Source organism: Meriones unguiculatus, chromosome X (assembly GCF_030254825.1).
Source record: "Meriones unguiculatus strain TT.TT164.6M chromosome X, Bangor_MerUng_6.1, whole genome shotgun sequence".
Lineage (NCBI taxonomy): Eukaryota > Metazoa > Chordata > Mammalia > Rodentia > Muridae > Meriones > Meriones unguiculatus.
Window position 1 is genome coordinate 87,712,693 of NC_083369.1, and position 72,089 is coordinate 87,784,781.

A 72,089-nucleotide genomic window follows, 5' to 3' on the forward strand; every position below is an offset into this window, starting at 1 on the left:
ATGAGACCAAGATATGGTTCTTTGAGAAAATCAACAAGATAGACAGACCTTTATCCAAAATAACTAAAAGGCAGAGAGAAACTATACAAATCAGCAAAATCAAAAATGAAAAGGGGGACATAATGACAGACACTGAAGAAATCCAAACAATCATTTGGTCTTATTACAAAACCTATATACCACAATACTGGAATATCTAAATGAAATGGACAATTTTCTTGATAGATTCCATTTATGAAAATTAAATCAAGATTAGAAAGATTGAATATTCCTATAACCCCTAATGAAATAGAAGCAGTCATCAAAATACTCCCTACCAAAAAAAATCAGAGGGCCAGGTGGTTTCAGTTGAGAATTCTACCAGAACTTCACAGAAGAACTAACTCCAATTCTCTTCAAACTATTCTATAAAAGAGAAACAGAAGGAACATTAACAAACTCGATCTATGAAGGTACCTTGATACCTAAACCACATGAAGACCCAACAAAAAAAAGAGAACTTCAGAACTATCTCTATTGTGAACACTATTGAAAAAATATTTTTATTGAAAAATACTGAAAACTGAACCCAAGAACACGTAAAATATATCATCCACCGTGACTAAGTAGCCTTCATCCAAGCATGCAACAGTGCTTCAATATATGCAACTCCATCAATGTAATCCAACATATAAACAAACTGAAAGAAAAAAAAAACAAAACACATGATCATCTCCTTAGAAGCCAAAAAAGCAACTGACAAAATTGAACACCCAGTCATGTTTAAAGTCTTGGAGAGATCAGGGATACAAAGCACATAAATAGACACATTAAAGACAATATACAGAAAGCCTATAGTGAACATCAAACTAAATTGAGAGAAATTTAAATCAATCCCACTGAAATCAGAGAGAAGGCAAAGCTGCCCACTCTCTTAGTATCCTTCAGCATAACATTTGAAGTCAAGGCTAGAGCAATAAGAAAACTAAAAGATATCAAGGGGATACAAATCAGAAAAGATGAAGTCAAAATGTCACTACATGTAGATTATGTTAGTATACATGAGTGACTCAAAATATTCAAGAAGAGAACTCGTACAGTTGATTAACAACTTCAGCAGAGTGGCTCAATAAAAAACTAACTCAATCTTAGGAAAGACCCCTATGATCAGATTTTTTGGTTCTGTTGCTCTCCTTGTGGAGTCCCTGTCCTCTCAAGATCTTACTGTTTCCCACTTCTTTCCTAAGATTCCCTGCTCTCTGCCCCTTTAAAGGTTGCCCATAAGTCTCAGCATCTGCATTGATAGTCTGTAGTGCAGAGCCTTTCAGAGGTCCTCTGTGTCAAGCTTCTGACTTGTTCCCTCTTTTCTCCTCCTTCTGATGTCCATCCTCTTTGCCTTTCTGGGTAGGAATTGAGAGTTTTAGCAAGAGTCCTCCCTCTTCGTTAGTTTCTTTAGGTGTAAAAATTTTAATAAGTTTGTCCTATATTATATGTCTATACAAGTGAGTATATACCGTGTGCATCTTTCTGCTTCTGGGATAGCTCATGCAGGATGATCTTTTCCAGATCCCACCATTTACCTTCAAATTTCATGATTTCCTTGTTTTTTTATTGCTGAGTAATATTCCATTGTGCAGATATACCGCAATTTCTGCACTCATTCCTTCACTGAGGGGCATCTGGGCTGCTTCCAGCTTCTGGCTATTACAAATAAGGCTGCTACAAACATGGTTCAGCAAATGTCCTTATTGTGTAATTGAGAGTCTTTTTGGTTTATGCTTAGGAGTGCCTGGAGATAACCTAAGACCCCTGCACAGATGTAGCCCATGGCAGTTCAATATGCAAGTGGGTTCCATTGTAATAGGAACAGGGACTGTCTCTGACATGAACTGATTGGCCTGCTCTTTAATTACCTCCCCTTGAGGAGGAAGCAACTTTACCATGGCATAGAAGAAGACAACGCAGCCACTCCTAAAGAGATCTGATAGACTAGGATCAGAAGGAATGAAAAGAAGACCTCCCCTATCAGTGGACTTGGGGAGGGGCATGCAAGCAGAGGGTGGAGGAAGGGAGGGATTGGGACTGGAGGAGGGAGGGAACCACAGGGGGGATACAAAGTGAATAAAGTGTAATTAATAAAAAATTTTAAAAAATGTACTCAAAAAAAATCTGTAGCCCTCCTATATACAAAAGACAAAAAGGCTGAGAAAGAAATTAGGGAAACTACACCCTTCAAAATAGCCACAAATACCATAAAACAACTTGGAATGACTCTAACCAAGGAAGTGAAAGACCTGTTTGAAAAAAAGAAAAAAAAACAACTTCAAGTCTCTGAAGAAAGAAATTAAAGAAGCTATCAGAAGATGCAAAGATAGGATTAACGTAGTGAAAATGGTCATCTGGCCAAAAACGATCTACATATTCAATTCAATCCCCATCAAAATAGCAACACAATTCTTTACAGAACTTGAAATAACAATACTCAACTTCATATGGAAAAATTTGAGACCCAAAATTGCTAAAAAATCCAGTGCAACAATAGATCATCTTGAGGTATCTCAATCCCTGATCTCAAGCTGTACTACAGAGTAATAGTAATAAAAACTGCATGGAAGTGGCATAGAAACAGATTGATAGATCAATGGAATTGTATAGAAATCCCAGAAATAAACCTACACACCTAAGGATAATTGATTTTTTGGCAAAGGAACAAAACCCATACAATGGGGAAAAGACAGCATATTCAACAAATGGTATTGGTCTAACTGTGTGTGTAAATGTAGAAAATTTTAGGTAGATCCATATTTATCACCCAGCATCGAACTAAAGTCAAAGTGAATCAAACACCTCAACATAAAACCAGACACACTGAATCATTTGCAGAAAAACTGGGGTAGCGCTTGAACTCCTTCACACATAAGAAAACTTCCTGAACAGAACACCAATAGCACAGGCTCAAAGATCAACAAAGAATAAATGGGACCTCATGAACCGAAAGCTTCTGTAAAGGAAAGGAAACTGTCACCAAAACACCAAAACAATACGACAGCCTACACATTGGGAAAGGATCTTCACCAACCCTATATCTGACAGAGGGTTAAAATCCAGAATATAAAAAATGAAGTTAAAAAACAACCAACCAAGTAATCAAATTTTAAAAAATGGGGTACAGAGCTAAACAGAGAATTATCTATACAGGAATATCCAGTAGCAGAGAAAATCTTAACGAAATGCTTAATGTCCTTAGTCATCAGAGAAATGCAAATACAAACAACCCTGAGATTTCACCTTATGCCACTGAGAATGGCTAAGATAAAAACCTCAATGGAAAATACATGCTGAACAGGATGTTCACAAACGGTAACCTGCCTCCATTGCTCGTGGGAATGTAAACTTGAACAGTCACTTTGGAAATCTATTTGGTGCTTTTTCAGACAATTAGGAGTAATACTTCCTCAAGATCCAGCTATACCACTCTTAGGCATATAGCCAAAAAAGCTCAATTACATAATATGGACATTTTTCTCAGCCATGTTCTTAGCAGCTTTATTTGTAATAACTAGTACCTGGAAACAACCCAGATGCTCCTCAACTGTGGAATGAATACAGAAATTATGGTACGTTTACACTATGGAATACCACTCAGCAAACAAAAACAAGGAAATCATGAAACAAGTGGTGGGAACTGGAAAAGATCGTCCCCAGTGAGGTATTCCAGAAGCAGAAAGACATACATGCCATATACTCACTTGTAAGTGGATATTTGATATATAATATAGGATAAACATACTAAAATCTGTACACTTAAAGAAGCTAAGCAAAAAGGAGGACCCTAAGATGATCAGTCCTCATGCAGAAAAGCAGATGGGACAGACACTGGGAGAGGGAAAAAATGGAACCGAGCACGAGCCTACCACAGAGGGACTCTGAAAGACTCTACTCAGCAGGTTATCAAAGCAGATAATGAAGCTCATAGCCAAATTTCGGCAGAGTGCAGGGAATATTATGAAAGAATGGGAATATAGAAAGACCTGGAGGAAACAGGCACTCTACAAGGAGAGCAACTGAACCAAAAAATCTGGACAAAGAGGTTTTATTCTGAGACTGATACTCCAACATGGACCATTAATGGAGATAACCTAGAACTGCTGCTCACATGTAGCCCATAGCAGCTCAGTCTCCAATGTGTTCTCTGTTAAGGGGAACAATAGCTGTCTTTGATATCAACTCAGTGGCTGGGTCTTTGATCACCTCTCCCTGAGGGAGAAACAGCCTTTCCAGGCTACAGAGGAAGACAATGCAGACAATCCTGATGAGACCTGATATGCTAGGATGAAATGGAAGAAGAGGAGGACCTCCTCTTTTAGTGGACATTGAGCTGGAAATGGAAAGAGATGAGGGAGGGGAAGAGGGATGGGATGCAGCTGGGATACAAAGTGAATATACTGTAATTAATATAAAAATAAAAAAGAAACAAGGAGAATAATTCAAAGAATCAAGGAAACCAAGAGCTTCTTCTTGGAGAAAATTCACAAGATAGACAAAACCTTAGCCAAACTATCTAAAAAGCAGAGGGATCTTGTCCAACAAAATCAGAAATGAATAGGTGGACATAACCATAGACACTGAGGAAATAAAAAGAATCATTAGGTCCTACTTGAAAAGTTTATATGCAACAAAAATTGAAAATATAAATTAAATGTAAAATTTTCTTGATTGATTCCACTTACCAAAACTGAATCAAGACCATGTACATAAGTTAAATCATCCTATATTCCCTAAGGAAATAAAAGCTGTCATCAAAAGTCTCCCAGCTCAGAATTCCACCAGACCTTCAAAGAAGAGATAATACCAATACTCTTCAAACTATTCCACAACAGAGAAACAGAAGGAACATTACTAAACTCATTCTCTGAGACCATAGTCACATTCATACCTAAACTGCATAAAGATGCTACAAAGAAATAAAACTTCAAACAAATCTGGCTTATAAATATTGATGTAAAAATACTCAACAAAATACTTCCAAACCAAATCGAAGAAAAATAAAGATATCCACCACGACCAAGTATGGTTCATCCTTGGCATGTAGGGGTAGTTCAAAATATGAAAATATGTTAATATAATCCACCATATAAACGAACTGAAAGAAAAAAAATACAAGAACATCTCCTTAGCTGCTGAAAAAGCATTTGACTAAATTCAATGCCAGTTCATGTTTAAAGTTTTGGAAAGCTCAGGGATACTAGGCACATACCTAAACATAGTAAAAGTAATATACACAAGACTCTATCTAACATCAAAATAAATAGAGAGAAACTTAAATCCATCTTAATGAAATCAGGGACAAGTAAAGGCTACCCATTCCCTTCTTATCTCTTCAACATAGTTCTTGAAGACCTCTCTTGAGCAATAAACACCTAAAGAAGATCAAAGGGATACAAATCACAAAGGAAGAAGTCAAAGTATCACTATTCACAGATGATATGATTGTTTATGTAAGTAACCCTAGAAATTCTACCAGTCTACTCCTTCAGCTGATGACCACCTTAAGCAAAATGGCTGGATACAAAATTAACACAAAAAAATCTGAAGCTATCCTAAAATCAAAAACTCAAATGACAACACATGCTGGAGAGGATGAGGAGAAAGGGGAGCCTTCCTCCACTGCTGGTGGGAATGTAAATTTGTACAACCACTTTGGAAATCAATCTGGCGCTTTCTCGGACAATTAAGAATAGTGCTTCCTCAAGATCCAGCTATCCAATTCTTAGGCATATATCCAAAAGACGCTCAAGTATACAACAAGGACATTTGCTCAATCATGTCTGTAGCAGCTCTATTCCTACTAGCCTCAATCTGGAAACAATTTAGATGTCTCTCAGTGGGGGAATGGATACATAAAGTGTGGTGCATTTACACAATGAAATAATTCTAAGCAATTAAAAACAAGGAAATCATGACATTTGCAGCTAAATGGATTAAACTAGGAAAACCATCCTAAGTGAGGTAACCCAGAAGCAGAAAGACACATATGATATATACTACGTTATAAGTGGATGTTACCCATATAATATAGGATAACCATACTAAAATCTATAGCACTAAAGAAGCTAAACAACAAGGAGGACCCTACAGAAGATGCTTAATCCTCAGTCAGAGCGCAAACCAGATAAGCATTGTAAGTATGAGAAGACAAGGAACAGGAGAGTAACCTTTCATAGAGGATCTCTAAAAGACACTACCCACCTGGGTATTGAAGGAGATGCTGAGACTTGTAACCAAACTTTGGGCAGAGACCCAGAATCCTTATGGAAGAAGAGGGAGTTAGAAAGACCTGGAGGTTACAAGATCTTCACAAGCAGAAAAACAGAACCAAAATACCCGGGCCCAAGGACCATGCATGGAGAGGACCTAGAACTCCTGTTCAAAGGAAGCTCCATTGTTTGCTCATTTTCCACGTTTGCTCCCTTGTAATGGGTACAGGGACTATCTCTGACATGAACTCAGTGGCCAGCTCTTTGATCATCTCCTCCATTGGCTTGCAGCCTTGCCAGGTTACAGAGGAAGATGTTGTATCCAACCTCTATGAGACATGATAAGCTAGGGTCAGATAGAAGGTGAGCAGGTCCTCCACTATCAGGGGACTATGGAAAAGGAACAGGGGAAAAAGGAGTGTGGGTGGGACTGGGAGGGGATGTGGGAGGGAGCTGCAGTGGGGATAGAAAATGAATAAATTGTAATAAATATATAAATTAAATTAAATTAAAAATCATGTGTTACTATGTACAGTTCAAATGATACTTATGGTAATCTATTTAAAACTCTTTCTTAAACCACTCATGAGAAATAAATGTTAATCCAGTGGTGTTTGAGTCCCTCTTACCTATAAACATGTCCATAATTATTTGCAAATAAAGCCTTAGTTTGTGATTAACATTCAGCAGCACAGGCCTGGTTTTCAGAGATGGACAGTTTTGACTCTTTTTGCATGAAAATTGTGTCGACGTGAACAAAACCACAGAGTGGTTTTGCATTCAACTTTTGGATGTCAACTTTGGAGTGTGTCATGCGCTGGTCTTATTATGTCTCTGTTCTCACCACCTCAAAATTTAACACTCTGAGGAAGTTTACTTTACCACAACCACATTGCATTTTCCTCTTTCAGGATATTTACCCTTAACAGAATCTTTAGGATTGATTTATGTATTAACAGTATCTTTTGTTTGTGTTTAACCTATTAGAAGACATACTACCACAATCAATACACTTATAAAAGAAAGGATTACATGATGTTTAATCTAGAACCCTAGTAAAGTAAAATAACCATTGAAAAATAGTAAATGCTCAAATAAAGTTTGGGAAATAAAAAACACTGCAAATGAGAATAAAAATTTCTTAAATTTTATTACTCTTGGCATGTATAAAGAAACTACACATATATCAAGTAATTTCCCTGAGATATGGAAAGGTACATAAAGAATTAGAACAAATCTTTTTAAAAGGTGGAAGCTTAGCAAACATGTTGTAGTACTCCAGGTAATTACATTGTACAGATAGATGAAATTATTCTACAATTAATTTTATGTCAGGACAAAGATCTTATTATTAAATTTTTGAATTGCATTCAGTGGAGTTATTAGAAGCTAAACAGCAATGCTATTATATGCAACAATATTCAAATATTAGGGGCAAACAGTGAAAGAAAAAAACATGGCATGGTACTTATACATATTAGAACTATGCAGATAAGATTATGGCTTCTCTATCAACCTAGGTCCATTATCACCTTCAATTCTAAAATTTCTCCGAAATTATTAAGGAGTAATTGTTAGGACTAAATAAAACAATGATCATGATGCGCAAAGCAGATTTTATATTAAAGAGGTTTATTAGATGGAGATGGAGAAAGAGAGAAGGAGGGAGCAAGACATGATAGTGGAAAGAGGGTGAGGCACCCTGACAGAGAAAGGGGAGTAGACAAGAGAGGTGGGGGCAAGAGCCAGGAAAGATCAGAGTGGAGGGTTGATCCTTTTAAGGAGCAATGTAACCACTCCTGCCAGGTGTGGCTACCTGGGGGGAGACAAATGATGACATCATAGGTTGCTAGGCAACCCAAAAGCAGGCTGCCTAAATACTAACAGTAATTTATCTTTGATTTTACTATAAATGAGGAAAGCTGTTGCCCATGGCACTAGAACTAGCACCAGAGCCAGAACTTAGACCAGCATGGTCTAAAATCATGGCAAGGTTTTCTCTTCTATCAGATCCTCTTCATACTGAGAAGGGAACCAGTAGGGTCTGTCCCATGAGCCTTGGCCATAAAATCTAACACTTTCATCTTACTCAATCCTGGTTACCCCACATATATTCATAGTGCACAGGATCACTATTGGCTACTGCCTGTTACATCAGGTATGGCTCCTTCATAAACTTATCAGTTATAAGCTGTCGTGGTTAGCCAAAGAAGAAGTGATTCATCCTAGCATAGATTCCCATTGGATTCAACATTTCCCAAACCTCATCTTCAGTGGCACAGTTACCTTTCATGAAGACTACCCTCAGGTTGATTATCCTGAGATCTGTCTTAGGAAAGCAATATTCATCACTGTGCATCCAATCATAGGTGAGACCTAGTTTGACAAAGAGGGTATAGTAGTGGTTGACAGGATCTACCTCCTTACATCCAGGCCAAAGACCATTTCCATATGCGCAGAAGCTTTCATGAGGATTTTGTAAAAATGATATTCTTCTTTGAAAATTTCAGCCATTCTCATTATCTCTTTCATCTGATACTTGTTTAGCATGTAATTTACCAAAAAAATAACTTTCCCATCTGCATTAATCATAGGTAAATTCATGGGGGTTGGATGACCTGATGGATTCACTAGGTTACCCTGCTCTTCTTGGTTGCTACGACCCTCAGCAGATTCTCTTGAAGAGGCACAGGGATTCTGAAGAACTCCAGTAGTACTGGGTGTCCCATCTTTAGGATCTTCCCAGTTGCTATCCATAAAAGGATGAGAGGAGGAACATTGGTCCTCCACATCTCTGGAGACCTGTTTAATCTCTAGGCCCTCGTTCTCCTCACAGGTCTAATTCTTCAGATAACTATCCCTAAGAACATGAGAGGAGGAACATGGCTCTTCCACATCCTTGGGGACTGCTGCATCCTCTAAGTCTCCTCACTGCATATTTGTAATCTTCAGAAGTTAGACCTGGTGATTCTAGTAGACTAGAAGTAGATAAGTGTTTAGGCAGCAAGGCATCAATGATGAGTTACTGAAAGAGAAAGGGAGGATGTGAGGGTAATCAGCTAGTAAAAGCCACTTCCAACAGACTTCTGAAAAACATGTTATAAAAGTTCACAGGCAAAATCTTGTAGGGGAAAATAAAGGACCTGCTGAGTACTAGCCAACACAATATGAAAGTTATCAGAATTCATAGTAGACACAGATTTGGCTCTGTAATAGCCATTCCTTTTCTAAATGAAAAAAGAAAAAGTTCTATAATCTCCACAAGTTTAATCAACACTGAATCTGATGGACTTAAGCCAAGTTCTGTTCCATAAAAGAAAATAACCCCCTAAAGGTAGACATGAAGATCTATTTGTAGCCAAGGAACTATAAGCAACTGACATCTACTGATAAGTTTTCTTTAAAGTATGTTGATCATGCTCTGATAGGTGGTCACATGCACTTAAAACTACATGGATTGTACAAATAGTGCTTAATGGGTTAAAACAAAGCAAGAACACAATGTTGTGTGGGGAAGGAAGGAGAGTGCATCTAGGAGGTATAGGGAAAAGGGGGTGAACATTATAAAATTCTATGAAATTTTCTTTTTAAAAATTTATTTATTTATTCTCTTGTATATTACATTCTGACTGCAGTTTTCTTTTCTTCTTCTCCTGGCAGCCCTTTCCTCCTCCCCACATTTTCCCTTTCTTCCTCCAATCCACTCCACCTCCATTTACCTTCAGAAAAGGGCAAGCCACACAGGGATATCAACCAAACATGACATATCACGTTGCAGTAACACTAGGCACCTCTCCTCATAGCAAGCCTGGAAGAGGAAAACTGGTAGGAGGAAAAGGATTCCAAAATCTTGCATTGTTAGAAGTCTTACAAGAAAGAAAAAAAATAAAACCATGCCCCATAGGACTAAAATTGTATCTTCTTAGAAATTTAGGAGTAAGTGGTCAGGTCCTCCTTATTTGAAAATTCTCTGGGTCAAATGCAGAAACTAAACTCCACAGAATGTTTATGTGTTGTGGTGATCTACTTAACGCTCAGGAACCTTGCTTAGAACCAAACAACAAGTTTGTCTTCTTCATTGGAAATATACCTATATCAGAAGATGACTACTGCCTCTCTCAGATCCTAGTACATGAAGTGAACTGTTCAGACTTTTGTTATCTTTATTTTAATTATCTAAAGAAATGAATACAGTATCAGGGTAGCAAATCTTCTATCACTCCTGCATTTAACTATATATCACTCACTGTTCATTCAATCTATACAGCACTACATGTAATTCACCAAAATATTGAAAATATTTGAGACCCATTCCTTTTGTTGAGCTAATGTTCTATCATACTACTTGTGTCCTGGTGAGCCCTAAGTAGGAACTATAGCATTAAATTCATCAATCTCCCCCCCAAAAAATCTCTAAATAACCGAAACAGTTCTGTTGAGATCACTCTGTTCTTGAGTATATGTTCCTATATGTCTCACTAGATGTCCTTTCTTTATCCTATGGAAGTATCTAGAATATGATATAATTTGTTTGGAACAAAATATTTAAAACCATGTCTTCAATTGGCAGGAGAAGGAAATCACTTTACATAATAGTCTGGCAGTCTTGCCCAGGGGCTCCTCAGGCACATTGTGATATGTTAATCCAGATATTCTGAGATACATGATTCCTTGGGGCCCTTAGTCAAAGGTTTTATTTTGCTATAAAATTCAGCTATACTTCCTTAATTTTGATAGCTACCAGTTTAGTTCCCTGTCAGAATCAGTTCTCATCTCTTCAGACAACTGTGGGGAAGGGTTTGGGAAATCTGTTTGCCAAAACCCAGTTTATCACTATGACAGAGGATATCAGCCCCTGGAGACCTATACACTTGGAAGGGTAATCTCTCAGACTTCTTCCACGGTCTTGCCTTTGATTTTGGCAGAGTTTGGGGCATTTTATACTACTTGATATATGGGTCCACAACAACAAAACTTTCCCTTATAAAACCTCCATTTAGGAAGATGAGGAATCCTCATAGGTACCCAATCCTAAGGTACCCTGGACTAACAACAGTATTAGAGTTTTATTTGGCCTCTTATGACCTACTTTGAATAGTAGTCCTAATCTTATCTCTGTTTCCATCTAGATTCCTAGTAGTGTTGTGTATAAATCTCTCTTAATCTGAGACTGCTATTCCAACAACTATAGTAACTTTTTTGAGGAAGGAAAAAGTAATGAAATTCTAAGTACCACTTAAAACTTTGAAAATTTGAAAAACAGAATGAAACATATGAAGATACCAACTATAAAAAAACAAATGATTCTTCAATCTTTATTCAATGTCTAGATATCAGTTACTAACACTTCATAAGACTCTTTGCTCTTGCTAGTCTGTTATTTTTATTTTGTAATTTTTTAGTGTTAAACCTCCAGAAGTATTAAGGAACCAAAGAAAGATAAAAAGGCATCCTTCATATGTACATCCGTATCCACATTCTAACATTATAGGTGGACATTGCCGGGCCATATCTACTCTAAAGTGGATGGGTTCCCTACATGCTAATTCAGAATAGTTACCTTAGATGCTGAAAGCACCTTTAAATCCTCCCTCAAATTGTCTGGTTTCAGTGCTTCAGATCAAAGGCCATAGCTTACTGCAAAAAAAGAAAAACAATGACATAAAGGATGTTCCTTGTGGATGCCCCTTCCACAAGTTCTTCCTAAGCAGAGAGCCAGAGAAGAGCACCCAGATAATCCATTCTTTTAGAGAATGTAGTCCATGTGGCTTTCTATCATTCAAGGAAACGTTCCTTGAACCTTTGGGCTGTGGTTATTAGTCTAAAGTTTATACTCTCACTGTAAAGTATCCTTTCAAATAAATGCCATGAAATAGTTGTCCCAGTTTGATTTTTGGGTGTTGTCATAAAGTACCGACCAAAATCAACTTAGGAGGAAAGGTTTTATTTCACCTTAAAAGTTATAATCCATCTCTTAGGGAAGTCAAAGAAAACTCAAGGATTGAATTTAAAGGCAGGACCTGAAGCAAAAACCATGGAGGAATGCTGCTTACTGGCTTGTTTCATCTGCTCTTTTTATGGTCTTAATAAGACTGCCCCATCCCCACTCCCATAGCCTCACATATTTCAATGTTCAGTCATCAAGGAGTAGCGCTATTTGAAAGAAGTAGAAAGATTAGGAGGTGTGGCCTTATTGGAGCAAATGTACTATTGGCAATGAGCTTCAAGTTTTCAAAAGCCCATGCCACTGAATCCATAATCTCTCTCTCTCTGTCTCATTCTGTCTCTCTCCCTCTCCTTCTTGTTTTTCCCCTTGTCCTCCCTTCTTCCCTCCCTCTCTCTCTTGCTCTCCCTCTATCCCTCCATTTCTCTCCTTCCCTCTCTCATTCTCTCTCTACCTCTCCTCTCCTCTCCTCTTCTCTCTCTCTCTCTCTCTGCCTATGGATCAGGATGTAGCTGTCAACTACTGCTCCAGTGTCTGTGTGCATGCTGCCATGATTCCAACCACAATGATACTAAAATAAATCTCTAAAACTCTTACCCATTGTAATAATTTTCTCTTATAAGACTGTCTTGGTCATGGTGTTTCTTCACAGCAATAGAACAGTGACTAAGACAGAAAGTGGTACCAGGGAATAGAGTATTGTGATGATAGGCCTAACTACTCTGCTTGTTGGCAGAGTGTGGACATTGGGACTTTGGATTAGGAAAGCAGTTGGATATTCTAAAGAGGGCTTAATGGACCATACTAGTAGGAGCAATGGAGACAGAGGTGTGTAGAGCAACATAGATTAATATGGCCTTGCTCAAAATGTTTCAAAGTGTAAGAATATTATAAAGTGCTTTAATATCATTCTTGTGAAATTTTGGCAAAGAATACGGCTTTATTCTGTCCTTGTACAAAAATTCTGCCTGGGGATAAACTTAAGGATTTTGGATTAATGGCTGAGGTGATTTTAAGACACCTTACTATTGACTCTTTCATGATGATATCATTAATAATCCTTATGGTACGCTCAGGATGCGAGGCTAAGCACTGCACTCAGGGTCAGCCGCTTTGGACCCAGAGAAGAGCATGTCTGATTGTATGCGGGTTGATGCCCCAGGTCCCGCCTCTGAGAAAAAGGTATTGGACGGGTCTGATGCTCTTTGGGTGGATGACACCTAAATGAACATCTGTACAAAGTCCCAATGTATTTCTAATATCAGAGATCAGACCTCTACTCTTGCCTGATGCATCTAAAACAAAAAGGGGGAACTGTAGAGAGCTGCGGAATGCTATGCCTTAAAGATGGAGCTGGTTTCCGCCTTCCACCTTCCCGATGGTGAGTGCTCTTTGTCACGAACAACTCCACATTTGGCTAAGGCCGAGGATCTGGCTTGCTTCCATGTATGTGGACCTATCTGCATTGCCCCCGTGGCACGCCTGGGTTGGCTACCCAGAGGCTATTTAAGCTGTGGGCTGGCTTTCCCCGGGGTCCGAGGATTGTTCAATGTTCCTGAATAAACTGCATTGAAAAAAAAAATCCTTATGGAGATATATAATGAAAAGAAGCAAGCTGGACAAAGAGAAATATAAAATGTACAGTAAATGTAAAATGTAAGAAAAGGAATTAAGTCCAGTTTTCAAGTTTTTAAAAGTCTTATATTAAATGTGAAAAAAAGGAATGGTGGCTTCAGGGCAAGACCTCACTCAGCTCAGCTTCTTACTTATGAAAATGAAGAAAAGCAAGGAAACCATCCTCACCAGAAAACTGATGCAAATGTAATTGAAAGAGGGAGCCAAGTTCCATTCCTAGCAAGCAGCAGGACTTGGCAGCTTCAGCCATGTGATTTTGCCTTTAGAGTTAAAGACAGAAGAAAGGGCTTGTAGATTCTGTCTCCTTAGTTCAGTAAAGCCACTGAAGGAAGCCATGTGTCAGAGGTGTCCCTGAATCGAGGTACTGAGAAGACACTGTGTAAGGCTGTAAAGATAAAAGCTGTACTGTGTTGGAGACTCCAAGATATTGGAAATGCCTGAGTCATGGGATACCTGCCAAAGAAAGTTGCTAACAGAGTGTGGAATCATCCCAAGAAAGAGAAGTGTACTGCAGTCAACACATCTAAATGGAGTTGACAATCTGAAGAGTGCTTTGACATCAGACATGGAGATTCAGAGTTTGGAATTTACTCAGCTGGTTTTCGTTCTTGCTTTGGGCCAGCATTTCTACACTGTGCTCCCTTTCCTCTCTTTTACAAAGTTAATATATGTTATGAGTCATTGTAAGTTGAAGTTTGTGATCAGGTTTTTCTATTTTTATGTTGTAGGGGAATACAGTTAAGAGATTACCATGAGTCTCAGAAGGGACTTTGAACTTCTTAATTTTAAACAGTACTGAGACTGTTAAAAACTACATTCACTTGTAAAATTGGACCAAATGCATTTTGCCTCATGATATGGCAAAGACTGTGGAGCCAGGGATTGGAATGTGGAGGTTTAAATAAAAATGGCTCTCAAAGGCGTATCTATTTGAAAGCATAGTCACCAGAAAGTGACAGTACTTGAAAGATTAGAAAGATTTCTTATTGGTGGAGGTATGTCTCTGGTGGTGGCCTGTGAGCTTTCAAAAGCCCATGCCAAGCTCAGAGTCTCTTTTTTCTCTCGATGGATCAGGATATTGCTCTCAGCTACTACTCCAGTGATTGCCTTATACTACCATGCTTACGGCCATTATGATAATGGACTAACTCTCTGAAACTGTGAGCAGGCCCAAATTAAATGCTTTCTCTTATAAAAGTTGTTTGGCCTCCCCACCCCTCAAGGGAGGAGCAGTCCTGTTAGGCCACAGAGGAGGGCTTTGCAGCCAGTCCTGAAGATACCTGATAAAATAGGATCAGATGAATGGGGAGGAGGTCCCCCCCATCAGTGGACTTGGAAAGGGGCACGGTGGAGATGAGGGAGGGAGGGAGGGACTGGGAGGGAATGAGGGATCGGGACATGGCTGGGATACAGAGTTAATAAAATGTAACTGATAAGAAAAAAATAAAATTAAAAAAAATAAAAAAAAGAGTTGCCCTGGTAATTATCAGTCTCTTCACAGTTATAGAATAGTGACTGAGACAGGCCTGTTCAATTACTTTTCTTATCTAAGCCCAAGTTTAGTTACCTAGGAATGACACAACTTACACTGTGGGATGGGGCAACCTATATCAATTAGCAATTAAGTAAATGCCCCATGGAGGTGTTACAAATGGGTAATGGGAAAATAGGAAAGCAATTTTATATGCTAAGGGGAAAAAGAAGGCAGAATAGAGGGAGAGGGAAAGAAAAACTCAGGAGAGAGAGAGAGAAAAAAAGAAAAACCATAGGGAACCATTAAAAGGGATTTCACTATGATTGATTTAAGTTTCTCTCCCTTTAGTTTGTTGTTGCTTATAGACTCACTGTATATAGCCTTTACTATGTTTACTTAAGTGACTTGTATCTCTGATCTCTTCGGGATTTTAAACATAAATAAATGTTGAATTTTATCAAATGCTTTTTCAGCATCTAAGGAGATTATCTAGTGTTTTTATTTTCTTTCAGTTTGTTTATATGGTGGATTACATTGATGGATTTTCATATATTGAACCACTCCTGCATACCTTGGGTGAAGCCTACTTGGTCATAGTGGATGATATCTTTGATGTGTTCATGGATTCCATTTGCCAGTATTTTGTTGAGTATTTTTGCATCAATGTTCATAAGTGAGATTGGCCTGAAATTCATTCTTTGTTGGGTCTTTGTGAGGCATACCTATCAAGGTGACTGTGGCTTCATAGAGTGAGTTTCATAATGTTCCTTCTGTTACTATTTTGTGGAATAGTTCGAAGAGTATTGGTGCTAATTCTTCTTTGAAGGTCTGGTATAATTCTGAGATAAAACGATCTGTGGCTCTTGGCTTTTTTTGTATGGGAGACCTTTGATGACAGCTTCTATTTCCTTAGGGATATAGGACTATTTAATTTATTTACCTGGTCTTTATTCAGCTCTTGTAAGTGGAATCGATCAAGATAATTGTCCATTTTATTTAGATTTTCAAATTTTGTGACATATAGGCTTTTGAAGTAAGACCTAATGATTGTTTGGATTTCCTCAATGTCTGTTGTTAAGTCCTCCATTTCATTTCTGATTTCAATAATGTCTCTCTACCTTTTAGTCAGTTTGGCTAATGGTTTTTCTATCTTGTTGATTTTCTCAATGAAGCAGCTCTTGGTTTCATTGATTCTTTGAATTGTTTTATTTTTTCTAATTTATTGATTTCAGACCTGAGTTTGATTATTTGCAGCCATCTGCTCCTCTTGGGTATGTCATATTTATAACTAATAGCTAACCAATTCCTTTTTGTAAAGTCTAGTTACCATCCAGATGTGTGAAAGAACCTAGAAATTGAGTATCAGACTTTATATAACAAAGGACTGATTAGAATAAAGATGAAGAACAAATTTGAAGACATGAACTGATTTTTTTAAATTCTTTATTAATTACACTTTATTCACTTTGTTTCCCCACCTGTGGTTCCCTCCCTCCTCCTGTCCCAATCCCTTCCTTCCTCCACACTCTACATGCATGCACCTCCCCAAATCCACTAATAGGGGAGGTCTTCTTTTCCTTCCTTCTGATCCCAGTCAATTAGGTCTCATCAGAAGTGGCTGCATTGTCTTCTTCTGTGGCCTGGTAATGCTGCTTCCCCCTCAGGGGGAGGTAATTAAAGAGCAGGCCAATCAGTTCATGTCAGAGACATTCCCTGTTCCTATTATAATGGAACCCACTTGGATACTGAACATCTGTGCAGGGGTCTTAGGTTATCTCCATTCATAGTCCTTGGTTGGAGTATCAGTCTCAGGAAAGACCCCTGTGCTCAGAATTTTTGGTTATGTTGTTCTCCTTGTGCAGTTCCTGTCCTCTCCAGATCTTACTGTTTCCCACTTCTTTCCTAAGATTCCCTGCTCTCTGCCCCTTTAAAGGTTGGCCATAAGTCTCAGCATCTGCATTGATAATCTGTAGTGCAGAGCCTTTCAGAGGTCCTCTGTGTCAGGCTCCTGACTTGTTCCCTCTTTTCTCCTTCTTCTGATGTCTATCCTCTTTGCCTTTCTGGATAAGAATCGAGCATTTTAGCAAGAATCCTCCTCTTGATTAGTTTTTTTAGGTGTACAGATATTAGTAACTCTACCCTACATTATATGTCTATATGAGTGAGTATATACCATGTATGTCTCTCTGCTTCTGGGATAGTTCACTCAGGATGATCTTTTCCAGATCCCACCATTTACCTGCAAATTTCAAGATTTCCTTTTTTTTATTGCTGAGTAATATTCCATTGTGTAGATGTACCACAAGGGAAATGCAAATCAAAACGACCCTAAGATTTCACCTTACACACATCAGAATGGCTAAGATCAAAACCTCAAGTGACAAAACACGTTGGAGAGGTTGTGGAGAAACAGGAACCCTCCTTCACTGCTGGTGGGAATGTAAACTTGTACAACCACTCTGGAAAGCAATCTGGTGCTTCCTCAGACAACTAGGAATAGCACTTCCTCAAGATCCACCTATACCACTCCTAAGCATATACCCAAAAGAGGCTCAAGTACACAATAAGGACATTTGCTCAACCATGTTCATAGCAGCCTTATTTGTAATAGCCAGAAGCTGGAAACAGCCCAGATGCCCTTCAGTGGAGGAATGGAGACATGAACTGACTTAAGTAGAGAAATTTGTGAATCAAGGAGGAAAAGTAATTTAGAAGCTAACCAGATTGTTGTAAAAATGGAATATCAGAGTCATTTGGTTTGCATTTCCTTATTGACAAAGAATGTTGAGCATTTCTTTAAGTGTCTCTACCATTCAATATTCCTCTGTTGGGAATTCTCGGTTTAGCTCTGTATCCCACTTCTAATTGGATTACTTGGTTTGTTGGTGTTTAACTTTTTGAGTTCTTTATATATTCTGGATATTAGTCCTCTGTCAGACGTATGTTTGGTGAACTTTACCAAGTCTGTGGGCTGTCGTTTCTTTATTTTCTTCCATTAAGGGTGCTATCATTTTCATAACCTCAGATTTCAGATTGTTTTCTTATGCTTCTGGTGTGATAAGATCCACAATGCTTGATTGTGTATTATAGCTGGGGTTTGGTGGAATCATATGGCCTTGGGTTTTGTTGCTGGTGTTATTGTGTTGACAGCCAGCCATTTGGTTGATTCTGTTGTTAGAAAGCCTAGTGATCTTTAAGGATAACAGCTTTCTGGGGTTGTAGGTAGTGTTCATGATCCCAGATGGCATCAGTCCTCTGATTTTTTTGCTGCTCCCTGATCACTCCTGGTCTCTGGTGTCTCAGTTCAGGGTGGATGTTGTGGAATAGCACAGGGTGGGCAACTGCCGCTCCCTGATTCTTGTTGTTCTTGGGGAAATAGTTCAGGGTAGGTCCCAGGAAATGCCACACACTTCCTGATATGTGCTGGTGTGAAGAGCCACAGATCAGTATGTGTCCTGGCAAATTGCACAGGTGGGTAACTGCAGTGTTGGGTGCACAGAGGAAGGGGAGCACAGAAGGCCCCAGGCAGACCTGGGTACTATTGCTGGCAGGCTGTGGAGTCTAGTATATGGGGGAGGGTTTCTTACCTGCTTCTCCCTGATCCCTGCTTGTCTAGGGGGCAGCAATCAGAGTGGGTCCTATTAAAAGGAACTGTTGCTCCCTGATCTGTGGTGGTCTCAGGGGTCACAGACCAGTGTGGGTCCCTGGAAGTGGTGTAGGTCAGGGACCACCTGCTATATTTTAAGTTTAAATTGTATGTATATGTTTGAACCAAGTGTTTGTGTCTGGATAACATGTGTGCACATATAAGCACAGTGCCAAGGGAGGGCTCCAAAAGGATCTTAAATATCCTGGAGCTTGTGTTAGTTACTCTTCCATTGCTGTGAATAATCACCATGACCATAGAAACTTATAGAAGAAAGAAACTTATTGGAGGCTTGCTTACAATTCCAGAGGGTTAGTGTCTGTGACCGTTATGGCAGAGAGTATGGCAGCAGGCAGGCTGGAATCAGGATAGAATAGTAGCTGAGTGTTTGAATTGGTACTGGTAAACATGAGGCAGACAAAGCTAATAGGACATGCACTTGGCTTTTGAATCCTCTAATCTCATCCCTAGTTGACACACCTCCTCCAAGTTCACACTTTCTAATCTTTCCCAAACAATCCCACAAACTGAGAACCAACTATTCCAATATGAACCTATGGGGTCATTCTCATTCAAACCACTTGTGCTTAAATTTCAGTCAGTTGTGTGCTGCTTGGTATAGATGCTGGGAACTGAACTTTAGTTCTTTACAAGTGCAATAGATACTCTCAAGCACTGAACCATCTCTCCATCCCAGGAATTCTTTTTTTTCCTACCCAACTCTCCATCCAAGATTTAAATGTTGTCTTTAGTTTTGCTCTTCACAAACTTACTATCTGGTTGTCCTTTGTCTCTGTCAATATCTAAGTCACTTTCTTGTTACTATGACAAATATTTTGACAAAATCATTTTAAGGGAAATGGATTTATTTTAGCTCAGAGTTCAAAGTGCAGTACACCATGAAAGAAAAGACAAGATGGGAGGGGAATGAAGCAGATCATCACATCATACTTATATTTGGGACTTAGAGAACAGTGAATGTTTGGTGTTGATATGTTCTTTCTCTATTATATACACTGCAGGATCCCAGTCATGGAATGTTGCTATCTACAGTGGGGTGGGATTTACTTTCACTTCAATTATCATAATCAAGACAATCCCACAATGGCTTGCCTTGAGGCTCATCTGTCAAGTGAGTATAATTCTGTCAGGTTGATAATGAATGCCCGAAGATACAAATAGCTACCTCAAACTCATATAATAATCATTCCATCTCCTTTTTATTAAGATGAACATATATCCATTATACAGAGTAATGTTTTTTTTTAATTTTTTATTTAACTTTTATTAAATACACTTTATTCCTTTTGTATCCCCCCATAAGCCCTTCCCTCCTCCCCTCCTGGTCCCACACTCCCCCCCCCCTTTCTGCATGCATGCCTCTCCCCAAGTCCACTGATAGGGGAGGTCCTCTTCTCCTCTTTCTGATTTTTTTTTTGTTCTTCTCAATGCAGTTTATTCAGCTGAGAGTGGCCATTGTTACAGCAAATTCTACCAGAGTGGACACAGGACTAGCCACAGGATTATCATCATGGATTGCTGCAGCCATGAATCATCTGAAGGAATGGGTGGGCAGGGGAGCATTAGCAGGCCTTTGGGTGTTGGTCTCCTTGGTTTGCCTATGGTGTATATGCAAGATTAGAGTCTCACAACAGCGTAATGCAGCCATGATCATTCAGGCCTTTACAGCCATTGAAGCAGGACAGTCTCCCCAAGCATGGTTGGCTACCATAAAAAGCTAAAATGTTATGCTCAGGATGCGAGGCTAAGCACTGCACTCAGGGTCAGCCGCTTTCGACCCAGAGAAGAGCATGTCTGATTGCATGCGGGTTGATGCCCCAGGTCCCGCCTCTGAGAAAAAGGTATTGGACGGGTCTGATGCTCTTTGGGTGGATGACACCTAAATGAACATCGGTACAAAGTCCCAATTTATTTCTAATATCAGAGATCAGACCTCTACTCTTGCCTGATGCGTCTAAAACAAAAAGGGGAACTGTAGAGAGCTGCATAATGCCGCGCCTTAAAGATGGAGCTGGTTTCCCGCCTTCCACCTTCCCGATGGCGAGTGCTCTCTGTCACAAACAACTCCATATTTGGCTAAGGCTGAGGATCTGGCTTGCTTCTGTGTATGTGGACCTATCTGCATTGCCCACGAGGCACGCTGGGGTTGGCTACCCAGAGGCTATTTAAGCTGTGGGCTGGCTTTCCCCAGGGTCAGAAGATTGTTCAGAGTAATGGTTTTTAATACTGCATTTTTGTTCAGTGATATAACATATTTTAGTCATATTCACCTTCCTATTAACCTATTCTTGCCCAATCACACCTAGTTCTCAGTCCTCCTCCTTTTTCCAGAATACTCCCTGCCTTATGTTTTGTTTAAATCTAAATTCCAAATATAATGAAAACATGTGACCTTTATCTTTCTGAATCTTGTTCATTTCACAGAACATAATGAGTTTCATTTTTTAAATAACGCCACTTCTGTCTTCTTTTTTGTCAACTCTTGCAAACTTCAATCTATACGATGAACTGAGAACTAGTCTATATGCTTCATAAATCATGACTAACCTCATTTGACTTGGTAAGCACAGAGGATAACTGAGATTTAGACTATAGGATTCAGCTGTCCACACTGATGGAAATCCCAGCTAAATGACAGATGTCTGTGTCCTTAGACTGATGCATAAATAGAGTCCCAGAAGTAAACAATCAAATATCTGATTTCATATCCCTGCTATAGATAAAGCTAACTTGTTGAGTTTCTACAATACACAGTTGTTTTGTTGTTGTTTATACAACAGGGAATGAACATGGTGGGCATTAAAAACAAAGATTTGAAGATTTTTGAAAAATATATGTATAGCACAACTATGGATCATTAAAGGGTAGAATAATTATGGGGATAGCTCCGCTGTCTGATCTTTTATGATAAAAGAGACTCATCATTTATCTCTATTTGAACCCTCCCTGGGTATTCCTGCCTTTTGTATATTTTGGAGTGAACAAGGGGAGACAACAGTTAGACAGTTCTCATGGGTTTGTTTGTTTTGTTTTCTTTATTAAAATAAAGGTCATACTCTGAGAGGCTTTCCACCTTAAAAAAAAAAACGCTAAAACATATCAACTGTATGATATGTTTTTCTTTGAACATTTAGATTTAATATAAAATGTCAGATAAAATTACAAATATAGTCACAGTGCATTAAACTAACCAAGATTACTTTTTTACTTGTTTTAGGAAGAGAACATGAAGTCTCCCTAACTAACTGACAAATATTGGCCTATATTAGTGGTGAGTGAATAGAAACCTTTGTTTTGAAAGCCCCTGGTTCAATCTGCAGCTTTGTATGAGCATCTACATCAGCCATTTCATCATCTACACAATAGGCTATAAATTATTTGCATGACATCTTCTTTGCTTTACATGCCATGGGCCAGTAACAAGTTGGTGTGATATATAGACCATTTAAGTGACAATAGTGGTAAGATACAGATAGAAAGCTTTTTTTTTTCTGTCCAGGCATTGTGCTCCCTCTTTGCCCAATTGTCAATATGAAAAATCACCACTGAATATCAAAAATGGCTTCTCAGAACATCAGTTCTGATCTACAGGATTTGTCTTGTTGTAGCTCATCTGTTTCAAGAGCACTTCGTTCATTTGTTCTGCATTACCACGATGGAGAGTTCACTGAAAAATTGATGACAAGAGAAAACTGTGAGCTCTCTTGCACTCAGTCATTATGGATTTGATACTACATTCTAATAACTAACTATATTGTTATCCAGTAGGCACAGAGACTGAATTATATATAATACAAGCCCTCAGAGGGTCTGTACACTTACATACTCACAGCTGTTTAAGGATGAAACACTGGTCTTTCTGCCCCAACTATTATAGCAACTTTTATTTATACAAATGTGAGATAACATATTCTTACCTATTTTTTTCTCTCTGTGCTATGTATGTATGTGTGTGTGTTTGTGTGTGTGTGTTTGTTTGTGTGTGTACGTGTGTGTGTGTGCATGTTTGTACCATCACAATGATTTAAGGTGACTCTGATCTTTTGATATTTGTAACATAAAAAGATAACAATTATATAATATCTATCCTTATTATCATGTGCAAGCACCAAATGAATAGGCCACCCCTCAGTAATCATAGTATTTTTAAAATATTATAATCTTGCTACCTATCCCTTTGCCTTAATTTTTCACTGTTAATTATGAAAACAACTCTTCCTTTTCCATGGAGTGGATTAACACCTTGACCATTTCGGCTTTCGGTATTTGAAGTATAGATGATGAAAATCATCAGGAGGACTAGGAATCTCCTTAATAATATAGTGATGGTTCCCTGCACTCTGCCCAAGGTTTGGTTATGAGTCTCAGCATCTGCTTTGATACACTGTTAGGTAGAGTCTTTCAGAGGCCCTCTGTGGTAGGCTACTGTCTTGTTACCTGTTTTCTCCTACTTCCAATGTCCAACTAGTTTGTCTTTCTAAGTGAAGATTGCAGGAAATCATATGAACGAAGGGGGAGTTAGTATGACCAGGAGAGGACAGGAGCTCCACAAGGACCAAATATATCTGGGCACAAGGGTCTTTTCTGAGGCTGTTTCTCCAACCAAAGACCATGCATGGATATAACCTAAATCCCTGCTCAGACGTAGCCCATGGCAGCTCAGTATCCAAGTGGGTTCCCTAGTAAGAGGAACAGGGACTCTTTCTGACATGAACTCAATTGTTGGCTCTTTGAACTCCCCTGACTCCCTAGGGAGGAACAACCTTGCTAGGCCACAGAGGAGGACATTGCACACAGGCTTGAAGAGATCTGATAAGCTAGGGTCAGATGGAATGGGAGGAGGACGTCCTCTATCAGTGTCCTCTATTAGAGAGGGACAGGGAGGAGATGAGGGAGGGAGGGTGGTGTTGGGAGGGAATGAGGGAGGGCTCTACAGCTGGGATAAAAAGTAAATAAACTGTAACTAATATACAAAAAATAAAAATTTAATTAAGAAAAGAAGTAATAAGACTTGGCAAAAGGCAAAACATTTGAATACATAAATAAAGTTACTAATTTAAAAAATAAAAAATAATGTAATGATGGTGAGTGTTCTCTGTTTAAGGAGGCAAGAAAGGGACTGAAGATGATGTGAATCAGCAAGCAGATCACTAAATGTCAAATAGGCAGGATTTGGTGTCCAAATAATAGAAGGTGTTAACAAAACTACCATTAATGAAGAGATGTGAACTTTAACCCAAATCTAGATTATTCGCTTTCTGCCTTACCTTATGGTTCTTATAAAATCTAACAATATTAGAATCCTTGATCCCCAAACTAGTAATCATTCCCAAAAAGAAGCCAAATCAACTTAATTGAACTGTACCTTAGATTAAAAAGTTAGAGAGAGAGAGAGAGAGAGAGAGAGAGAGAGAGAGAGAGAGAGAAATGAACTAAATGACATTTCTAAATACTATCTATCTCTTATCCTTACTGTGGCTAGCACCTAGTGCCTCAGCAGTGGCTATACCGTTTTCCTGTACTTTTGTCCTCAGTTCTTCTCTTTTTTTCCATTGAATCTTAACAAGGCATTCAGGGGTAACTAAAAATGTATCTAGTAGCTCAATGACTTTAAAATCTAGATGAGAAAAGGTTGCAACCAAGTAAAACTACTTGTTTAGTGTTGGAAAAAAAACATACCAACTCATTTGAAATAAATGTATCTGAGCACTACTGTACAAAGAGTGATCAGAACTTCCTTTTACATACCTGATTACATTAGAGAGCAGGGTTTTAGTGTCATGAAGTACCAAATATCTGAAATGCTTCCAACAGGTAACTTTTCTCTCTGCTCAAGTAGGTATATAGGATTCCCTCCCTCCCTCTCCCCTTCTCTCTTTTTCTCTCCTTTCTCTCATCCAAATTCTAACTTTCAACAATCAATGCTTTTAACAACAAGTGCTCAGTCAGTTAACATATAATCACAATAATCAGTATGTTTCCCAAAAATATGTTTGGGAAGGGTGGAAGGGTAAAAAACGAGGGTTTCAGAAATCAGAAATCTCCCATGCTTATGGATTGGTAGGATTAACATAGTGAAAATGACCATTCTTCCAAAAGCAATCTACAGATTCAATGCAATTTCCATCAAAATACCAACATAATTATTTACAGACCTTGAAAGAAAAATTCTCAAATTCATATGGTGAATAAAAAAAAACCCAGAATTTCCAAAACAATCCTGTACAACAACAGATCATCTAGAGGTATCTCCATCCCTGATCTCAAGCTGTACTACAAAGAAATAGTAATAAAAACCGCATGGTATTGGCATAGAAACAGAAAGAAGGATCAATGGAACTGAATAGAAGACCCAGAAAAAAAAAAAAAAAAAAAAAACCCACATATCTATGAATACTTGATTTTTGACAAAGAAGCCAAAACCATTCAATGGAAAAAAGACAGGATCTTCAACAAATTGTGCTGGTCCAACTGGATGTCTATGTGCAGAAAAATGAAAATAGATCCATATTTATGACCTTGCACAAAACTAAAGTCTAAGTGGATCAAAGACCTCAACACAAAACCAGACACATTAAATCAGTTAGAAGAAAAAGTAGGGAAGACCTTAGAACTCATTGGTACAGGAGACTACTTCCTGATCAGAACACCAACAGCACAGGCTCTAAGAGCAACAATAAATAATTAGGACCTCATGAAACTGAAAAGCTTCTGTAAAGCAAAGGACACTGTCATCAAAACAAACGACAGAGGTCAGAAAAATCATATCTTGTAGTGGCCATTAAATGTTTGTCTAAACAAGCAAATGGGAGGAAATTTGAGACAATTGTTTATAACCTCAGGGCTCCCAACCCTATTATGGAATAACTAAAGTTTGTAAAAACAATTGGTTTTTTTTGTCTGTTTGTTTTGTTTTGTTTTCTTGAGGTATGTCAATCTTTAGAAGTGTGACAATGTCTACATATAATATTTTCCTGGTGTAGTACTCTGGATTTATTCTAAAATAACTAGGTTATAAGAAACATAAAATGGCAGGTATGGTGGTGCGCGCCTGTAATCTCAGCACTTTGAGAGGCAGAAGGAGGCAGATATCTGTGAGTTCAAGGACAGCTTGCTCTACAATTTGAATACAGGATAGCTAAGGCTACACAGAAAAATCCTGTCTTATAAAACCAAAAAGAAAAACAGGAAACATAAGTCAGATGTGGTGGTTTATGTTTTTAATCACAGAACTAAACAGGGTGAAGGAATGGAATATCCAAGTTCCAGCCTACCCTGAGCTGAATACACAGTGAATACTGGGCTACATTGGACTAAAGAGTGAGACTACCTTTTCATCCTGCCTTTCACAAAGAAATATCACATTTAAACCTAAATGGACCAACAGCACAGGCTCTAAAAGCAACAATCAATAAGTGCGACCTCATGAAACTGAAAAGCTTCTGTAAAATGAAAGACACTGTCGTCAGAACAAAATGACTGCCTACAGATTGAAAAAGAATCTTCACCAAACCTATATCTGACAGAAGGCTGATATCCAGCATATATAAAGAACAAAAGAAGTTAAAAAGCAATAAATCAAGTAACCCAATTAAAAAATGGAGTACAGAGCTAAACAGAGATTTCTCTATAGAGAAATATAGAATGGCAGAGAAACACTTAAAGAAAAGTTCAATGTCTTTACTCATCAAAGAAATGCAAACCAAAATGATCCCGAGAATTCACCTTACACCCATCAGAATGGCTAAGATCAAAAACTCAATTGACAACACATACTGGAGAGGTTGTGGAGAACGGGGAACCCTCCTGCATTTCTGGTGGGAATGCAAACTTATACAACCACTTTGGAAATCAATCTGGCACTTTCTCAGACAAATAGAAATAGTGATTCCTCAAGATCTAGCTATACCACTCCTAGGCATATATCCAAATGATGCTCAAGTACACAAAAAGGACATTTGCTCAACCATGTTTATAGCAGCTTTATTCCTAATAGCCAGAACCTGGAAACAACCCAGATGCCCCTCAGTTGAGGAATGGATACAGAAATTGTGGTACTTTTACACAATGGAATACTATTCAGCAATTAAAAACGAGGAAATCATGAAATTTACAGACAAATGGTGGGACCTAGAAACAATCATCCTGAGTGAGGTATCCCAAAAGCAGAAAGACACACATGCTCTACACTCACTTATATAGACCTATAAGATAGGATAAAGATACTGAAATCTATACACCTAAAGAAGATAAACAGGAAAGAGGAGAAGGGGTAAGATGTTCAATCCTTACTTAGAAAGACAAATGGGATGGACATTGGATGTAGGAGAAAACAAGTAACAGGACACAGCCTACCAAACAGACGACCTCTGAAAGACTCTACCTAGCAGTGTATCAAAGCAGATACAAAGACTCATAACCAAACCATCAGCAGAGTGCAGGGAATCATATGAAAGAAGGGGGTGTGAATAAGACCTGGAGATAGAGGAGTGCCACAAGGACCAAATATACCAGGGCACAGGGTCTTTCACGAGACTGTTTCTCCAACTAAGGACCATGTATGGATATAACCTAGAACCCCTGCTCAGATGTAGCTCATGGTTGCTCAGTGTCCAAATGGGTTCTCTAATAACGGGAACAGGGACTATTTCTGACATGATCTCAATAGCGAGCTATTCCACTCCCCTCCCAGGAAGGAAGAGCAGCCTGGCTATGCCACAGAAGAGGACATTGCAGCCAGTCCTGAGGAGACTTGATAAACTAGGGTCAGATGGAAGGGGAGGAGGTCCTCCCCTGTTAGTGGACTTGGAAAGGGGCAGGGAGAAGACGAGGGAAGGGGAGTGGGATTGGGAGGGAATGATGAAGGGGGCTACAGCTGAGATACAAAGTAAATATCCTGTGATTAATATAAAAAATAAAAAAATGTAACTAAAAAAAGTGTAAAATCATGCTATATGTATATGAAAGACAACAAGGAGTGGTACATGGGAGGGTTTGTAGGAAAAGGAAGGGAGTCATGATACAATTATATTAAATCTCAAAATATAAAAGAAATAAAAAAAGAAAAAAATACCTTCAGCATTATGACACTCAATAAAAGCTATCCTCTACACTTAGCAGTACAAATAGCCATTACTTTTGCCCTGTGGTATGCTTAGTATACTTCCATATATTATGCATAAATTATGACAACTTAATCAGTTCAATATGGGTTGACTTTCATTCTTGATTTCCTGGAGGTGGAGGTCTCCTGCCCAGAAGATTTTTATTGAATTGTCATCATCATCTTTTTCAACAGCAGTTGTTTGCTACTTCTTGAGTTGATTGACTTGTGAATACATAATCACTCCAATACAAGAAGTAGGTTACAAATTATATTACTTAAACCAAGGTAAATATTTTTACATTGAAGGCAGCAATAATAAAGAGATGGATTACAGGTCATTTTTCATTTTTACGATGTAAAATAGCTCCAAGTCCTATCATATTAATTGACCTCATCCAATTCTGTTTGTTTTTAACTTTGCTCACAGATGTAATTATACTTATCTGCCTCGGGATATAATTATTAATATACTTCTATAATTTTAGTCACATTCAAATTGTACATTCACTTATTATAATTACAAATACTTAATACTAGCATTATGTATTGCACATGACCTTTATCTTATGAGACAAACAAATGTGCATATATATGTGGACACATGTACTCTAAAATTAGACTTTTCTTTGCTCCAAACAAATATACAAAATTATTCTTACACACATACAAAATTAAAGATACATGTCTATATATGTCATTTTAATTACTATAAATTTTTCATCCTTCTTCCTGGATGAAAAAAAAAGGTAATACTTAATTCAATACACTCTAGCAAGGTATTTTACTATGCTATCTTAGTAGGATGCTTTTGAAAGAAAACTTAAACACTTTCTTAGAAGTGCCTATATGATAGAATTACACAATCACATTATCCATTCTATGTAAAAGGAACATTAAATCCATAAAACACTTTTATGTGTATACATGTGTATGTGAATATGTGTACAACAAGATTTTCAGAGCAACCAGGTCTAATTTGTACATGTAAGGCTACTTTTCAGGCAATCAATCAGTTTTCACCATCAGTTCAGGCCTAAAATTTTCCATTTCTTTCTTGTCGTCCAAGAGACGACAAGAAATGAGAGAAATGTCAGCGCTGCAGGAATTGAAAGATTGTTTATCTGCGAAGGACTATCTCCACATAAGTGTGCAAGGAGATCCATTCAGACTCACCAGTTCATAAGTAGCATTTTGAAAACTTGGCAGAATGACTCAATGTCACATATGTTCAAAAATCTGGAGAGAAAAAGAACAACATGACCTACTCATTTTGTTTTCATCAGATATGGCCTTGGTCTTTTCCTAATCGTTTTTATTTAACTGCTTTATTTGTAAGCATATCATCCCAGCAAAAAGTCATAGAAAGTTAGAAATTAAGTTATAATTTCATAGGGAAATTCTTCAAACACCAGTTTATTAAAATACTGATTTATCTTATGTACTGTGCAGATTTTATGATACTTGGTTCCTCTTTATTGAAAATACACTTAATTGAAAATATATATTACCGTTTTTTCCCTATCACCTTCAATTTAGCAAAATCTAAAACACAAATTTTTAGTTTAGCTGGTTATAAATTCTTACCTTGACCAGCTATCTTACTAAAAATATTGTGGCTTTTGAGAGTCATATTATGCTATAGTAAGTTTAAAGGAAGCTAATTGCTATGAATAGCATTAAGAAAAAGCAATTTATTTTGTTAATGTGTGTTAAAATGGTGAGTATACCAACTATTCTCTAGAAACAATATCATTTGGATAAAGAAAAAAAAAAATGGTTGAGGAAAACAGATGGCAATTCTTGAAATTTCATTGTCAAGAAAGAGGTTTGAGTACCACATTGATTATAGACAATGAGAATCAAGTTGACCCATAGTTGACATAGCTGAAGTTGTAAAAGGACAATTTGACAAGTAAATAGTTGGTAACTTCTTACCAACAGAAAAAATATGACTTTGATGTATCTGTATCTGAAGATGACTGATTAGCTCACTATGACAATTGCTAATACTTAAACTAGTCTTAAGATACTTACAATTTTACATGTATTTGTTTACTGCTGTAAAGTAATGCCATGACCATGGCAACTCTTAGAAAGAAAAACATTTAAATGGGGGCATGCTTACAGTTTCATAGCGGCAAGCACAACAGCATGCAGGCAAATCAGTGTTGGAGAGGTAGCTGAGAATACTCCATCTCAATCTACAGTTAGGAGAGAGAGAGAGAGAGAGAGAGAGAGAGAGAGAGACTGGTCCTGGCTTAAGTATTTGAAACCCTAAAGTCCACCCAATAATATACTTCTTCTAACAGGGCCACACCTTCTAATCCCTGTCAAGTAGTGGATCTCCTTAATGACCAAACATTTAAATATATGACCCTATTCAAACTACCACATTACACTCATTGGCCCAAAAGGCTTCTAGCAATATCAGAATGTAAAAATGCATCCACTCTAATTTCAGAAGTCCCTGTAATCTATCAAAATCTCAATAGTCCAAGTTTAAAGTCTCTTCTAGAGAGCTAGAATAAAAACAGAAAAATGGGAAAATAAAAATAAAAAATGCAGTCTCTTCTAAGCATAAAAGTCTAAAGTTCAAAGTCCCTTCAGATACTCATGGCAATCTCTTAACTGATATCTGTAAAATCAAAGTGAAAAACTGATCACATACTTCCAACAGACAATAGTACAGGATATGTATGCATTACCATTCTAAAATGGAAGAAAGAGAACATGGTGAGGAAACACTGGACCAAAGCAAGACCTAAAACCAGCAGAGTAAATTCCAAACTCTGCATCTTCATGTCTGATATCAAAGCCTTCTTCAGAACTTCCACTCCTTTCAACTTTATTGCCTGCAACACACTTTTCCATCTTGGACTGATTCCACACCTGGAATACAGCTTTCCTTGGCAACTTTCCATGACTCTGGCATATTTAACATCTTGGGTCTCCAAGGCTATCTAGGCTTTATCTGTGCAGCATCACACAATGGCTTCTATGAGCCTCCATGTAGGGATAACCCTAACACATGCCTGGCCTCAGCAGCATTCCTTAGCTGTGGAGAGATTCCACATCCCCTTTGTTGTATCCTTTACTATAAAAACAAAACCCCATAAAATAAGTTGTTAAATTCTTCTGCTTTCTGAAATTGGAACACAACTTCCCTTCATTCAATAACATTTATACCAGCTGACTCTTTTCAATGGTTTCTTTAGAGTTCTGCTTGTCTCTACCTCCAGAGTGCTGAGATTAAAGGCATTAGACACCATACCTGGCCTAAAGCTTCTCTTTAGTTCCCTTTCACTAGTTGGAAGCTTAGCTAAATGTGGACTTACCCTGAGGTCACGACTAACTTTATTCCATTTAGCATTAGGGTTTTCTTTAATCTTATCATTTTGACCTTTGGACTTAGCTCTATTAAAATTCCCATTATTCATTTTCTCCTCAAAATATACATTTTTTTACCCTGCTTGATCTTTTTCATTATAGATCTGCATAAAACTGGGTACTAATAAACACAGGACATAGTCAATTCCAGGCTGTTTTGAAATGTCCTCTGCCATTGTCACTAATCCAAACCTCTTCAAATTAGCCTCAGGCAGAATTTTTGGACAAGGGCAAAATGCAGCCACATTCTTCACCAAAGTACTACAGAAGACTCTCAGCCACATACTAACATACTTCTCCTCTGAAACCTCTTGAACCAGGCCCTCATAGCTCAAATCATTGTCAGCACCACAGCCTTCCGTGTTCCTACTAGGATTGCCCACTAAGGCCCTCTTAAATAGTTTCAACAGTTTTCCTAATCCAAAGTCCCAAAGTCAACATTCTGCCAATAAGAAGCATGGTCAGGCCTATACAATAGTAATACCCTGATCTCTATTACCAACTTCTTTCTTAGCCAATGTTCTTTTGCTGTGAAGAGACATCATGACCACAGTAAGTCTACTAAAGGAAAACATTTGAAGATGGCTTACAGGCTCAGAGGTTTAGTTTTTTGTTATCATCATGGGAAACATGGTAGCATGCAGGCAGACATACTATTAGAGAAGGAGCTGAGGGTTCTTTTTCTGGATCTACATGTAGCAGGAAGATAGAGATACTGGGCCTGGCATGAGCATTTGAAACTCCAAAACCTACCTCAATGACACACTTCCTCCAACAAGGCCATGCCTAATCCAAGAAGGCTATATCTATTCCAAGGAGGTCATGGCCCCTAATCCCATGAAGCAGTTCTACTCTCTAATAAAGAAGCATTCAAATCTCTGGTTCTCTGCTTTAGCTGAACTTTTAGTTCTGGGCACTGTGGTCTAAAGCCCAGCATTCAGTTCAGTGGCTGTACTCTGAGGTCTTCTATGGCAGATTTAGACCTCCCAGTTCCCAAAAGATTTCTTAAGATGCCACTAACTCTCAGTTACATCCCAACAGTGAAAGCTTCTGTCCTGGGACACCCTAGCTGGACCAATACAGGTCACAATCCCTGTGTGTATCCTCAAGTCCAGTCCCACCCTCAGCACTTCTCTCTGGGATAGCTTTCAAGGGCGAGATTTTTTTTTTTATCATTCACTAATGCAAGCCAAAGATCTGGAGAAGTTGCCTGCTGAGGTAGTTCTCTACCCTCTACCATTTTTCCTCTATTTTGAAGCTTTCTGCACCAGCCCTTTGCTTCAACGTATTTCCATATCTGCTTTCCCCTTCAGACTTTTACTCCACTCCTCTGCAGTCTATTGGCCAAAGTGCCTTCCTTTATTCAGGGGCCTCTGCTCATCAGATGCTTCTACCTGTGGTAGACTCACAGCTGCCAGTGGTGAACTTTGGCTTACTGCTGCTAACACTACCACCTGCCTGCTCAACCCCATTTTCTCTGTTACCTGTAAGGCCTGTTCTGAAGCTCCAAAGCCTGGTTGTGTTGCCACCACCTTCTCCTGCTACATGGGTCTTTCCTTAATCAGCCAAACTCTTTCCCCTACCTTTGGGTGAGCAGAACTGCACCCAATAAAAGTGAAGCCTTTTCAGGATTATCAAAAGCTGAACTTGTTTATCTTTTGTACACAGGAGGGCTTCAGAATTTTTTGAGTTAATTTTTTATCCAGCCACTTTGCTGAAGGTTTTTTATCAGTTGAAAGAGTTCTCTGGCAGAATTTTGGGGGTCACTTATGTATATTATCATATCATCTCTGAATAAGAAAGGAGCTTCACAAGAAGACCAACAGAGCTAAAAATATCTCAGCTAGGGGCTCTTGCAGAGACTGATGAATCAACCAAGAACCATGCATGGAGAAGACCTAGATTTCCTAGTCAGATGTAGCCCATGTGAAGCTCATTCTCCATGTGTGTTCCCTAGTAAGGGTAGCAGGGGCTGTCTCTGTCATGCACTCTGTGGCTGGCTCTTTGATCACATCCTCCTGGTGAGGTGGCCTAACTAAGCCACAGGGAAAGAGAATCAAGAAAGTCCTGGTGAGACCTGATAGGCTAGGGTCAGATAGTAGGGGAGAAAGACCTCACCTATCAGTGAACTAGAGGAAGGACATAGGGAAGGAAGAGGGATGGAGGTTGGGACTGAGAGGAGATAAGGGAGGGGACTAACTTGGAGGTACAAATTGAATAAATGTTAGTAAATAATAGTAATAAAGAAATATATTCAATTTCTCTATTAACAAAAAAGCTGAGCAGTAACTTTGGGGTTCCTGGGTCATTGCACACTCTGGAAGCTGGAAGGCCCTTCTTTAGTCTGAATTCCTATTTCAAGGCCCCACCTTCAACCTACAATAGAGTATTTCAAACACAGTGCATGGACCTATCCCAGGAGGACTCTGCACCAGATGCCTTGTGATAGATGCTGAAGCCTTGTAAATTAACAGGGTAACCTTCTCAAAAAGGCCTCCCCCAAGAACATGGTAGATTAAGTCTCAGGGGGATAAGGAGCCTTATGCCCCTTTCCCTGCTGAGGGAGTTCCTACCCCATGGGCTTGTATATGGATTCTAAGTATATAAAGGGGAAAAGGGTGAGTTAGAAGAGGTTATGGGTCTGAAAAAATTACTTCTTCTCTTCCTTTTGTTTTCTATCTCTAGGGCAGTTTGTTAAAAAAAAAAAAGAATGATAGGAGTAACAAGATGGCGGTGCCGGGAGGACACTGTGTCTGAGAAGCAGGACAGCAGGGTTGACACAGCAACCAGTAGACTGAACTCAGGGACCTAAAACACCAGCATTTGTAATTGCCAGGTGAGAGGAAAGCCTATGGAGTGGAAATTAATTGGGACCGACCTCAGGTCACCCATTCAATACCTGGTGAAGGTCCTGGGGACCAGCGAGAGTACCCATCGCCCGAGATCGGTGCACACAGCCTCCTGCAGCACCCCAGCAAAGACAGTGACACACAGCCTCTGGCCCAGAGTGAGGCGCTCAGCCTCCAGACCAGAGCGGAGACCTCAATTGCCGGCCCAGAGTGGAGTGCACAGACTCTGGCCCAAAGCTGGGCTCACAGCCTCAGGCCCAAATTGGCCACCCCAGCCACCATATCAGACTGGGAGCCACAGCCTCTACCCAGAGTGAGGCGCCAAGCCTCTGACCCAGAGCAAAGCCCTTAGTTGCTAGCCAGCCCCGAGAGGCGTGCACAGCCTCTGGCTCAGAAGGGGATACACACTGCCAGCCCAGATCAGAGCGCAGAGCTGTCGCCTGCAAGCCGCCATTCTAGATCCAGGTGCACAGCCTCCGGACAAGAGTGGCACTGCCAGGCGCCATCCCAGACAGGAACACACAGCTTCCAGCCCAGAGTGAGACACCCAGCCTCCAGACCAGAGAGGAGCCCTCAGTTGCCAGCCTAGAGAGGAGTGCACAGTCTCCAGACCAGAGCAGGGCCCCCAGCCACCAGCTCAAACTTGGGGGCACAATCTCCTGGCCCATAGTGGAGCACTCAGCCTCTGGCCCAGAGAGTTGCTGGGTGCTCCTCGCACCTTCCAGACAGAACTGTGTGCCCCAGGATACCAGACTGGTTTTCCCTGTAGGGAGAAAACCCCACAGCTAGGGAATCAGCAGGTTCTTCAAGAGGGCTGTACCTGGAAAAATGTAACAGCAGCAGCTCAGTAAATTCAGAGTGAGGAGAACCTAGCAGTGGGGCAGGTATCTTGAGGACTTCTACAGGTGAGAGGAGAGCCCCACTGACTAACAAAGACCACAGCTACTACTCAGGTCTATACGCCTGAGGTGAGCAGTGGCAATTCCTGAGTAACACTGGCCATACAGTGACCATACCCAAAAAGCAGAAGAGGCCTCCTTCAGGAAAAATCATCTTCCTGCCAAGGGGTTTCTCCCTACCTCAGGACTCCAGGAAGCACCAGAAACTAACAGCCAACAACTAAAACAGCCCAGTGGGTAGAGGTCAGCATAAAAGCTCAAACAACAAAAGACAGAACAATGTGGCATCTCCAAAAACCAGCCATCCAGGGGCAAGCAGCCCTGGACACCCCAGCATTATAGAAAATGGAGAAGATGACCTTACATCTCTGATGATAAAGAGGATAATAGAGGAAACAAATAAAATACATTAAGAAGTAGAGGAAGATAAGATCAAACAGATCATGGCAATCCATAAAAAAGGGAGGAAGTTAAAGATAAGCAGATTATGGCCATCAGTGAAGAAATACGGGAAGATGCAGCCAAACAGTTTGTGGCCTTCAGGGAAGAAATAATTAAATCACTGAAAGAAATAAAAGAAACAGTTGAAGGAACTAAAAGAAAAACAGGAAAATACAATAAGACAGGTGAAGGAAGTAAACAAAACAACTCAAGATCTGAAGATAGAATTGGAAAAATTAAAGAAAACACAAATGGAGGAAATAATGGAGAGGAAGAATTTAGGGAAGAAAACAGAAACTATAGAGGTAAGCATAAGCAACACACTACAAGAGATGGAAAAAAGAATCTCAGGTGTGGAAGATACAATGGAAGAAATTGATGTATCCGTCAAAGAAAATGTTAAATCCAAAAAATTCCTGACAGAGACCATCCAAGAAATCCAAAACAATATGAAAAGGCAAAACCTAAGAATAATAGGAATAGAGGAATGTACCCGCCTGCAGGACTAGTAACTCATAGGGTCTTCGAAGACGACCAAGCCTGAAAGAAAAACGACTAGAGAGAAGAACGGACTCAAGTAAATGTGTACTTGTCAAGAGTCAAATTTTATTGAATCGAAGCAGGCTTTTAAGGCCAACTTTAGATAGGGGCAGGGGCGAGGGAGGAGCACAGTGTAGAATCCTTTTTGCTCAGGGAGGGGTAGGTTGGAAAGGCGCACTTTAGAGCCTCTCAACTCAGGGAGGGGCAGGGTGGAAGCTACAAAATCTTCTTGGCCTGGGGCCTGGAACACTTTGTAGTTATTTTAGGAAGTCATGGTACAGTTAGCACATTTCTGCAACTGTCAAGCAGGATGTTGGTCAACCAGGTGCAGCAGGGTGGGGGGAATGAGAAAATGTCAGAAGTTTCTCAGGGCTTGTCTCCAACATCTCCCCCTTCTCTGTATACAAGAACAGGGATAGGGAGGTTACCCTGACCTGCTAATGGTGTCCCAAAGAAGGGCTCATTTTGGCAGCCAATTATTTTTGTTTAAGAGTAAAATTTTGGATCCAAAGGAGAAAACCGTCACCAGAGAGGCGAGCGTTCCCCAGAGTAGGTCAAGCATTGTCACACATAGGCCATTGGTTTTGACAAGGCCATTTAGATTGACCACAGTACAAGGGGCACAAATGGGGTCTGAGCCTGTTAGAAGGGCAGTGCTGGACCCTTACCCGTCATTGGATTGGCCTCCTCCCGGCGAGGTCGTCCTGTCTTAGGCGGGCCAAGACTTATCCACCCATTCCGTCTCTGACTTACCAGACCACTCACTTTGTGGAAATGTAACGCATCTTGCTCTCAATAAGACCATCAAAGCTCCATAAGGATCCTGGAAGGAATATGTTTAGTAGCCAAATAGTATATGAGGGGTCACGGAAACCTGAGTTATTATTTGGAGGGGTGGGACTAGGATTTCCGGGTTGATTTTTGTAGGGAGGTGAAGTCTAAGGATCAAGATGTGGGGTTGTTTTGGTCCTTTGGCAGGTCAACGGTAGACTCTTCTTCCATGGCGAGGTGATGGTAATGGACTCCCACCAGCTTGATTGCAGAATCCATCTGACTCTTAACAAAGCTTGTCAATCGATTAAAGGCCCAGGGGCCAAAAGAGAGAAGCAAAAGGATACCTACAAAAGGTCCTAGCAGACTGGGAAGCAGAGTGGTTAGCCATGGGGATGTGGAAAACCAATTTTTATACCAGGGCTCTTGTTTCTCTCTGTTCCATTTTCGTTCCTCCAAACTGGAGCGAACCTTATCGATACTGCTTTGCACTAAACCTGTTTTGTCAGTGTAAAAGCAGCATTCTTCCTTGAGCGCAGTGCAGAGTCCGCCTTCCTGGAAAAAAACCAAATCTAGACCATGCCTGTTTTGTAAAACTACCTCAGATAAGGACACCATAGAATCTTTTAGGCCCTGTAAGCCTTTTTGCAAATCTTGTAGGTCTTTGTCCACTGCCAGGGAGAGTTGATTAAATTGTTGCTGGGAGGTAATTAGGGAGGCTGTCCCTGTACCAGCTCCAGCTGCTCTTAGCCTTAGAATTACAGTTAGAGTAATGGCAGTTAAAGGCTCACGTTTAACTCGAGATGGACGTACCCCTTTTTCCCAAAACCGAAGGAACTCATCCTTAGAATGTATAGTCAGCTTTGGGAAAAGCCGTACAAGGACACAGTAATCTCTATGGACTAAAAAGGTGGAGCTTACAAGATTAGGAGTAAGACCAGTGGAGCAGGCAAAATAAGTACCATTAGGTGCAGCAATATATGTAAAGCTTGAGTTTACAACAAGAGTAATATTACAAATTTTTTGCAAAGCCACCAGGGGAAGCATAGAAGGTCCCAATAGGCACGCTCCAATTCCAGACACCTGTGTGACTGTAAGGCTGACTCCCTCTGGGTGCTGCCACCATAAGGCATTAGAATTATTAGTTGTAATTACTTCTAAGGGTAAGGCTATGCCCTCGTAGAAGGGTGGCCGTGGTGAGTAATACACCCAGCATTCCTGAAAATCAGTGGTGTTAATTTGATGTATGGCCTCTTTGTTGAAGGGCAGAAGCAGAAGGAATGTAATTGCCTTTGGCAGGGTTACTAAGTGACTAGAAATCACAGGATGGCCCACCAAGATGTGTTAATAATGGTAATTTGGAAAGTTTCTCAGAAGAGTTATTTAGGAAGCCCTGAGGGAGAGGAAGATTTAGCCTCTGACCTTCTCTCAGGCTTGCTCCTCAGAGAAGACACAGGTTGAAGCTAATTGCTCTTCCATCTTTGGCTGTAGCCACATCTCCACTAGCAGGAGATTCTGAACGTGAATTAAAGATCATATATTCTTCAGGTATCTGGCCAAGACTGACCAGACCTGAAAGTCAGCTACCTAATCCCTCATCCAATTATGAGTAGCAAGGACGGCAACCCCTGAACTTCCCTGTGCCTCATCCACTAACAACCTGAGGCTTATGTCTCTGGGGGCCCACTCTTAAAATTTTGAAAACATATTTCTAACATAGCCAGGGCCATTATCTGTTTTAAGTTGTGTTAGAAGTTTTAATATAGCAATTGCTGACAGCGTATGAGCAATAACATTTTTTCCAGCTTTACCAGTTTGGAGTGTGGAAAATATAAACCCACTATAAGTGTCAACAAAAACATGAACATATTTTAAATTACCAAATTTAGGAAAATGTGTAACATCCACTTGCCAAATAACATTAGGTGCAAGGCCACAGGGACTGACCGCAAGATGGGGAGTAGGCAAAAGGACAACACAAGGATGACAGTGTTTAAACAACTCAGCTTTATAATTACTTTTAGTTAAAGGTCCTGGAAAGTTAGAATGAGCTTGTAAATGTCCAATGTAAAAGGAAAAGTTCTTTTTTGTATTAAATTTTGAATTTGTAAAAATAATTTTAGCAGGAGAAGATGTCTAAATTTAATTTGCAGTCTCTAACCTAGGCAAAGACTAAGCTACATAGGCACTATCTGTAAAAATGTTTAAAGACTGTTTATTAAACTTTAAAACACAGCCAATACTGAAGGAAACTCTGTTATTTGCACAGATGTGCTAGACATTTGAAAAGATGCATCAACAGGTTGGACTTTGTCATAATAGGCTTACATATGTTAAAATGCCATATTTATTAAATTTCTGACAAGCCTGAAGGCCAGCATATTTGAGTTACTCTTTGTTTATCTTTATCATCTGCTCTAAACTGCATCCTATAAAACAGGATGCCATAATTTCTAATTTTGGTATATTTTTTGATGCATGTTTTATAACCAAATTTTAAGTAAGTCTATATAGTCAGATTTTATGGTTACCCATTTTAGATTTAACCTTTTTAAAAACAGAACAACAACTTAAACAAAGAGACTAGGTAAAGCTCAATCTTATACTTAACTATAATCTTTAGCATAACTTTAAGTCTGCTCTTTTTAAACTAAAATTAAAACAAAACTTTTAATCAGACATAGTTTATAAAGGGGCTAGCAAATCTTATTAATCCTACCATACTGCATTAAGACTTAATAGCAAAAAATTAAAGGACAAAAGTTTTATTTCTCATTAAACAGATAACTAAACTCAGCTTGTAGCCCTCAGCAAAAATAGAGTATTTTGGCTATACCAAATCTATAGGCCAGAAAGAAACCGCATTAATTTATTTATTTAGGTGCTGGCAGCCAGGCATATATTTTATATAATGGTTATATGTAATGGTTAACTTTGCTGCAATTGCTTTGCAGTTTTAGTGTTTTAACTATTGTATCTGGACGCGGAAAACAGGGGGGCAAGGCCCGCGCCAAGGCCAAGACCCGCTCCTCCCGTGCCGGGCTGCAGTTCCCCGTGGGCCGCGTGCACTGGCTCCTCCACAAGGGCAACTACGCGGAGCGAGTGGGCGCCGGTGCCCCGGTGTACCTGGAGGCTGTGCTGGAGTACCTGACAGCCGAGATCCTGGAGCTGGCCGGCAATGCGGCCCGCGACCACAAGAAGACACGCATCATCCCGCACCACCTGCAGCTGGCCATATTTCCCAGTACTAAAACTGACTCTTCTGGGGCAGGCCGAACATACAGATTCCTCCTGCATTGGGTGCACGAGGCAAGGGCTCTGATGCCCCAGGAAGATACCAAGAGTGGGCTGTTGCCCCAGGAGACACTGAGTGGCACTCACTGGGACCAGGCGTACAGATAGATTACCCACCAAAATACTGAAAATACTGATGAAGCTAAGGGCGTCCCCCTGAACTTCGGCAGCTGTGACCACCAGTGAGACCACTTTGATCACGTCTTGCTACCCAGATACAGACACCTCAAGCTCTGAGGAATTTTTAGAACAGAGAACAGAAAGTACTACACACACAAACATTGCACAGAAACATTTAGACACTTACAGCCGGCACACAAAAACAAAACACAGAGACAAAGACAAAAAACAACCTCGGTGCCTGCTTTTTAAACATTTTAATATATATACAGAGCATAACCATGATTTTAAGTCAGAACTAGAAAAATTCAGAATTTATCAGTGAACACAATTTAATCTTTAAAACTAGAAGTGGCTCCATCTTTCTGGTTTCTGTTCGAGAGCTGGCTGAAGCTGACACTGGCTGAAGCCGGTGGGAGGGGGCAGAGTAAATTGCAGTCCTGCTAAGCTCTGCAGCTGGCAGAGGCAGGTCTTAGGCCTCCGAGGGTTTGGGCGTTTTCATCCACCCAGTTCTTCGCAAGGCTGGCCCTCGGTAGGGGAGTGGGAAGGAGACAAGTAGAGTCCCCGTTCCTCCTGCTCACCGTGCTACAGCTCTGGCTCCGATCCATGCCCTTTGCCCCAGCCCACCTAGGGGCCATTTTGTTTTGGGCGGAAGGGAAGCAGCGCAAAGGAAGTAGGCTATGAGACTTAGCAGTTTCTTCCCCTGACTCTGTTTCATCCTCACTTTCTAATGAGATGAGGTCTATCTCTTCTTTAGGAGGCTTCTTGGTACCAGCTCTTTTTTATGTACTATCTCTTAACATTTGCTTGCACTGCCAAATGTAGGCGGCCAATCAGGGTTAAGGTACCTGGCAGCCTCTTCTTTCAAATCACTCTCCTCTGAGGGGTATAATTGGTCAGGGCCTTCTTTGGAAAAATGGGGAAAGCTAGAGAATTAACAGTAATAATGGGGGGGGACAATTATTATCTTTATCTCAACCTCTTTCTCTAAGGTCCTCGAGAGGGCAGGCTCCAATCTGATCCCACTTTTTGGCATATCTCTGGCCCATCAATAACAAACCATGGACAAATGTCCGACACAAAAACAAAGAACTTAATTAAGTCCTTTTTCTTAACTCTAATTCCTCTCTCCCTGAGTGCAACTATTGGCCCATTTTTATGGGATGGAGAAAGACTTATCCGACGTATCTTTTTCCTGTGAGTGGCAGGAACGTTCGTCTTTACGAGTAGCGAGCTGCCAATCTTACTTTTGGATACTCACAGAGTTTTCTGAGCAATCCGGGTCCTTCCATGCAAAGCTCCATCTGGCAGTGGTCCGTGCTTCGGCCCCACGTTGGGCACCACCTGTACCCGCCTGCAGGACTAGTAATTCATGGGGTCTTCGAAGAGGACCAAGCCTGAAAGAAAAACGGACTAGAGAGAAGAACGGACTCAGGCAAATGTGCACTTGTCAAGAGTCAAATTTTATTGAGCCGAATCAGGCTTTTAAGGCCAACCTTAGATAGGGGCGGGACAAGGGAGGAGCACAGTGTAGAATCCTTTTTACTCAGGGAGGGGAAGGTTGGAAAGGCACACTTTAGAGCCTCTCAACTCAGGGAGGGGCAGGGTGGAAGTTACAAAATCTTCTTGGCCTGGGGCCTGGAACACTTTGCAATTATTTTGGGAAGTCATGGTACAGTTAGCATATTTCTGCAACTGTCAAGCAGGATGTTGGTCAACCAGGTGCAGCAGGGTGGGGGGAATGAGAAAAGGTCAGAAGTTTCTCAGGGCTTGTCTACAACAGAGGAAAAAGAAGATTCCCTCCTCCAAGGCCCAGAAAATATTTTCAACAAAATCATTGAAGAAAATTTACCCAACATAAAGGAGAGACAAATAAGAATACAAGAGGTCTACAGAACACCCAATAAATAAGACCAGAAAAGGAAATCCTCCCGCCACATAGTAATCAAAACAGTAAGTATACAGAACAAAGAAAAAATACTAAAAGCTTCAAGGGAAAAAGGCCAAGTAACATATAATGGTAAACCCATTAGAATCACACCTGACTTTTCTACAGAGACATGAAAGCCAGAAGAGCATGGACAGGTATCATGCAGACCCTAAGAGAACATAGATGTCAGCCCAGGCTATTGTACCCAGCAAAACTCTCAGTTCTCATAGATGGAAAAAACAAGATATTCAATGAAAAAAACAAATTTCAACAATACGTACACACAAATCCAGCATTACAGAAGACACTAGAAGGGAAAATACAACCCAAGAAAACTAGCTACTTTCAAGAAAACACAGGAAATAATTAACCTCACTACAGTAAAACAAAAAGCAACCAAGCACACAACCTTATGACCACAGCCAACATCAAAATCAAGGAATCTAACAGCCACTGGTCATTAATTTCTTTCAAGATCAATGGACACAATTCTCCAATAAAAAGACACAGACTAACAGAATGGATAAGTAAACAAAACCCAGCAATCTGTTGCATAGAAGAAACACACCTAAGTCACAAAGATAGATATTACCTGAAGGTAAATTGTTGGAAGACAGCTTTCCTAGCAAATGGACCCAAGAAGATGGCAGGAGTAGCCATTCTAATATCTGATAAAATAGACTTTCGACCAAAATTAATAAAAACAGATGGGGAAGGACACTTCATACTCATTAAGGGAAAATTTCACCAGGACGACATCACAGTCCTGAACATCTATGCCCCAAATACAAGGGCATCCACATTTGTGAAATAAACATTGATAAAACTTAAACCACATATAGATCCCCAAACATTAACAGTGGGAGACTTCAACACCCCATTCTCAACAAAGGACAGGTCAACAAAACAGAAATTAAATAAAGAAAAAATGTCTCTGAGAGAGGCCATGAATCAAATGGACCACACAGACATTTAAAGAACCTTACATCCAAACACAAAAGAATTTACCTTCTTCTCAGCATGTCATGGAACCTTCTCCAAAATAGACAATATAGTTGGTCACAAAGCAAGCATAAACAGATACAAGAAGATTGAAATAATCCCTTGTATGCTGTCTAATCACCATGAAATAAACTGGTCCTCAACAACAACAGAAATAGCAAAAAGCCTACACACACATGGAAACTGAACAACTTGTTACTAAATGACATCTGGGTCAGGGAAGAAATAAAGAAAGAAATTAAAGTCTTCCTAGAACACAATGAAAATGAAGACACAACATACCCAAACTTGTGGGACACAATGAAAGCAGTGCTAAGAGGAAAGTTCATAGCACTAAGTGCCTTCAAAAAGAAAATCGAGACAGCTCATTCAAGCAACTTAATGGCTCACTTAAAAACCCTAGAAAAAGAAGAAGCAGACACACCAAAAAGGAGTAGATGGCTGGAAATAATCAAACTCAGGGTTGAAATCAATCAATTAGAAACAAATAAAACTATTTGAAGAATCAAGGAAAGGAAGACCTGGTTCTTTGAGAAAATCAACACGATTGACAAACCCTTAGCCAAGCTAATTAAAAGGCAGAGAGACACCACCCAAATCAACAAAATCAGAAGTGAAAAGGGGGAAATAACTACAGACACTGAGGAAATCCAAACAATCATTAGGACTTACTTCAAAAGTCTATATGCCTCAAAATTTGAAAATCTAAATGTAATGGACAATTTTCTTGATCAATTTGACTTACCAAAGCTGAATAAGGACCAGGTAAATCAACTAAATAATCCTATATCCCACAAGGAAATAGAAGCAGTCATCGAAAGTCTCCCATCCAAAAAAAGCCCAGGACTAGATGGTTTCAGAGCAGAATTCTCCCAGACCATCAAAGAAGAGCTAACTCCAGTTCTCTTCAAAATATTCCACAAAATAGAAACAAAAGGAACACTATCAAACTCATTCTACGAAACCATAGTCACCTTGGTACCTAAACCTCACAAAGACCCAACAGACAAAGAGTATTTCAGGCCAATCTCCCTTATGGACATTAATGCAAAAATACTCAACAAAATACTTGCAAACCAAATACAAGAACACATCAAAGATATCATCCACTATAACCGCGTAGGCTTCATCCCAGGTATGCAGGGGTGGTTCAGTATACAGAAATACATCAATGTGATCCACCATATTAAAAAATTGAAAGAAAAAAACAAATAATAATCTCCTTAGAAGCTGAAAAAGCATTTGATAAAATCCAACATCTATTCATATGTAAAGTCTTGGAGAGATAAGGGATACAAGGCACATATCTAAACATAATAAAGGTGATATACAGTAAGCCTATTGCCAGCATCAAACTGAATGGAGAGAAACTTAATGCAATCCCACTGAAATCAGTGACAAGACAAGGCTGCCCACTCTCTCCATATCTCTTCAACATAGTTCTGGAAGTCCTTGCTAGAGCAATAACACAGTTGAAGGAGATCAAGGGGATACAAATTGGAAAGGAAGAAGTCAAATTATCACTATTTGCAGATGATATGATAGTATATGTGATTGACCCAAAAACCTCTACCAGGACACTCCTACAGCTGATAAACACCTTCAGAAAAGTGGCCAGATACAAAATAAATAATAAACATCAGCAGCCCTCCTGTATACAAAAGACAAAAGTGCTGAGAAAGAAATTAGGGAAACAACACCCTTCACAATAGCCACAAATGACATAAAGTACCTTGGTATAACCCTAACCAAGCAAGTCAAAGACTTGTGTGAAAAAAATTTCAATTCTCTGAAGAAAGAATTAGAAGAAGGTATGAGAAGATGGAAAGATTTCCCATGCTCATGGGTTGGCAGGATTAACATAGTAAAAATGGCCATCTTACCAAAAGCGATCTACAGATTCAGTGCAATTCCCATAAAATTACCAACACGATTATTTACAGACCTGGAAAGAAAAATTCTCAACTTCATAGGGAATAACAAGAAACCCAGAATTGCTAAACCAATCCTCTACAATAAAAGATCTTCTGGAGGTATCTCCATCCCTGATCTTAAGCTGTACTATAGAGCAACAGTCATAAAAACTGCATGGTACTGGCATAGAAACAGAATCGTGGATCAATGGAACCAAACAGAAGACCCAGAAAAAAAAAAAAAACGACACACTTATGGAAACCTGATCTTTGACAAGTTGCCAAAACCTTACAATGGAAAAAATATAGCATCTTCAACAAATGGTGCTGGTATTACTGGATGTCTACATGTAGAAAAATAGAAATAGATCCATACTTATCACCCTGCACTAAACTGAAGCCCAAGTGGATCAAAGACCTCAACATAAAAACAGACACAATAGGGGGGTCCAGATGGTGGAACTGGGAGAGCACTGTGTCTGAGAAGTGGGACGACACTCTCCATGCAGAGACCAGGAGACTGAACTCTGGGCCCTAAAACTACAGCGATCGTGTTTCCCAGGTGAGGGTAGGCTCCCACAGCATGGGAATCAGTTGGATCCACTCTCGGGCTGCCCAGCCAGAACCCAGAAGAGATTCTGGGTAACTCGGCATTGGGTCTCCAGGCTGGAGCCACATGTCTGCGTGTCCCGATCACTTTCTCAGGCTGATTGGTGGGCACAAGGGTGCCAGAGACTGGGAGTCCCAGTAGCAAGAAAACCCCACGGGGAAGGAAAGTTGCGAGTCTGATCACAGGTCACCCAGTCTTTCCCTGGAAGGTCTCTGTGGGTACCCTCCGCCATCACAACTCAGCTCTTGCCATGCAGAGAGTGGCTGCGCGCCCAGCTCAAAATCCCTACTCCCTCTTCGGAGGAGGCAGGAGGCGTCCAGAAGAATCTCCCAAAGACCACATTGTCTGTACCCCAAACCAAGATCGGGGCTGAGAAAACCCAATCCTTTCAGGCACTCCCCCGAGAAACAGAATGCAGCCATAACCCTGCTACGGAGGAGCAAAAGAATAAAGAGGTGCACAGCAGCTTCACAGTGCCCAGACCCCAGTGCTGCCAGCTGCTCCTAGCAAACAAACTTCAGCTCGGGATCTGGAACTGTGGTCATTCAACACATCCTGAGAATCTCCTGGGTCCAGCACAATAAGGTCTAACACCAAGTCCTAACACTGGCTGCCCCCGACACCTGGCAGATAAACACAGGCTCAGAATCAGGACTGAGAAGTCCCAAACCCCTTCTGGCACTTCCCTGAGAGCACCACCAAAAGCTTGCCTTAGCGCTATAAGCTTACCCTAGCAGAGGGGAAGGTCAGAGGGGAAGGACAGAGAGGCAGCCTGCCACAGGACACAGCACCCCCTCTCCAGCTCACCCATCGGCCCTTGGCAGAGAAACCCAAGCTCTGGATCGGAGGACACTCAACCCTACCTGGTACTCTCTCGGATCAGCAAACATAGGTTCTACCACCAGGCTGCTTCTGGCAGAGAGATCTGGGCCTGGGATCTGGGATTGAGAACACTAAACCCAAGTCTTTCCTGTGCTACCCCAGGATCGGTCAACATAACCCCTCCCGGAAGAGGGAAAGGACAGAGAGGCAGCACACAGGAAAGGTGGACACCGAGTCCTGTGGCCACAGTGACACAGAGCTGACTCTTAGCCTACCCACACATTCTCTGCAGCAGGACCAAATCAGAGAGTAGAGAGGAAGGAGAAGCCCTGTGCATTCAAACAGGTCCTGCAAGAGAGTGAGTGAGCCTTCTAGGGAGAGTTTTCCCCAGACCCAGGGCCTCTTCACAGAAGCAACCAGACGAAATCCCTGCCACCCACACCCCTAGTGTGGGCATCATAGGGTTTCTTGGGGTAGCAACCCCAAAGTTGAAGCCTCTGCCTTGTGGGTCCACCAGTATAATCCAGGCAAACAATCCCTGGATCTCTGACAGAACTGCATACTAGTGGCCTGCAGGCCACTGCAATAATCAGAGAATCCGCACATGCACACTGCACCCTCTAAAAGTGCATGCGAATAGCACCAGCATCACATTCCTTACTTAGGCAAAACTGAAACCACAACCCACACTCCCAAACCAGTGAACCTCTCTCATCTTCCTGAAAAAAAAAAAAAAAAAAACAGTCCAGAAAACAGAAAGAGACAATCACAGCCCGAACTACAAACTCAAGGAACAAACAGTGAGGGTTATAAATAATCAGATGGCTAGAGGCAGACGCAAGAACACACCCCAAAAAATCAGGACATAATGACCTCACCAGCAACCCCTCAAAACAATGGACACTTCAATTCACTAGACACACAAGGAAACGACCTCAAAACTATGTTTCTCTAGCTATTAGAGGACCATAAAGATGAAATGAACAAAGCCCTCAGAGAAATAGCCAAAAAAATCGAGACGAACCAATAGGAAACAAACAGAGCTCTCAGAGAAAGGACCACAAAAATTGAGGCAAACAAAGAAGAAATGAACAAAGCTCTCATAGAAATACAGGCAATTATAGCCAAAGAAGTAGAGACACAATTATTGATATATAGAGAGGAAACAGACAAAAAAATAGAAGCTGTCATTGAAAAGCAGGACTCCACATTCAAACAGATGAAGGAAATGGTGCAAGACATGAAAACAGAATTAGAATCAATAAAGAAAACACAAATAGAGAAAAACCTGGAGCTGGATAACATAGAGAAAAGATCAGGAACTACACAGGTAAGCATCACCAACATAATACAAAAGATTGGAGAAAGAATCTCAGGAGCCAAAGATAAACTTGTGTAAATTGACAGGTCTCTCAAAGAAAAAATAAAATCAGAAAAGTTCCAAACAGAAAACATCTAAGAAATCAAGGACACCATAAAAAGACAAAATCTAAGAATAATAGGAGTAGAAGGAAAAGAAGACATCTGAGGCTCAAAGGTCTGAAAAATATTATCAAGAAAATTATAGAAGAAAACTTTCCTAACTTAAAGAAGATGTCCATAAACATACAAGAGGCCTAAAGAACACCAAGTAGACTAGACCAGAAAAGAAATTATTCATGTCACACCATAGTCAAAACACTGAACTTACAGAACAAAGAAAAAATTCTAAAAGCAGCAAGGGAAAAAGGCCAAGTAACTTATGAAGGTAGACGTATCAGAATCACACCAGATTTCTCAACAGAAACTATGAAAGCCAGAAGGGCCTGGACAGAAATCATACAGCCCTTAAGGGACCACAGATTCCAACACAGACTACTAAACCCAGCAAAACTTTCAATCAACATAGACAGAGAATTCAAAATATTCCAAATTTAAACAATATCTACATAGTAACCCAGTTCTACAGAAGTTACTAGAAGGGAAACTCGAAACCAAAGGAAACAACTACATCTAAGGAAACAGAGGATACAGATAACTACACAACAAAAACAAGAAAACCCCAAAAGAATACAAGCAATGAAACTCAGTGAAACCACCAACCCCACATCAAAAGTAAGTAACAATTTTTTGTCACTAGTATCTATCAACATTAAGGGACTCAACTCCCCAATAAAAAGACACAGACTAACAGAATGGTTGCAGAAACAGTATCCAACATTCTGTTGCATCCAAGAAACACACCTATGCAACAAAGATAAACACTACCTCAGAGTAAAGGGCTGGAAAAAATATTTTTCAAGCAAATAGTTGTAGAAAACAAGCTGGAGTAGCCATCCTAATATCTAATAAAATAGACCTTCAACCTAAGTTAATAAAAAAAGATAAGGAGGGCCACTATATCCTCATCAAAGGAAAAATCCACCAAGAGGGCATCACAATTTTGAATATCTATGCCCCAAATACAAGAGCACCTACATTCGTAAATGAAACAATATTAAAGCTTAAATCACACATTGATCCTAATACCTTAATAGTGGGAGACTTTAACATGCCACTCTCACCAAGGGACAAATCAACTAGACAGAAAACAAATAGGGAAATAAAAACACTTACAGAGTCCCTCAATCAAATGGACCTAATAGACGTCTACAGATCTTTCCATCCAAACTCAAAAGACTATACCTTCTTTTCAGCACCACATGGAACCTTCTCCAAAAGAGACCATATAGTTGATCATAACGCAAGCCTCAACAGATACAAAAAGATTGAAATAATCCCTTGTATTCTATCTGACCACCATGACCTAAAGCTGGACCTCAAAAACAACAGAAATAACAAAAAGCCGACATGCACATGGAAACTGAAGAATTTGTTACTCAATGACAGCTGGGTTAAAGAAGAAATAAAGAAAGAAATTAAAACTTCCTAGAATTCAATGAAAATGAAGGTAAAACATACCGAAATTTATGGGACACATTAAAAGCAGTGCTCAGAAGAAAATTTATAGCACTAAGTGCCTGCAAGAAGAAATTTGTAACATCACATACAAGCACCTTAATGGCCCAACTAAAAACCCTAGAAAAAGAAGAACCAGACACACCAAAAAGGAGTAGATGGCTGGAAATAATCAAACTCAGAGCTGCAATCAATCAATTAGAAACAAATAAACCTATTCAAAGAATCAATGAAACAAAAAGCTGGTTCTTTGAGAAAATCAACAAGATAGACAAACCCTTAGCCAAACTAAGTCAAAAGCAGAGAAAATTTATCCAAATCAGCAAAATCAGAAATGAAAAGGGTGACATAACTACAGACACTGAGGAAATTCAAACAATCATTAGGTCATACTACAAAAGCCTATAAGCCACAAAATTTGAAAACTTAAATGAAATGGACAATTTTCTTGAAAGATTCCATCTTCCAACATTAAGTTAAGATCAGGTAGAAAGACTGAATTGCCCTATATCCCCCAAGGAAATTGAAGCAGTCATTAACAGCCTCCCCTCCAAAAAAGCCCTGGGCCAGATGGTTTCAGCTCAGAATTCTACCAGACCTTCAAAGAAGTGCTAACACCAATTCTCCTCAAACTATTCCACAAAATAGAAACAGAAGGAACACTACCAAACTCATTCTATGAAGCCACAGTCACCTTGGTACCTAAACCACACAAAGACCGAACAAAAAAGAGAACTTCAGATCTATCTCTCTTATAAACATTGACACAAAAATACTCAATAAAATACTGGCCAACCCGAATCCAAGAACACATCAAAGATATCATCCACCATGACCAAGTAGGCTTCATCCCAGCATGCAAGGTTGGTTCAACAAACAGAAATCCATCAATTTAATCCACCACATAAACAAACTGAAGGAGAAAAAACACATCAACATCTCCTTAGATGCTGAAAAAACATTTGACAAAGTCTAACACACATTCATGTTTAAAGTCTTGTAGAGATCAGGGATACAAGGCACATATCTAAACATAGTAAAGGCAATATAGAGCAAGCCTATACCCAACATCAAACTCAATGGAGAGAAACTTAAATCAATCCCACTGAAATCAGGGACAAGACAAGGCTGACCACTCTCTCCATACCTCTTCAACATAGTACTTGAAGTCCTAGCCAAGCAATAAGACAACTAAAGGAGATCAAGGGGATAAAAATCGGAAAGGAAGAGGTCAAAGTGTCACTATTCGCAGATGATATGACAGAATATATGACCGAGCCCAAAAATTCAACCAGAGAACTCCTCCAGCTGATAAACACCTTCAACAAAGTGGCAGGATACAAAATCAACTCAAAAAGATCAGAAGCCCTCCTGTATACCAAAGACAAAAGGGCCAAGATATTAATTAGGAAAACAACACCCTTCACAATAGCCACTAATAACATAAAGTACCTTGGGGTGACACTAACCAAGCAAGTGAAAGACCTGTTTGAGAAAAACTTCAAGTCTCTGAAGAAAGAAATTGAAGAATATATCAGAAGATGGAAAGATCTCCCTTGCTCATGGATTGGTAGGATGAACAGTGTGAAAATGGCCATCCTGCCAAAAGCAATCTATAGATTAAATGCAATTCTCATCAAAATACCAACTCAGTTCTTTACAGACATTGAAAAAAATATTCTCAGCTTCATATGGAGTAACAAAAAACCCAGAATCTCCAAAACAAACCTGTATAACAACAGATCATCTGGAGGTATATCCATCCCCGATCTCAAGCTGTACTACAGAGCAATAGTAATAAAAACTGCATGGTATTGGCATAAAAACAGAAAGGAGGATCAATGGAACCGAATAGAAGATCCAGAAATAAACCCAAACACATATGAATACTTGATTTTTGACAAAGAAACCAAAACCATTCAATGGATAAAAGACAGCATCTTCAACAAATGATGCTGGTCCAACTGGATGTCTACATGCAGAAAAAATGAAAATAGATCCATATTTATCACCCTGCACAAAACTAAAATCCAAGTGGATCAAAGACCTCAACATAAAACCAGATACTCTGAATCTGTTAGAAGAAAAAGTTGGGAACAGCCTAGAACTCCAACAGCACAGGCTCTAAGAGCAACAATCAATAAATGGGACCTCATGAAACTGAAAAGCTTTTGTAAAAGAAAAGGACACCATCATCAAAACAAAACGACTGTCTACAGATTGGGAAAGAATCTTCCCCAACCCTTTATCTGACAGAGGACTAATATCTAGTATATACAAAGAACTAAAGAAGCTGAAAAGTAACAAACCAAGTAATCCAATTAAAAAATGGGGAACAGAGCTAAACAGAGACTTCTTGACAGAGGAATATCGAATGGCAGAGAAACACTTAAAGAAATGCTCATCCTCATTAGCCATCAGGGAAATGCAAATCAAAAAGACCCTGAGATTTCACCTCACACCTATCAGAATGGCCAAGATGAAAAACTGAAGTGACAACACATGCTGGAGAAATTGTGGAGAAAGGGGAACCCTCCTCCACTGCTGGTGGGAATGTAAACTGCTACAACCACTTTGGAAATCTATCTGGTGCTTTCTCAGACAATTAGGCATAGTGCTTCCTCAACACCCAGCTATACCACTGCTACGTATATACCCAAAATTTGCTCAAATACACAAAAGGGATACTTGCTCAACCATGTTTATAGCAGCTTTATTTGTAATAGCCAGAACCTGGAAACAACCCAGATGTCCATCCATGGAGGAATGGATACAGAAATTGTGGTATTTTTACAGAATGGAATACTACTCAGCAATCAAAAATGAGGAAATCATGAAATTTGCAGGCAAATGGTGGGATCTAAAAAAGATCATTTTCAGTGAAATATCCCAGAAGGAGAAAGACAAACACAGTATATCCTCGCTTATATAGACCTATAAGATATGATAAATAATGAAATCTATACACCTAAAAAAGATAATCAGGAGAGAGGACATGGGGTGAGATGATCAATCCTCATTTAGAAAGACAGATGGGATGTGCAGCGAACGTATGACAGGAGTCTACTGAAGGCATCTGAAAGACTCTATCTAGCAGTGTTTTCAAAGCAGATACAAAGACTCATAACCAAACCTTCGGCAGAGTACAGGGAATCACATGAAAGAAAGGGAGTTAGTATGATGGGGAAAAGATAGGAGCTCCAGAAGGACCAAATATATCTGGGCACAGGGTCTTTTCTGAGACTGACATTCAACCAAGGACCATGTATGGATATAACCTACAACCTCTGCTCAGATGTAGTCCGTGGTAGCTCAGTAACCAATTGGTTTCCCATAGTAAGGGGAACAAGAACTATTTCTAACAGGAACTCAATGGCTGGCTCTTTGACCTCCCTACCCCCCAAGCGAGGAGCAGTCCTGTTAGGCCACAGAGGAGGACTTTGCAGTCAGTCCTGAAGATACCTGATAAAATAGGATCAGATGAATGGAGAGGAGTTCCCCCCCATCAGTGAACTTGGAAAGGGGCAGGGTGGAGATGAGGGAGGGAGGGTGGGATTGTGAGGGAATGAGGGAGTGGGATACAGCTGGGATACAGAGTTAATAAAATGTAACAGATAAGAAAAAAATAAAAGAAAAATAAAAAGAAAGCTTAAGTCCTAGACCTATGTGTCAAATTATTTTAATTTTCACCTTTGTTTTGTATCCAGATTTCTTTACTTTTATTGTGTTCTTTGTGTTCATTTTTATTAACTATTATTTGCTTTTTATTACTTTGTTTTCTTATTCATAATTTGGGGATGCTATAGTGGTAAGTTTACAATAATGAATAAATAAATAAAGAAAGAAATATAGAAAAAAAAAACAGACACAATAAATCAGTTAGAAGAAAAAGCGACCTCATTGGCACAGGAGACAACTTCCTGAACAGAACACCAACAGCACATGCTCTAAGAGCAATGATCAATAAATGGGACCTCATGAAACTGAAAAGCTTCTGTAAAGCAAAGGATATCATCATCAAAACAAAATGACTCCCTACATATTGGCAAAGAATCTTCCCCAACCCTTTATCTGACAGAGGGCTCATATCCAGTATATATAAAGAACTAAAGAAGCTGAAAGGCAGCAAACCAAGTAATCCAATTAAAAAATGGGGAACAGAGCTAAACAGAGAATTCTCTGTAGAGAAATATGGAATGGCAGAGAAACACTTAAAGAAATGCTCAGTGTCATTAGCCATCAGGGAAATACAAATCAAAACGACCCTGAGATTTCACCTTACACCCATTAGAATGGCAAAGATGAAAAACTCAAGTGACAACACATGCTGGAGAGGCTGTGGAGAAAGGGGAACCCTCCTCCACTGCTGGTGGGAATGTAAACTTGTACAACCACTCTGGAAAGCAATCTGGCACTTTCTCAGACTACTAGGAATAGCGCTTCCTTGAGATCCAACCATACCATTCCTAGGCATATGTCCAAAAGAGGCTGAAATACACAATAAGGACATTCGCTCAACCATGTTTGTAGCAGCCTTATTTGTAATAGCCAGAAGCTGGAAACAGCCCAGATACCCTCAAGTGATGAATGGATGCAGAAATTGTTGTACATCTACACAATGGAATATTACTCTGCAATGCAAAATAAGGAAATCATGAAATTTGCAGGTGAATGGTGGGACCTATAAAGGATCATCCTGAGTGAGTTGTCCTAGAAGCAGAATGACACAAACGATATATACTCACTCATATAGACATATACTATAGGATAAACCTACTAAAATCTGTACATATAGAGAAAATGATCTAGAGGGAGGACTCTGACTGGAATGCTCAATCAGCATCCCGAAGGGCAAAGAGGAGAAGAAGGCAGGAAACAGCCTACAGGCCTGCCAAGGAGGGCCTCTGGGGGCTCTGCCCTGTGGACTGTCGGGATGGACGCTGAGACTTATGGCCAATGGTCGGGCCGAGTACATGGAATTTTATGTAAAAAGTGGGAAATAGTAGGTTATGGAGAGGACGAGAACCCCCCAGTGAGAACAACAGAACCAGAAAATTTGAACACAGGAGTTTTCCTAGAGAATCATACCCCAACCAAGTACCAGTCATGGAGATGGCCTAGGGTCCCTGCGCAGATGTGGTCCATGGCAGTTTAGTGTCTAAGTGGATTACATGGTGATGGGAGAAAGGTCTGCTTCTGGCATAGTCAGGTTGGCCTGCTCTTTTATCACATTCCCATGAAGGGAGGGCAAGCTTACCAGGCCACGGAGGATGACAATGCGGCCACTCCTGATGTGATCTGGTAGACTGGGATTGTAGGGAAGGGGAGGAGGAACTTCCCTATTGGTGGACTTGGGAAGGGGCATGTGTAAGGGGGGGAGGGAGGATCAGACTGGGAGGGGAGGATGGAGTGTCGGACATGGAAGGGAGGAGGGAGAGGCTTATTGGGGGATGCAGGGTGGATAAAGTATAATAAATAAAAATATATATAAAGGAAAAAAAATTAAAAAAATGAATGATAACTTTTTTTAATAGTAGTTCTCTTGTACAAGTCACTTTGCTGAAGGAGTTTATGAGCTATAGGAATTCTCTCATGTAAATTTAGGGTCTCATATGTATAGTATAATAACTGTGAATTGTGATATTTTAACTTCTTCCTTTCTTATTTGTATTCCTTTTATCTCCTTTAGCTGTCTTATTGTTCTAACTAAACATCCTTGTAATATATTGAAGATCAGGTATGGAGTGAGTGGGACCTTGTCTTGTCCCTGATTTTAGTAGGATTTCTTTGTGTTTCTCTCTAGTTTGATGCTGGCTATTGACTTGCTGAATATAGCCATTATTATGTTTAGTTATGGGTGTTGTATTCCTGATCTCTCCAAGACTTTTACCTTGAAGGGGCATTGGATTTTGTCAAAGGCTTTTTCTGCGTCTAATCAGATGATCTCCTGATTTTTTTTCTTTCAGTTTGTTTATATGGTGGATTACATTGATGGATTTTCATATGAAATCAGTAGCCTTATTCTGTACAAATGAAAAAAACAAAACAAAACAAAAAATCAGGCTCAGAAAGAAATTATTGAAACTACACCCATCACAATAGCCATAAGTAATATAAAATATTTAGGGATAGCTCTCATCAATGAAGTCAAAGACCTGCAAGACAAAAAAAAATTAAATCTCTTAAAAAAGAAATTGAAGAAGATAACAGAAGATGGAAAGATCTCTCATGTTCATGCTCGTGGATCAGTAAGCTTAATGCATGAAAACGGCAATCTTAACAATGATTATCTACAGATTCAAAGCAGTCCCCATCAAAATACCAACACAATTTTTCACAAACAATAAGAGAACAATCCAAAACTTAATATGGACAAAACAAATGAAAATAGCTAAAATAATCCTATACAATAATAGAACTTCTGGAGGTTTCTTCATACCTGATCTCAAGCTATACTACAGAGAAGTAGTTATAAAAGTTGCATTGTACTGGCATGGAAATAGGTTGGTTGATCAATGGAATCAAATCAAAGACTCAGCAATAAAATGACACGCATATGCATACCTTATTTTTAACAAAGGAACCAAAAACATGCAATGGAAAAAAAAAGACAGCATCTTCAACAAATGGAGCTGGTCTAACTGAATGCCCACATGCATAAAAATGCAAATAAAACTATGCTCATCACCCTGCACAAAAATAAAGTCTAGTGGATCAAAGACCTCAACATAAAACCAGATACACTAAATCTGCTAGAGGATAAAGTGGGTAAGAGCCTTGAACTCATTGGCACAGGAGACAACTTCCTGAAGAAAACATCAAGAGTTTATGCTCTATGATCTAAAATTAATAAATGGGATCTCTTGAACCTGAAAAGCTTCTGTAAAGCAAAGGACACTATCAATAGAATGAAACAGCACTCTACAGATTGGGAAAAGATCTTTACTACTTCTACAATTGACAAAGAGCTAATAGCCAGAAAGAACTCAACAAATTAGACACCAACAACCCAAACAATCCAATTAAAAAAATGTGATACAGTGCTAAACAGGGAATTCTCAACAGAGGAATTTGAATCATGGAGAAGCACTTAAAGAAATGCTCAACACCCTTCGTCATCAGGGAAATCAAAACAACTCTGAAATTCCATTTTGTACCTATCAGAATGGCTGAGATAAAAAATTCAAGTGACAGCACATGCTGGAAAGGATGCAGAGAAAAGAAAACACCCCTCTATTGCTTGTAGGAGTGCAAACTTTTACAACCATTTTGGAAATCAATCTAACACTTTCCCAGAAAACTGGAAATGACCATAGCTCAAGGGTCAGCTGTACCATGGCCTGGGCATTCACCCAGAAGATGCTCCTCCATACAGCAAGGATATTTGCTCAACAATGTTCAAAGCAGCTTTATTCGTAATAGCCAGAAACCGTACAAAACTTAGATGTCCCTCAACTGAAGAATAGATAAAGAAACTTTGGTGTGTTTGTACAATAAAATACTGAGCCATTAGAAACAAGGAAATCATGAAATTTGTAGGCAAATGGATGGAACTAAAAAAATCATCCTGAGTGAGGTAACACAAACCCAAAAATACACCCATGGTCTACACTCACTTATAAGTTTATTGTAGTCATATAATACAGGATAGACATACTGTACTGTACAGACCCCAAGAATATAAAGTCAATGGACATTTTCAGTTTCTTGTTGGCCCACTAGTTATGGGAGATGGGTGTATCTCTGACATGGACTATCTTGCCTGTTTTCTGATCACGTCCCTCTAAAGGGACTTCCCTACCAGGTCACAGGGGAGGAAGATGAACTCAGTCCTCATGTGAATAGATGAGCTGGGATGTCTGCATATGGAGGGGTTCCCCTATTATGAGGAATAAGGAAGAGAGTATTCAGGAGGGAGAGTGGGACTGGGAGGAAAGGAGGGAGGGGCCTATGAATGAGACCCAGTTGGAATTCATTAATGAAAAAGGGAAAAATGAAAAAAAAAAATAAAAAAATCTCAGTAGCTCTCAACCTCTGGGTTCTTTCAGGGGGTTGATGACCCTTTCACAGAGGTCATCTAAGGCCATTAGAAAACACAAATATATACATTATAATTAACAACAGTAACAAAAGTACAGTTATGAAATAGCAAGAAAAATGATATTATGGTTTGTGTCCACACCACATGTGAAACTGTATTAAAGGGGTGCAGCATTAGGGAGGTGGAAAACCACTGATTTAAAAATACGAGCATATGGGAGACGTTCCTATTGAAATGACCACACAGCCAATACAGCCTTGCATTTTTTTTAAATAAAATTCAAATAAATTTGATGCAGTAAGAGCTAACTAGCTTTATTTTGTGTTTTTAGTTTTATATAAGTAATAGAAAGTAGAAAATGCAAACATTATATTCTCTAGTACATTATTTGTATTTTTAATATAACATTTTATTTATTACAATTTATTCATTTGGCATCCCAGGTGAGACCCCCACCCTCACCCACTCCTTATCCCACCTTTCCCCCCTCCCGCATATCCTCCCATGGCCCTTAACCAGTACATTCATAAGGAAGGACCTCCTTCCCTTTCATCTGACCCAAGCATATCAGGTCTCATCAGGACTGTCTTTCATATTATTCCTCTGTGGCCTGGTAAGGCTGCCCCACCCTCAGGGGGAAGTGATAAAAGATGCAGGTACTGATTTCCTGTCAGAGACAGCCCCTGCTCCCCCTACTAGGATGCCCATTTGGAGACTGAGCTGCCATGGGCTATATCTGTGCAGGGGTTACATGAATGGAACTTGGATGGAGTAAAAGTCTCAGAAAAGACCCCTGTGCTCAGATTTTTTGGTTCTGTTATTCTCCGTGTGGAGCTCCAGGTGCTTTCAAGTCTTTCTTTTTTTTTCTCTCTCTCTCTCTTTTTATTTTTCATCGATTACACTTTATTCATTCTGCATCCCCCCATAAGCCCCTCCCTTCTCCCCTCCCAATCACACCCTCCCTCCTCCCTCTGCATGCATGCCACTACCCAAGTCCACTGATAGGGGAGGTTCTCCTCTCCTTTCTGATCTTAGTCTATCAGTTCACGTCAAAAGTGGCTGCATTGTCCTCTACTATGGCCTGGTAAGGCTGCTCCCCCCCAGGGGGAAGTGATCAAAGAGCAGGCCAATCAGATTATGTCAGAGGCAGTCCCTCTTCACATTACTATGTAACCCAATTGGACTCTGAACTGCCCTGGGCTACATCTGTGCAGGGGTTCTGGGTTATCTCTATGAATAGTCCTTGGTTGGAGTATGAGTCTCTGGGAAATTCCCTGTGTTCAAATTTTCTGGTTCTGTTGCTCTCCTCGTGGAGACCCTGTCCTCTCCAGCTGTTACTATTTCCCAGTTCTTACATAAAATTCCATTCACTCTGCCCAACAGTTGCCCATCAGGCTCAGCATCTGCATTGATAGTCTGTAGGGCAGAGGCTTTCAGAGGCCCTCTGTGGTAGGTTCCTAGGTTGTTTCCTGTTTTCTTCTTCTTCTGATATCCATCCTCTTTGCCTTTCCGGATGGGGATTGGACATTTTAGTTAGGGTCCTCTCTCTTGCTTAGTTTCTTTAGATGCACAGGTTTTAGTGGGTTTGTCCTATGTTGTATGTCTGTATGAGTGAGTATATACCATGTGTGTCTTTTTGCTTCTGGGACAACTCACTCAGGATGATCCTTTCAAGTCTTTCTATCTCCCCTTTCTTTCATAAAATTCCCTGCACACTGCCCAAAGTTTGGTTATGAGTCTCAGGATCTGCTTTAATACCCTGCTGGGTAGAGACTTTCAGAGGCCCTCTGTGGTAGGCTCCTGTCTTGTTCCTTATTTTCACCTTCATTAGATGTCTATCCCATTTGCATTTCTGAATGAAGATTGAGAATGCAGGGATCTCTTTCTTGCTTAGCTTCTTTAGGTGTACAGATTTTAGTATGCTTATCCTATATTATATGACTAATATCAACTTATAAGTGAGTATATACCATGTGTGTATTTCTGCTTCTGGGATACCTCACTCAGGATAATCTTTTTTTATTTTTTACTCTTGCCTGAAAATTTCATATTTTCCTTACTTAAATTGCTGAGGAATATTCCATTGTGTAAATATACCACGATATCTGTATCCATTCCTCAATTGAGGGACGTCTGGGTTATTTCCAGATTCTGGTTATTACTAATAAAGTTGCTGGGGGCGGAGCCAAGATGGCGACTAGCACACACAGTTTCTGAGCGGTGGGATACCTGATCTTCTGAGTTGGAGAATGGAAGGACCCCCAACCCAGGAAAACCACAGCGAGGCTTTCTGAACACCAGGGAACATCGCAGGAGGTGAAAACTTTGGCCTCCGGTCACCCGGAGACTTGTTGGGGAAGGAGAGAAACGATCCTTTGTTCTTGCGGCACTCCCTTCCCCCAGACCTCCTTCCTCCTCGGCACAGCGGCACAGCTGACTCATCTTTCTCAGCGCAGACCTAACTGCCTGGGGTATACAGCCGCTGAGACAGAGCCCCAAGCACTTTAGCGGCAGACAAAAGCCAGCAGTACGTGCCCCGGACTCCCAGATTCGCGCAGCGGCTGCGCCATCCTCCCAGGGCACGAATCTGCTAGACACCATACTAGCTCCGCAGGATCGCCATCACTGACGGTGCGGCCCGCCCAATCCCACAGTGACAGAGAATACGCTATATACTCACCGAAACCATGCAGAAACGTCATACAACCTGGACACACCAGGCGCTGGGCCTCCCAAGCTAGGAGAGCACAACGAAGAGATCCCAGGACTTCCCAGAAAGCTTTGGGACTAGCAACCCAGTCTCCAGTTACAGGGGGACGTGGAGGCGGAGCAGCACTGAACTGGCGGGGCACCACAGCCCTCCAGTTTAAGACTAACCAGGGCCAAACCAGAGAACAGAGAGCCTGGTTACCCCATCCCTGCTGAAGTGACCACCCTGAAATCTCCAGCTGCAGCAAGACCTCAGAACCTGGCAGTGACAGCAGCACAGAACTGGCGGAACACATCAAAGAAGCAGGGCCAAACCAGAGAGCAGAGAGCCCCGGATACCACGAACTCGGCCAAGAGACCTGCCTGTAAGTGAGTGCATCCTTGAGAATCTGCAGTTCCCCAGATCCTGGGTCCTTCTAAATCAGAAGCCAGGCATCGAACCCCCCTCCCACCCACATACCCACTTTGGGAAACAGAGGGGCACTAGGGGCATTGAAGTTCCTGCCCTGTGGGCCTAATTGAGGAGCTAAGACAGTTAATGCCAGAAATTGCGCTGCGATCATCATTAGCGCCTGCGACATATACAGTGCAGAGCCCCTCCCACACACTCAAGGGTTCAACATTAGCCATCACTCTGTCCCTCGAGAAACTCATCCACGCACAGTTACACACACAGACACGCACGCGCGCACGCGCACACACACATGCTTGCATTTGTCCCGTTTGCACCTGCTTACTTTCCTCTCACAGGTACAGCTAGTCCTCAGCACACGCTGAGAGTGCTCAGCTTCCTGAAGAACTCTCCAGACACCAGAGAGAGACAGCACCAGTCTGATCTGCAGAATCCAAAAACAAACAGGGAAGGTTTCAGATAAGCCAATGGCCAGAGGTAGGCGAAAGAACACTTCCAACATAAATCAGGACATCATGACTTCACCAGCAAACCCCAAAATCGGTGGATACACCAATTGAGCAGAAGCACAGGAAAATGATTTTAAAGCCATGCTTGCCCAATTATTTGAGGCTCATAAGGAGGAAATGAACAAGTCTTTCAAAGAGATGGCCAATCAATTGGAGGCAAAGAAAGAAGAAATAGACAATATCCTTAAAGAAACACAGGCAAACATAGCCAAACAAATAGATACACAAGTAGAGGAAAAATTAGTGGCATATAAGAAGGAAATGAAAAAAGAAATAGAGGCCATCGTAGAGAGACAGGAATCCAAATTCAAACACATGAAAGAAATGGTGCAAGGCATGAAAACAGAATTAGAATCAATAAAGAAAACACAAAATGAGAAAACCCTTGAGCTGGAGAACTTGGAGAAAAGATCAGGAACAACAAAAGTAAGCATCACCAACAGAATACAAGAGATGGAAGAGAGAATCTCTGGAGCTGAAGACACACTTGCAGAAATGGATACTTCTCTCAAAGAAAAAGTAAAATCAGAAAAGTTCCAATCACAAAATATCCAAGAAATCAAGGATGCTATGAAAAGACAAAATCTAAGAATAATAGGAATTCACGAAAAAGAAGACTCCAGACTCCAAGGTCCAGAAAATATTTTCAAGAAAATCATAGAAGAAAATTTTCCCAACTTAAAGAAAGAGATGTCCATAAATATACAAGAGGCCTACAGAACTCCAAATAGGCTAGACCAGAAAAGAAACACATCACGTCACATCATAGTCAAAACACTAAATCTACAGAACAAAGAAAAGATATTAAAAGCAGCAAGGGAAAAAGGCCAAGTAACATATGAAGGTAGACCTATCAGAATCACGCCGGACTTCTCATCAGAAACTATGAAAGCCAGAAGGGCCTGGGCAAGTATCATGGAGACTCTAAGAGATCACAAATGTCAACCCAGACTACTATACCCTGCAAAGCTTTCAATCAACATAGATGGAGAAAGCAAAATATTCCATGACAAAACTAAATTTATACAATATCTACACAGCAAACCATCCCTACAGAAGATACTAGAAGGAAAACTCCAATCCAATGAAAACAAATTCACCCAAGAAAACAGGGCATACAGATAATGTCCCAACAAAAATGAAAAGAAAACAAGCAATGAAACAGGGTTAGATCATCGACTCCATTACAAAAGGAACTAACATGCATTGGTCACTATTATCTATCAATATCAATGGACTCAACTCACCAATAAAAAGACACAGGCTAACAGAATGGTTAAGGAAACAGGATCCAACATTCTGTTGCATCCAAGAAACACACCTATGCAACAAAGACAAACACTACCTCAGAGTAAAGGGCTGGAAAACTGTTTTTCAAGCAAACGGTTCCAGAAAACAAGCTGGAGTAGCCATCCTAATATCTAATAAAATAGACTTTCAACCCAAGTTAATCAAAAAAGATAAGGAGGGCCACTATATTCTCATCAAAGGAAAAATCCACCAAAAGGACATCACAATCTTGAATATCTATGCCCCAAATACAAGAGCACCGACATTCGTAAATGAAACATTATTAAAGCTTAAATCATACATTGATCCTAATACCTTAATAGTGGGAGACTTCAACACTCCACTCTCACCAAGGGACAGATCAACTAGACAGACACCAAATAGGGAAATAAAAGCACTCACAGAATCCCTAAATCAAATGGACCTAATAGACGTCTACAGATCATTTCACCCAAACTCAAAAGAGTACACCTTCTTTTCAGCACCGCATGGAACCTTTTCCAAAATAGACCATATAGTGGGCCACAAAGCAAGCCTCAACAGATACAAAAGGATTGAAATAATCCCTTGTATACTATCTGACCACCATGGACTAAAGCTCGACCTCAACAACAACAGAAACAACAAAAAGCCGACACGCACATGGAAACTGAACAACTTACTACTCAATGACAGCTGGGTTAAGGAAGAAATAAAGAAAGAAATTAAAGACTTCCTAGAATTCAATGAAAAGGAAGGCACAACATACCCAAATTTATGGGACACATTGAAAGCAGTGCTCAGAGGAAAATTTATAGCACTAAGTGCCTGCAAGAAGAAATTCGTAACATCACATACAAACAACTTAATGGCCCAACTGAAAAACCTAGAAAAAAAAGAAGCAGATACACCCAAGAGGAGCAGACGGCTGGAAATAATCAAACTAAGGGCTGAAATCAATCAACTAGAAACAAATAAAACTATCCAAAGAATCAATGAAACAAAAAGCTGGTTCTTTGAGAAAATCAACAAGATAGACAAACCCTTAGCCAAACTAACTAAAAAGCAGAGAGAAACTATCCAGATCAGCAAAATCAGAAATGAAAATGGGGACATAACCACAGACATTGAGGAAATCCAAACAATTATTAGGTCATACTACAAAAGCCTATATGCCACAAAATTTGAGAATCTGAATGAAATGGATAATTTTCTTGAAAGATTCCATCTACCAAAACTAAGTCAAGATCAGGTAGAAAGACTGAATAGCCCTATATCTCCCAAGGAAATCGAAGCAGTTATTAACAGTCTCCCCTCCAAAAAAAGCCCTGGACCAAATGGCTTCAGCACAGAATTCTACAAGACCTTCAAAGAAGTGCTAACTCCAATTCTCCTCAAGCTATTCCACAAAATAGAAACAGAAGGAACACTACCAAACTCATTCTATGAAGCCACAGTCACCTTAATACCTAAACCACACAAAGACCCAACAAAAAAAGAGAACTTTAGGCCTATCTCTCTTATGAACATTGACGCAAAAATACTTAATAAAATACTTGCAAACCGAATCCAAGAACACATCAAAGATATCATCCACCATGACCAAATAGGCTTCATCCCAGGCATGCAAGGGTGGTTCAGCATATGGAAATCCATCAATGTAATCCACCACATAAACAAACTGAAGGAGAAAAACCACATGATCATCTCCTTAGACGCCGAAAAAGCATTTGACAAAGTCCAACACCCATTCATGTTTAAAGTCTTGGAGAGATCAGGGATACAAGGCACATACCTAAACATAGTAAAGGCAATATATAGCAAGACTATAGCTAACATCAAACTCAATGGAGAGAAACTTAAATCAATCCCACTGAAATCAGGGACAAGACAAGGCTGTCCATTGTCCCCATATCTCTTCAACATAGTACTTGAAGTCCTAGCCAGAGCAATAAGACAACTAAAGGAGATCAAGGGGATACAAATCGGAAAGGAAGAGGTCAAAGTGTCACTATTTGCAGATGATATGATAGTATACATGAGCGACCCCAAAAATTCAACCAGAGAACTCCTTCAGCTGATAAACACTTTCAGCAAAGTGGCAGGATACAAAATCAACTCAAAAAAATCAGAAGCCCTCCTATATACCAAAGACAAAAAGGCTGAGAAAGAAATTAGGGAAACAACACCCTTCACAATAGCCACTGATAACATAAAGTACCTTGGTGTGACTCTAACCAAGCAAGTGAAAGACCTGTTTGAGAAAAACTTCAAGTCTCTGAAGAAAGAAATCGAAGAAGATATCAGAAGATGGAAAGATCTCCCGTGCTCATGGATTGGTAGGATTAACATTGTGAAAATGGCCATACTGCCAAAAGCAATCTACAGATTCAATGCAATTCCCATCAAAATACCAACTCAATTCTTTACAGACCTTGAAAAAAAGATTCTCAGCTTCATATGGAGAAACAAAAAACCCAGAATCTCCAAAACGATCCTGTACAACAACAGATCATCTGGAGGTATCTCCATTCCTGATCTCAAGCTGTACTACAGGGCAACAGTAATAAAAACTGCATGGTATTGGCATAGAAACAGAAAGGAGGATCAATGGAACCGCATAGAAGACCCAGAACTAAATCCACACACCTATGAATACTCGATATTCGACAAAGAAGCCAATTCCATTCAATGGAAAAAAGACAGCATCTTCAACAAATGGTGCTGGACCAACTGGATGTCTACATGCAGAAAAATGAAAATAGATCCATATTCATCACCCTGCACAAAACTAAAGTCAAAGTGGATCAAAGACCTCAACATAAAACCAGATACCCTAAATCAATTGGAAAAAAAAAGTGGGGAACAGCCTAGAACTCATTGGCACAGGAGACAACTTCCTGAACAGAACACCAACAGCACAGGCTCTAAGAGCAACAATCAATAAATGGGACCTCATGAAACTGAAAAGTTTCTGTAAAGCAAAGGATACCATCATCAAAACAAAACGACTGCCTACAGATTGGGAAAGAATCTTCACTAACCCTTTATCTGACAGAGGACTAATATCCAGTATATACAAAGAACTAAAGAAGCTGAAAAGCAGCAAACCAAGTAATCCAATTAAAAAATGGGGAACAGAGCTAAACAGAGAATTCTCGACAGAGGAATATCGAATGGCAGAAAAACACTTAAAGAAATGCTCATCCTCATTAGCCATCAGGGAAATGCAAATCAAAACAACCCTGAGATATCACCTTACACCCATCAGAATGGCCAAGATGAAAAACTCAAGCGATAACACATGCTGGAGAGGATGTGGAGAAAGGGGAACCCTCCTCCACTGCTGGTGGGAATGTAAACTGGTACAACCACTCTGGAAAGATATCTGGCACTTTCTAAGACAAATAGGAATAGTGCTTCCTCCAGACCCAGCTATACCACTGCTAGGTATATACCCAAAGTTTGTTCAAGTACACAAAAAGGACACTTGCTCAATCATGTTTATAGCAGCTCTATTTGTAATAGCCAGAACCTGGAAACAACCCAGATGTCCATCAACGCTGGAATGGGTACAGAAATTGTGGTATTTTTATACAATGGAATACTACTCAGCAATCAAAAAGGAGGAAATCATGAAATTTGCAGGCAAATGGTGGGATCTAGAAAAGATCATTCTGAGTGAAATATCCCAGAAGGAGAAAGACAAACATGGGATATACTCACTTATATAGATCTATAAGATATGATAAACATAATGAAATCTATACACCTAAAAAAGATAATCAATTGAGTGGACATGGGGTAAGATGATCAATCCTCATTTAGAAAGACAGATGGGATGTGCATTGAACGTATGACAGGAGTCTACTGAGCGCATCTGAAAGACTCTAACTAGCAGTGTTTTCAAAGCAAAGACTCATGACCAAACCTTTGGCAGAGTACAGGGAATCATAAGAAAGAAGGGGAGTTAGTCTGATGGGGAAAGGAGAGGAGCTCCACAAGGACCAAATATATCTGGGCACAGGGTCTTTTCTGAGACTGACATTCAACCAAGGACCATGTATGGATATAACCTAGAACCTCCACTCAGATGTAGCCTGTGGTAGCTCAGTAACCAATTGGTTTCCCAAAGTGAGGGGAACAGGGACTATTTCTAACAGGAACTCAATGACTGGCTCTTTGGTCTCCCCACCCCCGAAGGGAGGAGCAGTCCTGTTAGGCCACAGAGGAGGGCTTTGCAGCCAGTCCTGAAGATACCTGATAAAACAGGATCAGATGAATGGGGAGGAGGTCCCCCCTATCAGTGGACTTGGAAAGGGGCATGGTGGAGATGAGGGAGGGAGGGAGGGACTGGGAGGGAATGAGGGAGCGGGACATGGCTGGGATACAGTTAATAAAATGTAACTGATAAAAATAAATAAATAAATAAAAAATAAAAAAATAAAAAAAAATAAAGTTGCTAAGAACATGGTTGAGAAAATGTCCTTGTTGTGTCCTTGAGCATATTTTGGATATATGCCTAGGAGTGTTATAGCTGTATCTTGAGGTAGCACTATTCCTAATTGTCTGAGAAAGAGCAAGATTGATTACCAAAGTGGTTGTGCAAGTTTAAATTTCCTCTCCAGCATGTGTTAGCATTTGAGTGTTTGAGTTTTTGATCTTAGCCATTCTGATGGGTGCAAGATGAAATCTCAGGGTCTTGATAATTTACATTTTCTTGATGTTCAAGGATATTGAGCGTTTCTTTAAGTGTTTCTTTGCCATTCGATATTCCTTTATTGAGAATTCTCTGGCTAGATCTGTAACCCATTTTTTAATTGGATTGCTTGATTTGTTGCTGTTTAGCTTCTTGAGTTCTATATATATTCTGGATATTAGCCCTCTATCGGATATATGGTTGGTGAAGATCCTTCCCAATCCCTAGGCTGTCATTTTGTTCAGATGAAAGTGTCCTTTTCAGTTTCATGAACTCAAATTATTGGCTGTTGATCCCGGAGCCTGAGCTGTTGGTGTTGTCTTCAGGAAGTTGTCTCCTGTGCCAGTGAGTTCAAGGATCTTCCTCATTTTTTCTTCTAACAGATTTAGTGTGTCTGGCTTTATGTTGAGGTCTTTGACCCACCGGGATGTTAGTTTTATACAGGGTGATAAATAGGGATCTATTTGTATTTCTCTACATGTAGCTATCCAGGTAGACCAGCACCATTTGTAGTTGATGCTATCTATTTTCCATTGTATGGTTTTGGCACATTTGTAAAAAATCAGGTGTCCATAAATGTTTGGGTTAATTACGGGATCTTCTATTTGATTCCATTGATCTACCAACCTGTTTCTATGTCAGTACTATGCAGTTTTTATTACTGTTGCTCTATAATACAGCTTGAGATCAGGGATGGAGTTTGTTTTAGTGATTCTGATTTTCTTGTTATTCCATATGATTTTTTCTTTCAAGGTGTGTAAAGAATTGTGTTGGGAATTTGACGGGAATTGTATTGAATCTGTATATTGGTTTTGGTAAGATGGCCATTTTTACCGTGTTAAGTCATGCCAAGCCATGAGCATGGGAGATATTTTCATCTTTTGATAGCTTCTTTATTTCTTTCTTCATAAACTGGAAGTTTTTTTCATACAAGTCTTTGACTTGCTTGGTTAGAGTTACAACAAGTTACTTTATTTCCTTTGTGGCTATGTGAAGGGTGTTATTCCCCTAATTTCTTTCTCAGCCATTTGTCTTCTGTATATAGGAGGGTTACTGATTTTTTTTTTTTTTTAGTTAATTTTGTATCCAGCAACTCTGCTGAAGGTTTTAATCAGTTTTAGGAGCTCCCTGGTAGAATTTCTGAAGTCACCCATGCAAATTGTGATACTTTGACTTCTTGCTTTCTAATTTGTATCCCCATGATCTCCTTTATTTGCTTTATTGCTCTAGCAAGCACTCCAAGAACTATTTTGAAGAGATATGGAGAAAATGGGCAGCCTTGCCTTATCCATAATTTCAGTGGGATTGATTTAAGTTTCTCTCCTTTTTGTTTGATGTTGGCTATAGGCTTGTGGTACATTGTCTTTACAATGTTTAGATTAGTGCCTTTTATCTGTGATTTCTCCTGGACTTTAAACAAAAACGAATGTTGGATTTTATCGAATGATTTTAGCATCTAAGGAGCTCAGCATATGTTCTTTTTTTTTTTCTTTTAGTTTTTAATACAGTGGATTATATTAATGGCTTTCAGTATATTGAACCACCCCAGGATAACTGGGATGAAGTCTCCTTGGTCATAGCGAATGATATCTTTGATGTATTTTTAGAAACGGTTTGAGAGTATTTTGTTGATAATTTTTCATCAGTGTTTATAAGGGAGATTGGCCTGAAAATCGCTTTCTTTGTTGGATCTTTGCAAGGTTTAGGTATCAACGTGACTTTGCTTCATAGAATGAGTTCTGTAATGTTCCTTCTGTTTTCTATTTTGTGGAAAAGTTTGAAGAGAATTGGTGTTAGCTCTTCTTTAAAGGCCTGGTAGAATTCTGCTCTGAAACCATCTGGCCTTGGGCTTTTTTGGGTGGAATACCTTTGATGACAGTGTCTATTTCCTTTGGGGATATAGGACTATTTAATTTATTTCCCTGGTCTTGATTCAGCTTTGGTAAGTGAAACTAATCAAGAATATTGCACATTTCATTTATATTTTCAAATTTTATGGCATACAAGCTTTTGAAGTAATAGCTAATGATTATTTGATTTTCCATGGTGTCTGTTGTTATGTCCCCCTTTTCATTTCTGATTTTGTTGATTTGGATAGTGTCTCTCTGCCTTTTGGTTAGTTTAGTTACAGGTTTGTCTATCTTGTTGATTTTCTCAAAGAACCAGCACTTGGTTACATTGATTCTTTGAATTGTTTTATTTGTTTCTAATTTATTGGTTTTAGCCCTATGTTTAATTATTTCCAGCCCTGGAATCCTCTTGGGAGTGTCTGCTTCTTTTTTTTTTTTTTCCCTAGACTTTCAAGTGATCTGTTTATTTACTTGTAAAGATGTTTCAAATTTCTTCTTAAAGACGCTTAGTGTGATGAACTTTCCTGTTAGCACTGCTTTCATTTGGTCCCATAAGTTTGAGTATGTTGTGCTTTTATTTTCATTGAATCATAGGAAGTCTTATTTCTTTCTTTATTTCTTCCCCGACTCAGCTGCCATTACATAGTTAGTTATTCAGTTTTCATATGAGTGTAGGTTTTTGCTGTATTTGTTGTTATTGAGGTCCAGCTTTAGTCCATGGTAGTCAGATATGATAAAAGGGAATATTTCAATCTTCATGTATCTGTTGAAGCTTGATTTGTGAGCAACTGTATGGTTTATTTTTGAGAAGGTTTCATGAGGTGCTAAGAAGAATGAAATTTCTTTTTTGTTTGGATGAAAGGTCTGTAGAAGTCTGTTAGGTCCTTGATTCATGACCTCTGTTACAGATATTGTTTCTTTGTTTAATTTCTATTTGGTTGGCCTGTCCTTTGATGAGAGTGCCCTGTTGAAATCTACTGCTATTAATGTCTATGTGTGGTTTCAGTTTTATTAATGTTTCTTTTTCAAATGTGGCTGCCCTTTTATTTGGGACATAGATGTTCAGAATTGTGATTTCCTCTTGGAGGAAGTTTCCTTTGATGAGTATGAAGTGACCTTCCCCATGTCTTTTGATTAATTTTGGTTGAAAATTTATTTTATTAGATATTAGAATGGCTACTCCTGCTTGCTTCTTGGGTCCATTTGCTTGGAAAACCATCTTCCAGCCCTTTACTCTCAGAAAATATCTATGTTTGTGACTTAGGTGTCTTTATGGTATGCAACAGAATGTTTGGTCTTGTTTATGCATCCATCCTGTTAATCTGTGTCTTTTTATTGGAGAGTTGAGTCCATGGATGTTGAGAGAGATCAACGAACAGTGGCTGTTAGATTCTTTGATTTTGCTGTTGTTTGTGTTGGTATGTTTGTGACCTTGGCTACTTTTAGTTTTGCTGTAATGAGGTTATTTATTTCCTGTGTTTTCCTAACAGTAGTTAGCTCTCCTGGTTTGTATTTTTCCTTCTAGCATGTTCTGTAACTCTGGATTTGTGGGTAAGTATTATTTAATTTTCCATTTCTTTTATTAAATATTAATTTTTATATTAATTAGTTTATTCACTTTGTATCCCCTCTGTATTTCCCTCCCTCGTCTCCTCCCATACCCCTCTACTAGTTTACTGATAGTGGAGGTCATTCTCCCCTGCCATCTTAACCTAGCTTATCAGGTCTCATCAGGACTGGCTGCATTGTTCTTCTCTGTGGCCTGGCAAGGCTATTCCCTCCTAAGGGGATTTTTTTTGTCATTGAATATTTTGTTTTCTCCATCTAGGATGACTGAGAGTTTTGCTGGGTATAGTAGCATGGGCTGTCATCTGTGTTCTCTTAGGGTCTGCATGATATCCGTCCAGGCCCTTCTGGCTTTCATAGTCCCTGTTGAGAAGTCAGGTGTGATTCTGATGGGTTTGCCATTATATGTTACTTGACCTTTTTTCCTTGCAGCTTTTAGTATTTTTTTGTTATGTATATTTACTGTTTTGATTATTATGTGGTGGAAGGATTTTCTTGTCTGTTCTAATTTATTAGGTGTTCTGTAGGCCTCTTGTATGCTTAAAGACCTCTCTTATAAGTTGGGGAGATTTTCATGTATGATTTTGTTGAAGATATTGTCTGGGCCTTGGAGACAGGAATCTTCTTTTTCCTCTATTCCTATTATTCTTAGGTTTTATCTTTTTACGTTGTCTTGGATTTCTTGGATATTTTGTTTTTGAAAATTTTCGATTTAACATTTTCTTTGACAGATACATCGATTTCTTCCATTGTATCTTCTGCACCTGAGATTCTTTCTTCTATCTCTTGTAGTCTGTTGTTTATGTTTAACTCTGTAGTTCCTGTTTTCTTCTCTAAGTTCTTCCTCTCCATGATTTGCTCTGTGTTCTCTTTGTTTGAATTCTATCTTCAGATCTTGAACTGTTTTATTGATTTTCTTCACCTTTCTGGTTGTATTTTCCTGTTTTTCAATTCCTTCACCTGTTTGTTTACACATTCTTCTGTTTCTGTTATTTCTTTTTGTGATTTAATTATTTCTTCTCTGAAGGATACAAACTGTTTAGCTGAATCTTCCTGTATTTCTTTATGGATGGCCATAATCTCTTTGACTTTGTCTTCTTCTTTTTTGTATGGATGGTCATAATCTATTTGACTTTATCTCCCTAGAGTTCTTCAGGCATTTTATTTGTTTCCTCGATTATCCTTTTCATAAGGATAGATGTAAGGCCATCTTCTCATATTTCATTTATGATAAGGTGCCCAGGTCTGCTTGCCCCTTGATAAATGGGTTCTGGAGATGCCATATTACTTTGGCATTTGTTGTTTGTGCTTTTATGCTGGCTTCTACCCATCTGTTTGTCTCAGGTGTTGACTGTTAGTTTCTGGTACTTTCTGAAATCCTGAGGCAGGAAGAATCCCCTTGGGAGGAAGATAATTTTTCCTAAAGGAGGCCTCCTCAGCTTTTTGGGTATGGTCAC

General features: G+C 39.8%; 1 protein-coding gene and 1 pseudogene across 1 annotated transcript; one reads left to right on the plus strand and one right to left on the minus strand.

Moving 5' to 3' along the window:
• Positions 1-8,142: 8,142 nt before the first annotated feature.
• On the minus strand, positions 8,143-36,853 carry LOC110541212 (melanoma-associated antigen B16-like; annotated as a pseudogene).
• Positions 36,854-38,902: 2,049 nt separating this feature from the next.
• LOC110544538 (histone H2A-beta, sperm-like) lies at positions 38,903-40,351 on the plus strand. Its single transcript, XM_021630480.2, has 2 exons — positions 38,903-38,913; positions 39,904-40,351. The coding sequence occupies exons 1-2, from the start codon at positions 38,903-38,905 to the stop codon at positions 40,349-40,351; spliced, it is 459 nt and encodes a 152-aa protein (XP_021486155.2).
• Positions 40,352-72,089: the final 31,738 nt, after the last annotated feature.